Source organism: Haliaeetus leucocephalus, unplaced genomic scaffold (assembly GCF_000737465.1).
Source record: "Haliaeetus leucocephalus isolate CR32 unplaced genomic scaffold, Haliaeetus_leucocephalus-4.0 Scaffold93, whole genome shotgun sequence".
NCBI lineage: Eukaryota > Metazoa > Chordata > Aves > Accipitriformes > Accipitridae > Haliaeetus > Haliaeetus leucocephalus.
Window position 1 is genome coordinate 718,325 of NW_010972529.1, and position 71,511 is coordinate 789,835.

The window sequence follows — 71,511 nt, forward strand, 5'->3', positions numbered from 1 at the left end:
GCTACATTCACACTGGCTTCTTTGTTCTCGTTATATGGGACTGGCTGCTTTTTCTGGAGGACCAGTTGCTTGTTGGTGTGTAAAGGAAAGGATATGGAGTGCCTGTCTTATTGTTGGCTCCGTTTTTCTTCCTCCATCTCATTTTTTTGAGCCTTCTGGTGGTTTGTTTGTGGGTGTTGGGATTTGGAAATTTTTGTTGTTGTCTTTCATTACCTCTTAAAACAGATTTTCCCGAGTTTTAATAATAACACTGACTTTGTTCATCAGTAGTCTTTGCACTTATCCTAAAGGAATATAATTCAAAGTTGCAATTAAGCTTTTTTAAAAAAACAAGTCTTAACTCACTGACACCTCTCTCTTTCTGTCTTTTATCTGACAGTTTTTATTTGTCTGTACTGTGATTTCTCAGCAAGCATGGATGTTAGCTGAAGTATGTCTTACAACTTGAATAGCTTTAAAAATTAAACATTCTGGCACTAGAACTTGTGTTTTATGGAGATTAGTAATGAAAAGTCATGGTCTTGACTTAGCGTTGGTGTTGGAAAAGGTATCTGGCTACCACTGTCCTGAAGGACAATTTTTCTTCTTTAGTATCTCCTGGAATAGGAATCGAATTAAGGAAGTAAATACCTTCTTGCGTATTCTTTGTATTTTATTGAAGTAGGGCTTTCATTTTGTATTGCTGAAAGTCTTGTTATCACTTTACTTGCATTTTAATTTTTAGCCAATTTTTTTTATCTTCTGCATTGTTTTTTTCCTTAACTGAGACAGTGGATAAATCTGTGTAACTTGGTTGTTTCACAAGTATCTTGGAACTTTAAATTCATAGAAAAATAAGAGGTACATTTTTAAATGACATCTTACTTTCCATTACACTGTCAAATGAAGATACTTTTATTCTCTTATTTTGCTTTGTGGCAAACAATTGATTACATTTTTGACTAGTATTCAAGGGCTCTTTTTTCTTTATTGTGAGAGCAAAATCAAATTATGTAATGCAAAAACATTTTTTTCTATGATTTGTGGGGAATATTTCAAGGTAAAAATGATTATGTGTGTGTAGGAAATGTTGAAGATCTCCATGGTTTTTTGCACTATACAGATCATGACAATATAATGATTCTGCCTTTAGTAAGCCACAGCTTAAATGGGAAGTTAAGTTTATGGGAAGAATGGAAAATAATATTTAATGAAGCAGAACACCTAACCATGAGCTGTGATATAGAAGGAGGAATTAAAAAGTAGTACTGGGATGTCCTGGCTTCTCTTTCTGCTTGGAAGATGGGAAGCAAGATTGGAGTAGAGAGAATGGTCCTGACAAGCCAATGTAGATTATGCTTCCAGGTCTAATGACTAGTAGAAAAGAAGTGTGCACAGTTTGCCATGAAAACATTGTGTAGCATATGGTGTAGTTTTTGCAACTGGTTGTTTTACGATGTGAAATTACAACAGCAGCTTATGGAGTATATAGAATTCACTGTAGATCCAGAGTAGGCAGAGTGGTCTGGAAAGTGGTGAAATGTGCATTGGATTTTGGTGTCTTCTGGTATGTGTGCATGCCTGCCTATGAGTGCCAGACTGTAGGACTGTTACGTAAAAACAAACCTCCCCCAATCCCTTATTTCCCTCTTCTCTTAAAATGCTCTACAGGAAGCAAAGTACAGTAAGAATGTCACGCTGTTCAGGTGGTGCTGGGGCCCTAAGGAAAATGTATCCCTCTTCCCTCAGCTTTCTGTGTTCAGCCTTTCATGGATATTTCATCAGCTCTGACAGTTCTGTGTGCAAGTTTTAGTTTCTCTCAGTTTCTGAAATGTGAAGCTAATACTTGTTTTCAGAGTTATTGATACTGGAAGACAGAGCAGTGTCTTCTGAATGCTTAGGTTCAAGAGTTTTTGAAAGTGTTTTGCAATAAATTTCCTCACACATGAGATGCAAGTCATGGTGATGTATTTTATGAAAACTAGGTTTGGGGTTTCTTTGCTTAGAGTCACACTTTCAAATTTGAAGAGCTGAACATCCTATCTGTATCCTACATGTTTTGAATATCGAATATGCTTTCTGTGAATTCAGTCTTTAAAAAAAAAAAAAGACTATTTAAATCTGGCACTGCAGAATCCCTTTTTGTGCTTAATGGTCTTAACAGAATAGCACTCTTCTTAACTTCTGATATGATTAAAACTCTTTGAAATAGTGTGCCTGGGCTATGTTTCTAGAAATGAGATAAGAATTATTCTGTAAGTTGCATTCACAGAATGCCTCAAACTGCCATCTATAAAAACTAGTAACTTCTGAAAACTTAGTTCTTGAGGAATTAAGTTTTCCACTGGGTGACATTAGTAAGGAGAATAGTGCAGAGGATTCTCCAAAACAGTTGGTGCAGTTAATTTTAATAGTAATACAGTGTGGTCATAGCAAGCAAAATGGTAAACATCTCCATTAAAGACATTTGCAATGCCTGTATATAGTGGGATAATTTGAAAACTTACTATGGATTTGATCACCTTGATGGATGAAAGTTGTCATATGTTTATGCACATTATTTTAAGATTATAGGATTATGTTAGTCTAGTTATCTGTAGGGCCATCCTAATATTTCTATTTGGTAAGCAGATACTCGGGCTAATTTAAATCAAGCCACACTTATTTCTGTTTTATATTGTTTTTGTAAAATTGCAAGTTCCCATACCATAAGTTAGCAGTGCTGGTACCATAAGCAGATACTAATTTTTAAACACAAATGGGACTTCGACAGCAGCCTTATCAAAGTCTGGTAAATCAGTGAATATGGGTTAGTTCACAAGGAAGATCGCTTTGAACATTGCCTAGAAAGATCTGCCTGTTAGTATCTTTGTTTCAAGGGCCAGCCAGCATTGTGGCGATACATAGTGTGGAATGCCAGTAATCAATTAGTTGTCTGAAATGTTTTCTTTTTGGTTAACTGCTTAAACTTCAGAATACGTTTTTAATATTTGTTTTCTCTGTTTAGCTCTTTTCACTGATGGAGATGAAACCTCCTATTTCGCGAGCAAAAATGATTCTCATCACAAAAGCTGCCATTAAAGCTATTAAGGTAAAGTACAGTAGAATAAACATGAAACTGTAACATGAGCAATGTTTTATTATTTTACTTCTAAGTAAATGCATCTCTGGATTTCCCAGTCAGCTTCATGGATGTTTTATTCTCGTTGGCGTTAAGAATGTTATAGAAACAAGGGGGTGGTGAATATAATATCTTGATTTTAGAGTAGTAGCATAATGCCAGCTTGATTTTTTTGAATCATTGCTTTTTAATGCCACACCCACTAAGGTGTTGTGATTTCTATGCAATAAAATTTTAAATGTTGCAGGATGCAACTGCACCGTAGCATATTAAAACATAGCGGACTTGCTTAGAAAGTAAGTCCAGAAAGCTCTCCCTAATGCTCTGGAAGCCCTACGTCTTTTGTGTACACACTGGCACACTTCTGACAGAAAGGATGGCTTGTTTCTGTGTGTTACCCCATGAAATAATTTTCTCTGTGCTAGATTAACTTAGCTTGATAACATACTACTTTTTAGAATGTGACTACAGTATTTTGTAGTCTTTCCTAAATGGTAGTAAGCACAAAGAGTTAAAATACTTCTAAAATGATGTGCCACAGTTGAGTAGGTGATAAATTAATTTATGTATTTATTTTCCAGCTCTACAAGCATGTTGTCCAGATTGTAGAGAAGTTTATCAAAAAGGTAAAAAATAATCTACTGATACAGATATTGTCTGCATCTGTTACTAGGTATTATTTGTAATGCTAGTAAAAAACCCAAAAGGCTTCTGCTATTTAGGGATTGAGGGAAGAAATTCTGTTTTATTAGGATTTTATACATTTTGGTATCTCTTTGTCTATATAATCTCATTTTAGTTTTCCTTACTATATTAAGAAGGGGAGGAAAAGAAAAACTGTGAAATTTCCCCTTCCTCCTCTACCCAGCAACTGGGGAGGAAACTGGAGGTATTGAACTTCAAATTAATTTTCACTGGGTAAGATAATACATATTTTCAGAAAATACAGTTTTCTTGCTTGGCTAGGCATATAGAACAACAGGCTAGAATGTAACACTAAAACCAAACTATCATGCTGCCTAAAGTAAGTTCCTCTGAGTAAACAGGAAAAATACTCTTTTTTCATTCAGAGTTCTTCAGAGACCTCCAAAGAGAAGGACTTTGCGTTAAACTCTGGAGAATAGAGTTGGTGGAAGTAGTTCAGTGCATTGAGTGGGAGGTAGCTTGATAGCAGAGTTGTGACAGTCTGAACTGTATTGTAGTAGACCTGTTGTTGTGGTCACGTGTTGTCAAGCTAAATGTACTTTAAAAGCAGTGGTTGAGAAGGCAAAGGCTGCTTCAAGCTATCTGGGTATATTTACCCTGTCCCAAATGTGAAAGCATGTTTCTCTCCTTTTCTTTTCCATTTCTATAAACAAAACAGAAGTAAAGCACTAAGAGAATTCTTTATAAACCAAATTAAAACAAATTAATATATATTTTTTTTCTATCCAAGTATACTAAGTATATATTTTGTGTAAGGATGTAAGGTGAGTGCATGTTACCTTGTTAGTATCACTGCATAATGGAAAATAATTTTCATGTTTTCAGTGCAAACCGGAATATAAAGTCCCTGGATTGTATGTCATCGACTCTATTGTTCGTCAGTCTCGTCACCAGTTTGGAACAGACAAAGATGTTTTTGGGCCAAGATTCTCTAAAAATATTACTGCCACATTCCAGTATTTGTATCTCTGTCCATCTGAAGACAAGGTACAACTATAATTTCTCAAGTGTTGTTGTGAATTGATAACAGTGCTACCTTGGTGTTTCCACTTCTGTGATAGCTAATTAGGTCATTCTCTGTGTTCATGGTAGTGAATGTTATTATGTGAAATGGTAAATCGTGATGAGAAAGATTATCAAAGGTGCTAGTGAAATGAAAGTTCTAGTTAAAATACTTATTTTACTTGTCTGCATAGGCAAAACTAAATTGATGAAGTTATTTCAACGGTGTGTGTGACTATGCCAAAATTTTTCTTCTTGAGGCTTCTTCAGGAAAACTTACTATGGAAGGTGGAGTCTCCCACAAAAAGAAAGTGTTATAGGAGAAGCTCTGGTGTTGTAGGCAGTGAAGGTTCTGCTCCCAAATATTTTCTAAAAAATCATCATGTTGATTTCTTCAGTCTTTACAAATCCCATGCTTGAGAATTTCATTGCTGCTCTCCATTGTCAGGACTAGTTTAAGGCACCGGTTTCCTTAGTTTTGTACTTGCTGATAGAACAGAGGCTTAGAAAGTTTCCTGAATTCATGATGGTCCAGGTTGCTACCAACAGGAGATGACTTTTATGCCCTCTGTCAGAACAATTTCAGAAGACTCCCAAGATAAGTGTGTTTTAGAAGTTGCCAGTTGGTTTCCAGAAAATCGCCTACTCTCTCTTTTTCTTAATTGTAGTACAATTGTAGAGCAAAATACTCTTTTTCTAACTGACTTTCACTAACTTTCTGACTAAGATTTTGAAAGGCTTTGATGCTCTGTAGTTTTCTAATGTGGAACTTTTAGACCTTTAGGCCTTGAATCTGATATTCTGGAGCTTCTGGGTTAATACCTTGGTGAAATAGAGCGGTCCCTTCTTTCTGTCTTTGTGGTTACCATTTTGTTCATCTAAATGAATTAGACTATCTGTGTCCTTTATGTAACTACCTGATATCTCACTGCTAAAATAATTAAGATGCTTTTCACTAGGGGAATAATACTATTTATAACATGCTTGCTTTAATGAATGTCCAGTACCTAAACAAAAAACCTGATCTGCAGATACACAGCAACTATGGTTGATTTCCAAAGAGAATGATACTATGATACAACTTTTTTTTTTTTTTTTAAACAGCCTTTCTGTAAGATTAATATGTGACTGAAAACAAGAATATTAAATTTATTCATTTTTTGGCCTTCATATTATTTTCAAGTCTTGTGGAGAGATAGAATATCTAAAGCCAAAAAATGCTGTTGTTTTAAAGTTAGCTGTTTTTCAGACCAAAATCTTATTTTAAAATAGCCATTTCAGGTTTCTCTCTAATTGATCTTATTGTAGAAAACATTTTGTGAAATTCTTTAATCGCTTATCTTATATAAGTATAGGTCTGTTTGCATGGGTGTATATAACTGAATCACAGTAAGACATTTTATTGTTGCAACAAGAAGGAACAGAATTGATTCATTCTTAACAGCTACAGTAGAAGTAAAAAGTACTTAAAATGTATGTGTGTGCAGCTCAGATGACGATACAAAAAAGACAGGTAAGACAGGTATGTCAATATAACCTGTATTCTGACTTTTACCTGCGTGCATGTTCCAATTGAAGCAGCACATCTAGTTAGATATTATTGTTTAATACTTGGATAAAGAAGGAAAGACTGATTTCCAGCTTGTTCCTGAAAGCTTCATTGTTCTTAATGTTAAAAAAAGAAACAAGCTTAAAATAACAGCTGACAATCAGAGGTTCTAATTTGATCTTTCTGCAGTGATCAGAATATTTTCCACTTGCTTTCCTGATGTTTTGAATAGTGATGGAGATGGGTTTTCTGGTGTCAACATAGGATTGGTTGGGTTAGTAGAAAAAAATTCAAGCAAACAATCTTCTATCTAACTTTAAAGCTTTGTTCTAGAGTTTTGGAATAGCACCCTAATTGCCCCTCTCTTCGTTAGGGTTTTCCAGCTTATCTTCATTTTCTCTGTCTTTCTAGTCGCATATGTTGTTTGTTTTACCCCTTTATGACTATCTGTGAGGAAATGGTAGGGCTGATGTGACTTCCTCTATTGTATATCAAACCTGGATTTTCTGACTGGCCAGAACAGTTTTAGAAAAATGGTACAAGTCACTTTTTATTAAAGCGGATGGTAAAATAAGTTGGCAGTTTTTATCTTTGCAATGTAAAAGGTCTTGCTGACCTATGTGACAACATAGGGGGGTTGTTAAATAGGTATGCCTGATTATGTTGAACTCGTATACTGTTCAAACCTTTCTTCTCAATGTACGGAAGATAAATTTGGAGTTCGTGAATTAGGAAAGCTGTGTTTAGCACTGATGCTTGCTTTTGTTTCAACAGAGTAAAATAGTACGTGTCCTGAACCTTTGGCAGAAAAATGGAGTATTTAAAATTGAAATAATTCAACCTCTTCTGGATATGGCAGCAGGAACTAGTGCCACTGCACCAATGACAGAAAATGCTACTAATAATGAAGGTATGAATGACATTATAACTTCTTTTAAAAGGATGAATGGTAATAGCTTGTTTGCTTTCACATTAAAGCGCCTACTAGTAGTTTCAACAGTAGCATATTAATAAGTTCAATTTTGTTGTCACAATTATGTGGAACATCTGAACTAGTTCTAAATAAATGCTGATACTGTACATCAGAAATTATCAGCAAGTGAACACGTATTTGGAAAATACACGAAATTTGTATCGTGTATGCACATGTACATACATATGTGCGCACTTCACTTACGGATGACTTCAATGTCCCCTCTTAAAAAAATCTTTTTTTTTTTCTTTTGGTATGAAATATTTGTCTTTTGTTTCTCAGTTTTAGAATTCTGATGTATTTTTTTTTTAATGTTAGAACCTGGCTAAGTAAAGCATGATCTTGCATGTTAAGAGCTTCATCTTTCTTTGAATCAACTTGATACCTGAAAGCAACAGCTGTCAGTCTTTTTCAATATGCAGCCCTGAAACATTTAAACTGGTGTTTCAAATCCAAATTCTTGAACAGTAAATGTGTGCCCAGCAGTAGGCTTTTGCACAGGCTACTGGTTGAAAACCACTGACCTAAAGAGTAAAGTAATGACAGCCTACCCACAGTATTTTCACTGACCTATTTTTATGCCACATAAAAAGCTGGTAGTGAGGTTACTGAATCATGGACGAGAATATGCATGCCACAATTCTCTCTTTCTCTGGAGGGCCTTCTTTTTGAGTTTGCACTCTATATTTCAGACTTAGCTTTGGTAACCTCATTATTTATTGCACTCATGTATGCTGGAGTAGGACTGGCAAAAAATGTAATGGAGTGAGTGAGGTGTGGTGACAGACAACAAAATAATGATGCACAATAGCGTAAGTGAAATCGTCTCCAGTGATGTTTAGGAAAGTGTATCCTGTTGAAAAGTTTTATAAACATGGCAGGGCAGGGGGAGGGAATGTCTTAGCACCTGAGTTTGGGTGCAGACTGGTGGCTATACAGTTTCATTCTGATATGACAGGTGAGTGGCACTATTTTTCCATCTTTGTCTCATCACTAGTAGTTACTGGTTTGGGTGCCTTCTGCATAAATTTTCATGTACAGAATCACTGATTTCAGTGAGATATTCAGATGCACCAGAGGGGATAATTTGGCCCTGAAATAAATATGCTAATGAATAATAATAAATATACTAATGCATTATGTGAAATAGAATCTGTTTAGTGCATAATGCTACAAAGTCTGTTTAGCTAAAAAAAGAGAGAGAGAGAAATGCAAATTTTCTCCCTTGAGCAAGCGAATATCCTTCTGAATATATACAGGAAATAATTGGGGAGTTAATTTATATTTAAAAACAATCACGTATCTTTTTGCAGTATTTTTTTGTAGCATCTGACTTCTGGGAAAACATTATTCAACATGTTTGTCTGCTTGCTGCATGTGAACACTGCAGTTATTTAAACTGCAAACAGATGATTGGCCTTAAAGAAGTTGGTATTGTGAGGCAAACATACTTGCTTAGTGTCTCAAACTAAAAAATTTTTCTATCTGTGGTGTTTTTTAACTGTCTCTTGTACAGTTTTATAATAGTCTATTAAAGTATGTTTGCTAAAGAATAGTTACTTGCTCACAGCATGAAGGAATTGATGGTATTACTTTGTACTGGCAAAATGTTTATTAAAAAACCCCACATTGTAATCTGAAGCAAAGAGAATGGGAATGCTGCATGTGTAGACAAAGCTAATAGCATGTCTTAAAATGTGATCTGAGTTTTAGTAAAGCTTAGTGGAAATGGGAGTCTTTTCCTGGAAGAATTAGTAAAAATTCTTTTTATGGTAGAATTTATCTATCAGATGCAGGTTTGGCTTGTGCCTATGCAAAAGTGGCACATGAAGAAACCTTATCAAAGAACAAGAGTTGCTTGTGAAATAATTTTTAAAAACCTTTAATTTTTACCAGACATTTCAGCAAAAGTTCAGTTACTGCTACAAAATAGAAAATATTAAGAGAAGCTCAGTTGTTCTTAAAATGAACCATTAGATGATAGATTTGTAATATTCGTCCAAAAGAATGAGTCCAGAACTTTGTAACCAGAACTAACATTCTAAGTGTTTTGATACGCATTGCTTAACACTGAGTAACAGTTTTTCTCTTAACTTTTCTAAAATTGTACAATTATAAACATTGAATTGTGCTCTAAAATACCATGCTGGACTAGCTTTCAGATACGCCATTTTTCTTTGTTTTCTTTCTTAGTGTATATAATGCACAGATGTGAGCAGTGAATGGAGCAGTTAAAGGCAAAATGAATAGAATTGGTGTAGTTTAAGTATGACTTTTTGGGTTAAATAGAGTATTGTAGATAGATGCTTGTTTTGAAGAGGTAGATGTACGCACTGAAGAGTAAGATGAATGTTTTGGAGTAATGTAGCGCTTTCTCAATTCCTATGAAACTCTCAGGTTCGCCGCCCCCTCCAGTAAAGGTTCCTTCGGAGCCCCCTCAAGTTACTGCTAACTCAGTGCCGACTGTGCCACAGTTGCCCAGTTCTGATGCCTTTGCAGCTGTAGCTCAGTTGTTTCAAACAACACAAGGACAACAGGTAACCTGCTTATATCTGGTTCCCTTCTAACTTCCGTTTTTATGTTAAATGAGGGGGAAAAAATGATAGAAGTAATATCCTTGATTTGAAGCAAAACAAAAAGCCTCCCTAAGGTCTTCAGCAGAAAACTTCTAAAAGTTAAAGTCAGTATTTGAATGATCTGTGACCCTTCTATCCAGTAGTTATGATATTTGAGGAAGACTCAGTTATATATTCCTAAATAACTAGTTCTGAATTGATGCAGTTACAGAGTTTCAAGAACAGGCAGAATAAATCAAACAAAATGTTGAGTCTTATTGTTCAGTCCACTTAAATGTTTGCAGTGTTGAAAGGCCTGAATACTGAAATCTGGGGATCTGTTGAATTGTGCCACTTAAGTGTTTAAAAAGTGACCTTTGGTCTTGCTGAAAGTTCTCCATAGTTTAGTCAGCTGTTGTTATTGTTCATCCTGTGCCATAGTCTAGTTTGACGTAAAATTTATACCCGACAACTCTTTCAGTACCATGTGTTTATGTAAGAATATGTAATTAATACTGTTTCTGGTTTTGTAGCTTCAGCAAATTCTTCAGACTTTTCAACAGCCTCAAAAACCCCAGTCACCAGTCATAGATAACACTGTGATGGCTCAGGTTCAAGCTATTACTGCTCAGTTGAAAACTACAGCAGCACAACCACCAGAACAAAAAACTGCTTTCCCACCACCTGAGCAAAAAACATCATTTGACAAAGTAAGTCTTTATTTGTTCTTTGTGTTTAACTTTTTCAGTTCAGCAGAAGACTGTTTGATGGATGCCTCAATGTCCTCCATTTGTTAGGAGAAAAATGATGTAAATTTTGTTTTTTCTCTTTCCGTTTGGAGGTCAGCTTCCTGTTTTTATACCCTTTCATTTTCTGAAGCTGAATAAAACTGGTTTTGGACAGTTTCTGATTCTGTATTAGAATATAGGTTTGTCTCTTTTTTTCTTGATTCTAACCTTGTCTTTAATTCCAGAGCTGTTAAGATATATAGTAAGACTTCAGTAATAAGGATATTTTGGCTGCCAATTATATAAGATACAGAAAAAATAGTTGGCTCAATGTCATTTCTTTCAGAAGCTGCTGGATCGGTTTGACTATGATGATGAACCAGAAGCAGTGGAAGATGCAAAGAAAGAAGATTCAGCTCCTTCTCCTTCAGTTTCTCAGCCAGCTTTGTAAGTTCTGTGTCATAATAGAATTAGCAAATCTTTGTTCTAAAAAATCTGTAGGTTAGAAATTCCAAGTTACTTCAGTGCTTAAATAGTACAAAGTTAAAATGTTAACAACTTCTGGTGTGGTTTTTTGGTTTTTGTTCTTTTTTGTCTTTTTACTTTGGTGATCCAGTGTAGGTTTGGCATGTTGCATCATTGATTGAGGAATGTGTTCTGTAGAAAAAAGCTCAGTTTTGTTTTCAAGATGAGTTCTGTGTTTTTATTGCACAACTGAGTGTGTCAGGGCATTGTTAGTAATCAGCTGGATTGCTTTGCTGACTGGGGAAAAGGTGCTATTCCAAACATTGTGGTAGCTTTAACTATTTAAAAAATTAAAATTGGCTTTGCAGCTTTACGTTTTCAAACATTAAATACTCACGCAAACTAACTTAGGATCCTGTTTCCCTTTTGATATGCATTATGGTAAAGTCTTAAATTACATGATCACATACTAGTTTTTTCCACAGGACCTCTCTCTCATTCAGTGCACAGGCTGGATGGTGCTCAATACCTGGGTTAGTCAATATTTCTTTTTTCCCTGCTTCAGTATGTGGCCCCATGTCTTACTTTCTGTATATGCCATCCAAACCCTGCTCTCAAAAACAGAATCACTAACTTTGTCATTAGCTTTCTTACTGTGTTTATCACTTTGAGCACTTTAATGTTCCACAAGTATTAGTTAATTAAAATGCCTTTTAAGTAAATTGGTAGCATTTTCCCTATAATACAGATGGAACTCTGGAGTACAGAAAAATGAGGTAGGTCAAACATAAGCACTGCTTGAGTATGCCCAACTAGAGATCATTGGACTAGGCTTTTCAGCATGTTTATGTTCTGTTTGTAGCACTTCAAAGCCTCTGTCCTTACTGCCTTATAGTTGTGTAACATGCCTCTGAAGATTGGATTCCAGTAGTCTTATTGTGGGCACACAAAATCAGTAATACTCTATATGAAAAAATGATCTGTGCGGAATCATCTAAGAATTATATGGCACCTGTGTCTTAAAATACTACAAAGTTCCATTTCACATCACCATGAAAGTCCTTTATCTTCCTGAAATCCTGTTCAGTTTTTTACACAAACTGCATCCTGTAAACAGGTCCTATTAACTGCACAGACCTCATTAAGTCCCTGAGCACTGTCCATTCTGTGTGTTGAATCAGGAAGTGAATGGCATTACTGTAATCCTTGAGTGATATACATATCCCTTTCTCCTCTGCCCTAAATTCCTCCTGAATTGAAGTTTTTTTCCCAGCGAAAGTATGCCCAATTTATTTTCCTTGAGGAAAAGGCTTACGTCTTTTGTTCCCAAAAGAGGAACTGGAAATGAAGAAAGTTAGCCTAAGGCAGACAACCTTCATGAAGAATTTCCATAGACTGAGATCTTTAGCAAGATCATACAAGTACAGGGGGAAGAGAGGCATAAACCTTTATGTAGCATTTCTTTAAATGTTGAAGGACTACTCTTAGAGTGGAGAAAAGATAAAGAAGCCACTCTGTCTCTTGTTTTTGTTTCCACTTTTTAGAGAGGAAATGGGATTATAATAAAGATAATTTTTCTGTCTAAATTGGAAGAAAGAGTGTGTAAATGTACATAGAAATATGTAAAATAAAGGCAAAAAAACCGTGTATATCTATTGACTTGTCTCACCTAAATATTACCGGTTTTAGTGGATTTCCAGGAGAAGGTATACAACAGCCAGTATTTCCTCAACTCCCAAATATGGATCCTTTTCAGCAGCGAATGATGGGAATACAGCAAGATCCAATGCGTCACCAGGTAACTTCAGGGTTTTCCCTTGTCCCTCTGTTATGTTTTCTATCTTTTGTTGTTTTCTTTGGTGCAGAAGTAAGGAAGTGGTGTTCCTATGGTGAAGTGTGAATATGGCTTAGCCCTCCAACTTTCCTAAGAAACGTATTTTTGTTCTCTGTTCCAGTCAAGCTTTGAAGAACAAGATTTTTATTTTATATACCTGAATGCTTGACCTAATTCATCTTTCTCAGGCTTCTGGTCTTTTACTGTGACTTTGGAGCAGAGATACGATTTTATTGGGAAAGCTGATGTAATTTTTTTTTTCCTAACTGGAAGTTTTCGTGTTTTTTCTTCTCAAAAGGTTCCACTTCCTCCTAATGGGCAAATGCCAGGTTTTGGTCTCCTGCCTACGCCACAGTTTCCACCCATGGCTCAGCCTGTGATTCCGCCAACAGCACCTGTGCAGCAAACTTTTCAGTCTCCTTTTCCAGTACAGAGTGAATCACACATGCAAAAAACACATCAGCAGGTGAGGACCCCTTGCAGTAAACAAACTAACTTAAATGCTCTAATACATGTCTTTCTCAAATGTGTATAATTTCTTCAGGAGAGGAAATTTCATGATAACCATGGACAGAGATGGCTGTGAGGTTAGCTCATCTGAGAGAAAGTTGGATAGCTGCAGTGCTACATGACAAGTCTGGTATTTCAGAAGTCTAGCAAAACCAGCATGTGTATGCTTTGTGCCTCCTTTTGTGAAAGGCTTTGGATTGCATTTTGTCCTTCCACTTCTCACTTTCCCTCATCCTCCCTTTCCTGTACCCATCATGCTTCAGGAATATTTTGTTCCATGGAATTCTAACAATGCAGTCTCATTCTGGAGAAAAACTATCTGGAAGGGTTAATTTTTAAGGCCCTGGTAGATCACTAATATGGTGGAAATGGACTCAGAAGTCTGTAAAAGTTTTAAAAAATCCAAGTGTAATGTAAACAGCTCTCTCTTGTTCCTAAGATGTTGGAGGATATTGTTGGTTCAGTAACTGGCTGCTATTAAGAAGAAATCAAAGAGCAAGTCTATTTATGAGCCTGTATTAAAAAAAAAAAAAAAAAAAGTTGAATATATTTGCCTTTTGTTCCAAGGAAAGGAAATCCGAAATGAGAAATAGAGATGGCACCAAGCTGTCTTTGTGATGACCTGTGATGTCACAGATTCTAGAATATTCTTGCTTTCCACTTGGAATAAAGGGACAATTCTTAAGAGTATCTTTGTAATTGTTTTTTTAGTCTTGAATTCTCTTGAATCAGTACATTCTGAGAGGTTGCTTGGTGGGAAGCTGTAGAGGATTTGGGCTAGGAAGGAAGAGCTGTGTTGAACTTACTGGGTGGGTTTTTTTAAGCAGGTTCTTGCATTTTATGTATTGTTTTGATGACTTACTGCTTCATTCTTCAAATTTATTGTATTGTAATTTGCTTATATATATGGCTTAAAGTAGTTTCCTATAACATCATGGAGAAGAGTTTTCTAGTAGGCCTTCCTTTGCCTGTGATTTTGATGACAGAGCAAGATCCACTGACTTGACCTTAAGGAATATAACCATATTCTGTGGAGATATATGTGGTGCTGAAATTGACTAAAATATGGAAAAACAATAATTTGCAAATTGAAAATGAGAATTTTGTGTAAATTATTTTTATTATGTTCTTGTAGTGGTTGTATTAAGTTCATTTAATACTGGACTGTCTCCCTGTTAGAGACTACAAAGTCGTGGTGAATCAGGAGAGTTGCATTACATTTTAATTTCACATATGTGAATATTCAATATAATTTTAGTGCTATTACATAATTTAGTGTAGGCATAAAATGAAATAAAACACTTGTGCTACTCACCCGTAACACCAGTCAACTTAATATTTTAGGATATGGAGGTGGAACAGCCACCAATTCAAGAGGGAAAACGACATGTTTCTGACAACAGAAAGTCAAGATCTAGATCCGCATCAAGGTAAATTAGTGAAAGTTCTTTTAGTGAGGGTATATATATCAGGTATTGGATTTTAACATAAGGAACTTAAGTGTGTCATGTCCAAAGACTTGAAAACGCTTTACTAATTCTGTACGAGTACTGAGGAGAGTTATGCTGATAATCTGGAGCTTGGAGAATCTGGTGCTGTGCTGCCAAATCTGTTGTGGGGTGGTAACTTCTAATTGAGATGGTGGTAAGTAGCTGAGAGGTGAGCTAACTCCTTGAACTATTGGTGGAGCTCGTTTTCAGTGCCTTAGAACATAGTCCTCTTACTTGTATTTCAAGTTGGCTTCTTGGGTGCCTGGCTCAGCTTACTTCCTCTGTGGTCATTTCTTGTAAGTGCCCAGTTGTGCTGTACAAGTTGGATTCTATGACTAAATGCCAAAAGACACATTTAGCAAAAAAGTCCATTTCAATTTAATTTAAGGATTAATTACAAGAAATTACTGTCTGTGTATTATTCTCTGCATGGACAACACTAGTGAAATTTCTTGGTAAAGTCAAAACTGTCAAGGGCTTTATTTGAATTGCCCTTCTGGAAGAGAGGAAAAAAAGAGACCCTTTCAATCTCTTACCTCTAAGGGAGCTGTGTATAAATACAGCTAAATGTTGTATGTGCTTCAATGCAGTGGTAATGAGAAACAGATTAGTGACTTAAGACGTGTGAACCTCAAAGTTGTCCACTTTCTAAGGAAGAGTGGGTATCTATAGAGTTCTCTTATTGGTAGAGAGTAACTTCTATGCCTGTCAATACTGACTAAATTTTAGAGAAGCAGAATGTGATAGCTTAATTTTGTCTGTGCTCTAAAGACACACAAGGAAATCCATCGTACTATGGGACTTTGCCTGTCACAGACGCAGTATTTCACATGTCTCAGCTGACCTAACAAACCTGGCTCCAATATTAAAGCAAAGCTATCTACTTTGTTATGAGTCTTCTCCTTTGCCAAGTTTCATATGATTTCTTTGAAGTTTTACCCTGTCTTCCAGACCTTGAGTGGTTTAGAACTTTAACATGATGTAAAATACAATTTCACTGGCAGAATTTATTTTTAATCTCTTTTTTAGCCATTCTTTTGTAAAAGCAATAAACATTTTCCTCATTTAAGCAGATGTCATTTTTTCTATGTTAACGTGGACATAGTTTTGATAGTCAACTTCAATACAAAATTAATAGAAGATAAGAAATTGAAAAATAATCAACTGTTTAGCTGGAGTGCATTAATGAGCTACTGTAATAATTTATTCTTGTTCTAAATGCATGTGAATGAGCTTGGATTTTTTTTTTTTTTGAGTGAACTCTTGCCCGATTATTTAAATAGATATCTGAAATAGTTATCTGTCTGTCAATGTCTGGGTCAGAAAGATTGAACATAAACGGTTGTTGGATTAAACTAGGTCACCTAAAAGGAGACGTTCAAGATCTGGCTCCCGATCTCGAAGGTCACGTCATCGTCGATCTCGATCTCGGTCCAGGGATAGACGCCGACACTCTCCTAAGTCTCGGTCACAAGAAAGACGTGAACGTGAGAGGGAGAGAGAACGCAGATCAAAAGGCCTTCCTCAGATCAAGTCAGAAACTGTTAGTGGTAAGTTTATTCTTCCTCTTTATTGTTGATGTAACTCTGTACATTCTTGTAGTACCATTTTTCAGATGCTCAAAATCTTCCTTGTTCATATATGGAATTGTTTTGTCTGTGCCCAGTATTTTCTTTAATGAATATTAGAGCTCTGTGAAGTTGAAGATATTACAGTAGATACTATGCCTACATAAAATGGAATACTAAGAAGACAAACAGGTGTTTTAGAAAAACTGTAAATGTTGAAGAAATACACTTTTTGTATCTATTAGACTTTTAAAAAAAATTTAACATTGACAAGTCCACTTACCTTCAGTATATGATATCTGCTCGGAATACCCCAGAAGACAACTCTTAATCTGATGTGTGTTGTTTTTTAAATTTTTTTGTTCCTTCTTCTTGGGTTTAATGCTGTTTGTGGGTTCCAAGACTCATCCAAACAGAATAAAAGTAAACAGTACTGTGATTTATTTTCTGAACTGTTGTAAAGCTGGTAAGAATTAAATCCACCACACATCCATGTACTTCCTTTACTCATAGTAGACTATTTGGCAGTTTTGGAATATCTCTAAGTCAGAAATATTTTGGCTGTAAAATGGGGAAAGAAAAAGCTGAAACACCATGATTTTCTTTTCCTTCCTTCAGGACATATAAGGTAAAGCAGATTGAGCAACAAGAAGTTGAGCACATTATTACGATTTTTCTAGTGATTCAATGTTGTGTGTCTTTCAAACCAGGAGGGGAGCTTTGACCTGGAAAACACACAGGCTAATGTTCAGATTTCTGAAATAATCCTGACTTTGCCTGTGTTAATAGACAAAATGTAGTAGTTGTCTTCTGAATATACCTGGGGAGTGTGGAATCTTCTCTGGAGTTATCATGTAAAATGAGAACATTCTTTTTTATATACATGTATATTTCTAAGTGCTCTTACAATCTGTGTTAACTCTTTAATTGTAGTTTGTAGTACTACGCTTTGGGTAGGACAACTTGACAAAAGGACAACTCAACAGGATGTTGGAAGTCTTTTGGAGGAGTTTGGCCCAATTGAATCAATAAATGTAAGTATAAATGATGCAGTGTAAGCTACTTTGATGTGCCTTGGTTACAAAAAGTCTTTTCAGACTGTTTTAAGACAGCTTTATTTTTGATACATTGAAAAGAGTCAAGAGCTCTCATTTTCTATATGGTTGTGTTTTCTAAGGTGTGAACTTAATTCATTTGGCTGCTGTGTAGAAAACCAAGAAGGCAGTAGCTTTAGTTTCTTGAAATTTAAAAATGTGCTTGGGGTAGTACAGAAGATTATCCCATTTTCATAAAAAACATGCTTTCTCTGGAGAGAATTGAATGAGAAAGGGCTATTGAGGAGATGGGTACAGAATTACATACTGTGCTACTAATTCCTTGACTGCTCCATTTTGTTTGATTATAGAAATGTGGACTCTCAGCTGGTGTTCTTGTGTCTTTTGCTTGTTTCTTTTCTGTCATTTTAGTCATAATCATGGAGAACTATTGTTAGGCTTTGCTGTATTTAAGGATATTTTTATATATAAATGGTAGCTGTTCCTGTAGCTATAAAATTTCACTTAAACAAACAAAAAAGAAGTGACTGTAATTTTCTTCCTATTCCCAAATATTGTAAAACAAGACAGAAGTTTTTTCTCAAATGCATTACAAATAATAAAAATTATTACAAAACTGCAGATAAAACTGAATGTGGAGGTGCAGCTGGCAGCTTGTGGTATATGGAATGAAGTGGGGTATTAGTGCCTTGTTTCCTCCAACAAAGTAACTAATTGTCAGACCACAGCATTTACATAAATACTACTGTTTAAGAATTTAAAGGATTAAATATACAACAGTCATCCATATTCTCACATGGAATAGAGCTTAAAACTTTCCACATAAGAAGTTGCTTTTAATTTACTAGAAATGTGTACCAGAAGATGCTGGCTATCTAAGCCTCGTAAAATAACAGTCTCTTTCGTACTTCCATAGTCCTTTTTGAAACACCTGCTGATGTTCCAGCTTACTGTAATTGAACACTTGTATGTTGTTCATTACTTTGTTAATGTGCTAGCAAAACCAATTTTTTTTCTGAAAATACAAACAGATGATACCACCTAGAGGATGTGCCTATATTGTAATGGTTCACAGACAAGATGCTTACCGTGCCCTACAGAAACTGAGCCGAGGAAACTTCAAAGTCAATCAGAAATCTATAAAGGTACTTCTTGGAAAATGTCAGGCTGTTCTAAAGTTACTGTAATTACTGTAATCCTTTTTAATCTGTTCTAGACTTTTGGCTATTTTAGACTTTTGTGTATTCTGCATATGGTGTTCTGTAAATTTATGTGAATGGACCAGTTTTTTTCTTGATAAGTATTCTTCCTGTTCTGTAATGTGGCTAGTGGGACTTGTATCAGTTTCCTTGAAAGACTGCCAATAATTGTCTATTTAACCAACAAAAATGGTGTCCTTTTAGACATTACAGTGGACTGTAACTATATTTTTCTTATTGGTGGTTATTTGTCTTACAACTGAGTTTAATTATATATGATAATCCTATAAAGAGTACTAATAAGTAAGGAAGAATGCATTCATTAGTGAAATTTTTCCTTTTGTAGAACATCATATTAGAGTGTGACACTGTCCTCTGAAGGGAAATAGAATTAATTTTAGTGACTGGGGAACACTTGAAGAAACTACCTTTATACATTTTTACAAATTGAGTGCAGGAGTCAAGCCAAAAAATAAGAACTGAGGCTGCTTTAAAAAAGTCTTATTTCAGAGATTCGTAACTAACCTATTTTTCCTGCTGTTTCGATTACAGTATTCTTTTTGCTTTTTAGCCTCAAATGGTAGTGCTGTTTTGTGAGAACTAAATATTAAATCCATTAAAATGGAAGCATTTTACTGACTATGTATGTTTTCCACCCCCAAGATTGCATGGGCTTTGAATAAAGGAATAAAGCCAGATTACAAGCAGTATTGGGATGTAGAATTAGGTGTTACTTACATACCATGGGACAAAGTGAAACCTGAAGATCTTGAAAGTTTCTGCGAAGGAGGAATGTTGGACAACGAAACTCTTAGTCCAGGTAAAGTGTTGGTACATCTTTAAATGGTTTTAAAAAAATTGTCCTTTGTGCTGGTGTATTGAAGTTGGTGTGGCTGACTTTCATGATGCTGTGGTGCACATAAAATCCTTGAAATGGCTAGGTAGTGCAGCATGCATAACCTGTAAATTGGAGAGAGTTTGTAAGCAGTTAATGACAGTCCCTCATCAGGAGTTGTGCAGCTGTGTTTCAAGGGGCTGGGCTAAAAAAGCATGTGGATACCAGGTGACCTGTCAGCTGTGCTAGTATTTGCCCTTGATGGTAAGGCATGATCCAAGTGAGTTGTACTTGTTAGTCCCAGAGCCAGCTTGCCCACCGCCCTGGTTTATGAGAGGAACCCCCTAGGAAAGGAGCCTGCCTTTGGAGTACTTGTGTGGCAATTGAGCTGATGGCAACTTTATAATTTCTAAAAAACGTGCCTATGGTTTTCACGCTTGTGACATTTTCAGTTCCTTTAGCAAGTCTTGTATTTATAGGGACCTAATAGATTTCTTGTTATTTTGCATGTAAGCAGTGAAAATATCAGGCTTCTATGGTTGTATTAAGAAAATGACACCTGCTATAATCAGCAGCTTCAAATCAGTTACAGGCTTCAAACCAATATAGAGTCGCTAGTGTGTTGGCTGTTGTGATTTTAAAATTAATATTAAATGAATGCAATACTTAAAAATTGGAATTGCCTTAAGTTCTTTGGATTGCTGCTCCAGACTACTGTGTTGGTTTTAACCACTGTGTGAAGTGCTATCTAGTTATTGAAACATTATTTCAGGGTTTTGTCATTCTGTCCAATTTGCCCTAATTAGGTGGTGATTATTATGAATAGTAGCATCTCTTCATGATAAATACACAAAAATAAGTTGAGTGTGTATTTTAAATGAAAGTAACGAATTATAAACATAACCTCAATGCGTTCCAGTCTTATCAATGCTTTTCTCTTTCCCATAATGCCTCTTCACTGATCTATTTTTTTCTGCTTAGCTGTCTTTTCCCAGGAAGTTCTGACAAATAATAGGAGCCATATTTCTTCTATAAAATGAGCTTAAAGCTATTTTTGATGTTTCTCTTATTTTGCTGCGATTCTTTATTGTTGTATTCTCCTTTTCCTTGTTGAAGACTTGAAAATGTTGTTTTCTCAGAAATTACTTCTTGAATTAGTGAAAAAGGTGCTACCTTCTTGCTCGAGAGCAATGGAATGAATCTGTTGAAAGCTTGTCCCAAAACAGCCTTACTGTTTTTGTTACAGATAGTGTGTTTCAGAGTCCTGGGCATGTATAAATGCTGTCAGTGCGAAGAATTGTTAAATAACTAATGAAAAGAATAAATTTACTTGCTATGTTTCAGTGATTTGCTGTAGTGTGTTTGAAGTAATTTGGAATTTTTATTGGCAGGAAATATGTTTAAATGCTTCTTAGCTCTGTTCTTCGGCTACTTGCCCACTTCTACTGAGCTGATACATGTATGTTTGGGGTTTTTTTTTTGTATAGAGTGGAAGGGGATTCCCAAGAAGTCTGAAAATGAAGTGGCTCAAAATGGAGGCGCAGAAGCTACACATAATGAACCAGTGTCACCTATTCCTAAAGCTTTACCTGTTCCAATTCCTGTTCCTATGCCTGCACCAATAACAGTACCTCCTCCACAGGTAAGAGTTGCCTTCTCATTTGCTCCGGATGTCTAAACAAAGACTTACTTTAAATAACAATTCAGTACGGCAATGCATAAGTTAAGGAGAGGGAGGAAGTACTATGAATGATAACTAGTTGATTTTGTGTGTGTCATGTTGTTGTCCCTGGTTAAAAATGCTCTTGTTAGCAGACTTGCTATGCTGTCAGTTTATGAAGATAACTCTCCTGTGCCATAAATCGAGTATGCACCTGAAGTCCATCATTTGAGCTTCTTCATGTAAAAAAGCAATACAGTCTCGTAGAAGAATATTCCTTTTCTGCTAAGCCACAGTGGCAATGGAGGACTTGGAAAAAACCAAACCCATTAGGGTTTGAAGCATGTTTTGTGCCCAGCAGGAGCAGAGCATCTGGTTTGATTTCCCTGAAAAGGGATGTAGTTTGCATGTACCAGAACAGCCCTGGAAACTGAGTCAGCATGTGGTTAGTGGAAATGATAGAGGATTTGCTCCAAAACCTTGTTGCTGCTTTAATGCTAATGTAGACAGAGTGTATGTGTGTCTGCCAGATTTTTATTTGATGTATTGTAGGACTGTACTTTAATATCTCTTCTCTCAGTTCCGAATAAATTATTGCAGTAGATTCTTCTTATTAATGGGCTGAATTGCATCCTCTCAGTTTTATGATTGCATTTTTTGTTTGTTTTCCTAATTAATTTTCCTCACTGTTGGCTTAAATAAGCTATAGACCTTTTAAAATATGCACATTGCTTTTATGTTTGTTCATACTGTGTATACTCTCTTTCAAAAGCCTTTGGGAATTTAATATAAAAATTTTCATACTCTTTCTCTTCAGTCAAAGCTGATGTTGTAAGTTCATTCGCTAAAAGAACACTCTGAAATTTTACTGTTAGTTTAAGTAGCGTGTAATAATAATTACTCCCTCCAGGGTTTTGTAATCTGTATTTCTTTTAGCTTTACTTATTGACAGACATGTTACTACTTTTATAGTAATAATTTCTTTCTTGTCACTGTTAAAATAGTAGTATACCTCCTCCCAAATGGGAGGAAGTCTAAATTAAACTATTTTACGTCTTGAGAAAATGTGTTTATGAACTACAATATGGCAGACACTCAGAAAAGATCAAGAACTCAAATTATTTGAAGACATATATAATTTAGCCAATTATGTGATTTGAGAACATATGTTGAATTTTGTGTTGTTTTGACACAGAATTCCTGAAATGCTGTAAGGTATTATTAGTGAATGAACACCTAAGTCAAATTTCTAATTTCAGAGGTTTTTAATAGCCATTAACTGTAATAAATAGTAGTGATTTTGTTTATTTTGCAAATCCATTCTGAAAAAGAAAATGTAAAGAAAAAAGCCAACTAGTTTGAGAATATATTGAGTGTGCTGATTGCTTGTCTCAGCCTCATCAGCTTCAGTTTTTTACTATGGCAAAGAAGCTTGTGTCTTCACAAATTCAGACCAGGATCAGAGAACTGTATTTAGTCTTCGTGTTTGGTTTCGCTATGACCTTTTTTTATGCTGTTTAATACTGACCAATTCAGTTTTCTTCTCTGGCCATAAAATTACAATAGTTCAATAATTTGTAAATAGTTCTTAAAACTTACAAATTAAGTTCAGCTGTGATGATGTTAGTAGTCTTACTAAAAGTAACATGTTTTGTAATATGCAAATGTGACCTAATACCTAAAAGGAAAAAGCTCATTATATTCCACTTCTTTTGTTTAAATAACTTTGTAGAGTACCATAGCATTTTAATTAACTGAGGTATTTTTGTCCTCTGATACAAATGAAAGAAGTTCTGCTTGTATTTGGCTTCAGTGTTCGGAACCGTAAGAGGTGGGGAGGTAGTTATGAGTGCTGGGTAGCTGCTCATGCTGCCCAGCCTGGAATGGGCATCAGTACACTGGTACCAGGTTGCTCGATCCGTCTGTCCAGCTGCTCCTCTGTTAGCCATGGAAAGCACCCCGCCCACCCTGGTCCCTCTGACTGGAGAAGCAGGTTTGATGCGTGTGATATGTCAGAACAGGCTTTATGCATTGTCCTGATTCAGGCTGCAGTGATCAGGCATAGGGCTGCCTGGCAGATAACCCCAAACAGCTTTGACTACATGATTCCCATAACTTACTCCCTTTTTTTTCACTTCCTAACCTTCCTTTTTGTTGTGCTTTTGCTTCCCTTTCTCTACTCCAGTCTCCTCCCAAGTAAACAACTCTCCCATAATTATTTTTTTCCACGGTGGTCCCAGTTTTGCTGCATCTCTACCCAGATTTGCTATTTATGATACAATTACCTAAGTAATATTGTCATAGTATGTATTCCTGGATATGATTACTTATGCACTGTTGGCCTCACAAGGAAGGTCCTTTTTCCTGTAAGATCCCCAGTGCTCCTTTCTGGTTATCTGTGAAGTTTGGCTATTGTTCACAAAGCACCTTGTTAACCAGCTGCAAAATCCAGCTATCCTTTATGCTGCTGTCTGTAACTTGTCAGCTTCTCACATTGTTATCTGTCATGTCTGGCAGTTTCTTGTATTGTGTCCAGTAGCTTCTCATGCCCGTAATGCCCTCCATGCCCTTTCTCATGAAGCTTGACTTCAGGCCAGGGCCTAGTCAGCAGCTTTGTGGTCTGCCCACAGCGCTGACAATCCCACACTTAAAGGCAGGACGGGAAGGAGCTGCATTACTCCTTTCTCTGGTAGAGCCTGAATGGGCCTTCTGTGCTAGCCCCCTGCATGGGCTGCACACATAGGGATGGAGCCCTGGTCCACTGGACGTTACCTGTGACCAGTGTAACTCACTGCAGACTGACCTTCTGTTACTGCCAATATCACCTTGACCCATGAATGCAATCTCTATGTAGTAAGGCACTTAAAATCGGTAATGTCCTTTTAAGAGTGATAGCATGCATAGGTAAGTCTGATTCTTTGGCCTCAATAGCACACCCAGCCTTTTCTCAGCCACAGGGTCCTGGGTTGTTGACAAGATAGGTGAAATACTTCTGTTGTGTTGTGCTGCTGGAGTGAGCCCTTTTCTTGCCTATAGATTCAGGTGTCTGAGCTGTTGCTGAATCTGGTCCCACTCCTGCAGGTCTGAGTAATCCACCTCAGTGGTCCGCTCTGAGGGTAGGTCTGTGTTTATTTTTAAGTCATATTGCAGTGTCCAAGATCAACTTAAGTCTGTTTCTTGGTTACTGAGAGTCAGTTTCAGTTAATAGCACTTGTGATATCACTTGCTTTGCACATTCATTGATGAGGTTTTGGGCAATTGGTATTCCATTCTCCTGGCAAAGCTTGGTATTACCCTACCCAAACTGTCAGGCTTTGCCAGGGTTATACATTGCAGTCCAGGGGGATTGCTGTGGCCACCCTTTCCATAAATTTCCCAATCCAACCCAAAGTCCCTTTTCTTCATTTAATGCCTTTTCAGCCAGAAACTGGAGTCCAAGTTGAGTGTGTACCTCCCAAATTTCCTGATGTATTCATCAATCCCACATGCTCCTTCTCCCTCTAACTAGATGTGGGAGTTGTGCATTGGTCCAATATCCATCCCGTACCCCTTGTACTGAAACTGGCAGACTCCTCCTTTGCTGTCTTCCTGCTGGAGACTCCAGGTGTGCTTAAATGTATATTTAATTGTTTTGGAGCACTGTAGGTAGACTGTGCTCCTTTAGTTCACAGGGCCAATGATTCTCCTTCAAGTCTAAATCTGAGAGGTGTGCAGTAAGAAATAGTTGTACTTGAACACAAGCTAAACCCCAAGACATGTTTATTGAGATGCACCTGGCAGTCTGCATTACAGTTATTGAGAGGTTAGTTATTCCAGTTTCCAATGTTGCTAGTAAAATACCAGGTTTTCCCAATATTTGTCTCCCTAGTAGCATTTTTGTTGCTTTGTTTTATCCAATTCATTAGCTATTATTCTGAAACTATTCACCAGTCCTCTGTGTTTGTTATCTGTCAATGTTTATTAGCCATTGGTTCCATCTCTTTAATGAACAGAAACTTTATACTTCAAACTGTATTTTAAATGAGATGTTGTGACATTTACGCACAGATTTTTACCGCCTTCCTTTTTTCTTTCTGCTTAAAGGAAAGGTTTTAATATGTTACTTACAATTATGTATTAGAGGGTTAACTTAGGAAAAAAATTAAGTACAGCAGTTAAGCTTGGATAATTAGGTATGAATATCCTCTAATACATATCTAAATCATCTTCCTTTGATGTTACTTTTATTCTGGTTCCATCATAATATTTTACTATTCACTGTACCATCTCAAGCCATTGCGTATACATGCTTCATGCACAGTTTTCTCAGCTTTTAACTACTTAAGGACTGACAGCACTTAGCAAGTTTCCCCTCTTTTTTAAACCTTTTTGCCTTCTTGATACCCCTCCTCAATTCCTTCTGCTATGTACACACTCTGTATGTGAATGCTTGTTTCATAGAACATTACTGCAATCAACAGATCTGTCGCTATGTCTAGCTAATTTTGTAAGTTGTTCTTTGAAGGAGTGCCCTGTAAAACAAACAGAAAGACCTACTGAGACTATTAGGTTACTGTGGTTTTGGAGCACTTTTTCTAAAGCTTTAATTAATGGACAGCTTCATTAATGTGATTAATGGACACACCTCTAGGGTTACTTAGTGTTCATCTAGGTAGTTTTGGCCTCATATGGTACTCCTAGGTGTGCTTACCTGTGTGTGCGCTGTTGGCCTTGCAAGGTCCTAGTCCCCAGAAGGTCCTCATTGCTCCTTTCAACTTCTCTCTGAAGTTTGGCTGTTATTCACATAACACCCCCTAACCACCTGCAGGATCCAGCCATCCCTCATGGTGCCATGTGTAACTTTTGTCAGCTTCTCACATAGTTATCTGTCATGTCTGGCAATTTCTCCTGCCCTATCCAATAGTTTCTCACATCCTGCTCAGTTAGCTTAACTTCAGGTATGGCCTAATCAGCAGGTTATTATAAACCAGTAAATAACCAATTTAAAACTAAAAATAAAAAGTGGCGGTCTACACTAAAGCCTAATGAATTAAAGCCTATTGTAATTAATTGATTTTAAAATTCTAATAGCACAAGTTTTAACGTGCCTCAGCTCACTAACCTACGCATTGGTAAAGATCTTGCAACAGAAGTTTGAAGTGGCTAAAGCTGCCAAGCAGCTGATACATCTCCTCCAGTTTTAAGAATATTTTGCTTACTTTGGTTTAATGCCACTTCTTTCAGTTCTGAGAATAAAACAGTAAAGGCTTTTCCTTCTTTACTCTAGAAATAAAAAATGAGTTATGAAGGGTCTTGGTGTAGTAGTTCTGAAATTTTGATGGTTGTGGAGGTGAGTCAGTTATGATCACTTGAGTACACACCTCTCCTTTGCTTTAGTAAATCAATTTTAAATGCAGAGCATATTTTGATTAAATTTTTTTCTTTTGATTCCCACGCATTTAATATAGTTTTTATAGTAAGCTCATATTTATAAATGAGTCTATGGATCAACTTAGTTTAAACCAGTTTTCATTCAGAGCTTGATATAAATCAGAATTTAAAAAAATAAAAGTAAGGAAACAATAGTCACTCTTAATATATACAAACTCAGGTAGCGAAAAAGTTTTTAATTGCTCCAAAGTTGTGTGCATTATAGTGTATCATGTTGGATGGTAAAATTAATTCCAGCTACTGTGTAAAGGGTATATTTAGATGAGTTACCAGCATGCATGAATATCAATTTACCACAGAGAATAATTTTTTCTTTAAGAACAAAGGCAAACAAGATCAATGTTGATATGTTAAGTTGTAGGAATTCTTTGACTGCTAATTAGATCAGTTACGTGAGTCACTTTGTTGTAGAGTAACTTAAGGTAGCTTAATTTTTCTTGTTTTGATGGACAAAGCACAGAAGACAGCAGTCCACAGCTGAGCAACAAATAATCCCTTTCAGTCTTGAGGTAAATATTTTTCCCATTCTTTTTTTCTTAGGTTCCACCACATCCATCAGGTCCTCCTGTGGTTGGTGCACTCCAACCACCTGCTTTCACAGCACCTTTAGGAATCCCACCTCCTGGATTTGCTCCTGGAGTGCCACCACCACCACCGCCTCCATTTTTACGACCTGGTTTCAACCCAATGCATTTACCCCCAGGTATATTTATATATTCTTAGGAATAGCAAGTCCTTTTTTTAATCATATAGCAAATAAAAGCATCTGCCATATAAACTGCACAAGTACGTTTTGGTAAAGTGATACACAGTGGTAATACATACTTTTTTTATAGGCTTTCTTCCTCCTGGACCACCACCACCTATAACTCCTCCGGTATCTGTTCCTCACACTCCGGCAGTAAACATCCCAAATTGTAAGTGTTTAAATCTTGGGCAAGTGGCAGTAGGAGGAAGGTATCATGCAAGCAGAAAAGCTGACTTTTTTTTTAATATGTCAATGCATTGTTTCTTAGCTACAGCAACTGGTGTGAATGAAGACACTACAAAAGATTCATCTGTAGGAAATCCCATCCCAACAGTGGTTTCTGGATCCAGAGGGAATGCCGAAACTACTGATAGTTCCAAAATATATGGGACTGTTCCACCTCCTGTAGCACCTACTAATGTACCTGCTCCTGTGACCCAAGCTATTCCACTTCTTGGTAAGTTCATTTTTTGTATATGTTCTTCAGTTTATTGTTCCCTGAATTTAAAATATGATTTTGATTTTGCTAGTGACGTACAGTTCATGGGAAAGTAAAGCAGATTTTCCTAAACTTATTGAAATTTGTGCCCTTCTGTTGGCTTTTAAATCATTTTTAGAGGCTTGATTTTGCACAGAAGGAGCAGTAATTTTTTTATTATTGAAGATCTGTTTTCTGAAGAAATAAAAAGGCTGTAACATTTAAGTTAGAAATTCAGAACAGAATGAAATGCTGTCCACTTTTAACAAACTGAGGCTTATACCATATAGAAAATTCACTTGCAACAAAACATCTTTATGACATATGAACAATGTTTCAACTCAACTATTGCATGTATAAAATTAGCTTACAGAGAAGCAGTATTTTTTATAGTGTATTTCTTAAATCTGAAAATATGGTATACTTTTTATGTATGGAATAAATTATTTTAATAAAATGATAAAACAAAAGCTTTTATTTAGCCCTGCAGTATTACAGGTTTTGAAACCTTTTTAACAATATGTTGCCTTATTTCAATGTTACAAAATGGTATTTTGACTAGCAAAACCAAGCTAACTTTGGATATCTTACATAAATTACTTTTCACGATACGATACAAACTTGGTCAAACTTTTACAGAGTGTATACTGTTTAATGTTGCAGAGGTTCTGCTAAATATTTATTTTAGGATGGCCTTTTATGGGTCAGTGTCAAGAATATACTCGGGAGACTTATTTCCTACAAATTTTAATAAGATTTTTACATTTATGGGATTTCAGACCTCTAAATGAGAGCCTAACAAGTGAATGAAAAAGATAATTTTGTTTTAGTGTGTTTCTGCCCAGAACCTTACAGTTTATGCTGAAAAAATCCAAAGATTTGTGTCCCTGAGAGCTTACTGCTCTTATTGGATTTGATGGCTAAATTTTCCAGCCGTGACTAGTGATTTTTGGATCCTCATGTTGGAAACCCGAAATGAGACCCTTTTAAAAGGCATTTTTCAAAAAGTGAAGAGCTGTTTCTCTCTGAAAATCAGTCTGCTGATAAAAAGTATCAAAGCAGATATGCAAAACCAGAAGCTAATTGTTTTAGAGTATCTTGGACACTTGGCAAACAGAGAAAAGCTTAAAAAAAATTCTGCAGTGACACCATGGATTGAGAGAAGTCTGTAGTGATACAGATTATTGGACTATACATTTAAGACATTCACATCTTAATGATGAAGTTACGCTTTTTGTAATTGTAAAACAGTATTACCAGGTTTTTTGAAGTTTCATGGTGCTATGTCTTGTATGGCATAACTTGAACTTTTTATTCCAAGCCTTTAGAATGTATTAAGTTACAAGAAAAAGGTTTTAGAAAATTAAGATTGAAGTGAAGTAAATTACATACCCACATTAGTTACTTGGACAGTAGCTTTTTTTAATTCTTACAAATTCAAGGAAGCTGAATTTGAGAAATCGGAAGATGAAGAACTTGCCTTTGTTTTTACTAACTTATTTACTGAATAGTTGAGGCAGATAAAATTGTCCATGTGGTCAGAATGACTTCTGTCAACATTCAGTCTCATCAACAAGGGGATAGGAGAGTTTCTTTTTATAAGAGTGCATGTGTGAGCTTACAGAGTAGTCCTGAAGAAACAGCTTAGAGATCTGTGTATTTACTTAAGTAATAGCATTTTATGTTGATAAGTGTCTTATTTCAAGAAGTTATTTATAATCAAGGAGTAATGTAAAATCATTCCATCCTGACATTTTGGAGTTAAGGGGGACTGTCCACAGTCTGATATAAGATACAAGAAAACTAGAAGAAAAAGATTATAATATTTTACATGATTAAAGATAAAAAATTAGTATCAGTTGTCTTTGCTTTTAAAACTTTTCAGTAGATTTACACAAATGAAACTATCTTCTTAAATCCACTTTGATTCACTTATCAATTGAGCTTAGCTCTGCATGTGAGAGTCTAGATCTGGTCTTCCCTTAGGCTGGAAGAAAAACATGAAAGAGGTCCTGTTTTCTGCCACTCATGCTGATCTAGATAGCAAAGAAGTGTCCCTTGAAGTCTTGCCCTCCCCATCCTGTGAGTTCAAGAGCTGGCCAGGCTGCATCGTCATTCCTTCCTTTTCATTCTGTGTGTCAGGTTTCACTCCTAGGGAAATCAAAGCATGGGAAATGGAGTGTGCCAGGGTTTCACCATGTGTGCGAACATGAGATGCAATCTACATATGCATCCTGGTCCCGGAGCCCAGAAGTACTTGCAGGCTTGACAGTTTAAATGTAGCCTTAGTGTCTGACCTACAGTCTTACACAGGTCAGTGGCAAATGAACTGGACAAAATAAATGAGTAGGTACAGCATCACCCTTGGTTAGCCATGGGAAAGTGCAGGCAAGGGAAATCAAATGCTTCAGACTGAAGGACCTCATGTTCACAAGTACATGGTTTAGTAATTTGAATAGATGACTGCTCGTGTGACTGGTTTCTCACGAAGTCCTTAAACCGCTTGTTAAACATTCCCATGATGTGGCTCTCCAAGCTGAGATAAGAAGGTGGAAAAAAGATTTGTTTGACAGCATCACGAAGTATGTCATGAGGACTCTGCTTGGGGAAATAGGCATGAAGGGGCTCGAATAGTGTAACATGAAGAATGAAGAAATGTCCTTCGGATATTTGGGCAGTATAGAAGAACTTACTTCAGCAGGCTGAATTCAAGGAATGAAGATTTCTCTGAAGAGACTGTCATAGAAATCTAAACTTAACCTTGCTTGAGAACACCTTTTGTAATCTGTACAAATGCAGGAGCTCTTTTCTAATTTTTGTAACTTCAAAATGAAACTTATCTATCTGTTCAGTTTTTATATGGAAGATATGTTACAAAGTAATTCTAAATTGATTATTGTAAGATTTCATATGCTTTCTTAGTAATGTAAGTTGCATTCTGTTTCATCTCACTAATTTCATTCGTTCCTCTAATGTAATTCTTTCATCACTTCCAACAAAGACATGTTTGTGCTTCAGAGGAGTGATCCCTTGTGGACATTTGTCTGAATTTTTTTGTGCTTATTTCTGAAAACCACCCTCAGGTTGTTCTGATTTAGTTGTATCCTTGATCATATTCACTGCTGTTATAGTTTCTTGTTCTTAATCTGAACAAGATTATCCAGACTGTAACTGGTTTTGTGAGTGTGTGCTCATGTCATTTTTTTTAAATGATCTGCAAAGCAGATATTTTTAGACTCCTTTTACATGTGCATATTGCAGAAAGTGACAGGCTTTTAAATAATTTTTGATTTGCCAACTTGTTCTTAGTGTTGAGCAAATGCTGTAATTTGGACCAGTAATAAACTGCTGTTGTAGATGCTATGTTTTAAATATTCAAATTCTGTGATCTATTATCTTGATTAAATACACCATATTGCAGTTTGTAGGTTCTGGTCTAGTGCTCTTTTTACCAAAATTCCTACAATGATAATTACATATTATCAAAGATTAATTATACTGTAGTTCTCATCGAACTTCGTATTCATTTCCTGTTAATGCATGCTGAACTATTATTCTTTTTTCCCTTGCTGGTTTGTTCTTAAGTAACTACATGGTCTTTTTGTAATCTGCATTAAATTATAAAAGACAGAATACAATACTCTCTGAGCTCATCAGAGTATTACTGTATTATAAAGTGGATACTTCCTTCACAGGAAGGATGAACTTTTTATTAATACAGGATATGAACAGTGATAAACCTAATACATTTCTGAATTTCTTGTGATAGCCCATTTTAAAAACATAACAACCACTGCATGTTTGTTAATGATATATATGACTGTTGCTTTCATAATACTACCAAAAGAGAATTCAGAGGTAAGGAAACATGAACTCTCAAGCACCATTCATGGAATTCAGTTTTGCCTTGATGATTCCCTTGACCTGGATCAGTTTAGTGTTTATGTTTGATAAAGCAGGAATTTTAGAAGTCTTAATACCAGTAAGCAACACTGTACACATAATGCAGTTTGACTCTTACATCCTTGTTTAAGCATCTTAACATGAATAGCAGCAAGCTTCTGCTGGCTTCAGTGATGGACATTGACTACCCTGAAAAATGTTGGTATTTATGGCAAGTTATTTAAGCTCTGAATTGATATTTAGGCTCTTAAGTTTAGGCTTCTTTCTTTACAGTCTTGGGCCTGGTCTAAAGGATTCTGTATCAAACACCAGAAAAAGACACAAGACTTACAACATTGTCCCCCTTTCAAGAATTTCCTGGTAGTATTTAATGTTGTAGTTTTAAGATGCAACATTCCCCACTGGAGAGTGATCGGAAAATTTATGTATCATACTACATGTTGCAGAACATCAGCATCAAAGTGTAAACTTTTAGCCCATTCTGCTGGAATTGAAAGCTTTTGACTTCTTGTTCTCATACATGTTTCCATTAGATTTGCAAAGGAGATGTATTTGAAGCAGGATTGCTGTGTCAGATACAGAAAACACCATTCCTCCACTTGCTTTCTTGTAACAGGACAGCTGAGAAGTAATTTAACAGATTATAAGAAACACTGTAATCACTTATTGAGCAGAGTTCAGTTAAAAAAAATAATAATCAGATGCTACACTTATTGGTTGTGTTAGCATTTGTAACACTGATAATTATCACAAGGGAACATGGGATTTGTCCAGCCAGAAGAAAAGATAATCAGAAATGGAATTACAGTGACACAGAAATCTGGCTTTTTACCTAATTTATGAAAATAGTAAGGGTGACTCCTGTGATCTCTCTGGATAGAAGACACTTCTTCAGGACAGCTATAGCATTTTGGCTATGTCTTACAAGTAAAGTGAAATTATGAAACTTGGCACTGTGTGATTGTTCTTGCACCTCTGAAACAACACTCTTGGCGATGGGTTTTCCTAGTACACTTGCATCTGCGTTCTTCATAGTAAACACTTCGCAAGTTCTGAAGACCTTTCACTGTGCATCACTGCTAAAAGTTACAAATAAAAATAAGTTGTGAAAGCAATCTATATTTTTACACATTTGAACAGAATAACATATTAGGTGTAAGGTCTGAGGATTTTGTCTCCAGTATTAAAAGCCCTGTCTTGGCCAAGTTACGTAGAATAAGCAATTGGTGAAAGGGATGGCTGTATTTCATACCCATAAGCGAGAAGACAAGGTTAGCTCCTACAAAAAGGCTTACAGTTGTGAACAAATGAATACATACAGGCTGGGGCAGATAAATTCTGTCACTCGTCTGGCCAGGTATGAGATGGTCATTAAAATCACTTCATTGTTTCTCTAGGAGCTCTGGTACTTCTTTTCAAGTTTGACAGACTATTTAAATTTTACATACTGTCTCTCCCTATATAAGACAACAAAAGGCTTTAAATTTTCCTAGACACTGCATGTGCAATCTGTACCACTGATTTTACTGAGTGTTCTTAGTAAACTTGGATGTGTTTCTGGACACCTTCAAGAGTACATTTTTAATTGGTGCCTGATTTGTTAGCACAGCAAGGAAGCTCTAATAGTTCTTTCTAGTGTACTTCAGCCTCAACATTTGAGTGGGCTGATTTAAAACAGTGTTCAGCTACCCTGCTGATGCAGTCCATATTGAAAGAGTGAGTTTCAGCTACCATTATGCTGCTTCTATGCATGAAGTATGGTTGAGAAATTAAATTACTCGTACTTGTTAAATTTAAAAAAGCCTTTCACACTTGCCTCATGTTCATGCTGTTGTAACCCACATCTACTCTGCTGATGTAGAGCAGAAGCATATGCTTATCCACTCCAGCTCATTTGATCTCAATTATTCTTTTCTGCCTTATTTTTAATCTTCTGTGGAAGAACTTAGTTATCAACAAAAATATCCCTAAACCTCAGAATTCAGCAAAATAACATTCTTGGAAGACATCATTAAGCCATATGTTTGTCTTGTCAGATCTGTAGTACTGAGTCATGGGAGGAGTTTAAACTAGGTGACTTACAGCCGTGATTATGAACAGGAGGAGGGGGAGGGCTGTGCATTTTGAAGTTAAAATGAAAAAAAACCCCCAAACCAAAAAACCAGAAAAAATATGCTGTTGCTGCTGGAACATTTCTTTCAAAGAGTGTGACCTATCAAGCCGTGTCTTAAAAGTGACTGCTTGGAGGGGAAGGTAAGAATACCATGGACTGGAAGAATACTCACACCTTTGTTACCTGAGTTCTCCTGATAGGCAAAATATAATTTCCTTCTAATATGAATATGAAGAGCACTCATAAAAAGGTTTCTGTTGGAGATGTTAAGCAGAAGTGGTGTGGTGAAAGGGCAACGTATGTTCTTCAGAATTGGGATAGAAATGCTAACTAAATCAGATGGAGGAAGAGGGAAGCTACGATAGCTGAATGGAAAGTTATTTGGGACGCCTGCTCCATTGTGCTCATGAAGCTGAAATCAAAGTGCAGTTTTCACTGATGACACTGCCAAGTATTTAATTCTAGTATTAATTCATACAGCTATTTCACATTGTAGTTTTACCTAGGGCAGGAGGTACAAAATTTTACGTAACCTGCGTTCTTAACTTTCATTTTGTTAGTATATAGTTTCAACAAATTTACAAAGGAATGCAGGATGGATTAGGAGAGATTTGTGCTTGTTCTGCTGGCAACTGTTGATTCCTTTAAATTTCAGTTGGGGAGTTTAAAAAACAACACATTCTTTCTCAGATACGGAGCTTATTTTCAGGTAAATAACTGCTAGTGAGCAGAAGGAGCAGGTAGATCCAGTATAAAGGCTACAGAGAACATGAGACAACAGTATCACTAGTTCAAACAAAAGGAGACATGTGAGATGAGCTGGCACACATATGAAGTCCTCAGCTGGAGCTTGGTAATCCTTGTTCATTTTGGCTTGTCATGTTGATGTCAACAAGCTTTGGGCTGACCTTTCTCAAACAGTATGTTTTGAGAGTTAATTCTTTTCATCTTACGAATACCATGCTAAAAACAAGAGTCCAGGAACAAAAATGGAAAATAGTTGGTGTTGGATTATGTGCTATGAAGGATGGAAAACCATATTTTAAAAAAAAACCCAGAAATTACCTGTTGCATTTCCTTTTGGTTTACATTGCAAGGTTTATTCTACTAAAATTAAGCTTTGTTGTATCCCTTTTCTCTGGAATGGTAAATTGAACTCTCTGTGATTTTCTGTTCCTACTCCAGCCGTGTTCTGACCTTGCCTCTCCCTTCATAGCTTACTGTATCTGCCACCTCTTCTGCATGTTGAAAATCTTGTTGATGACCAGTTCAAATCTCAAGCATTTTAGCCAGATACAATTTCACTGACGTTTGTAATTGAGGAGAAAGGTTTTAAAGCTGACTACAGGAGGTGAGGTGTCTTTAATTAGAAGCCTAGGAAGCATAACCTATTAGGAAGGTGTTTCGTCAGCAGTCAGTTGACGAAGCAAGACACTGAGCTGGAGATCAGGAGGAGCTCTGACCTGCAAAATGGCAACGGCTTCTTCACAAAAGGAAGCCTTTAGGATAAGTAATTACTTACTACCATTGCAATATTAATTACTTCTAGCACAACACAAACTTCTGTTTAAAGACAATGCTCTCTTTACAGTATGCAGATGCCCTGGTTTCAGCTGGGGTAGAGTTTATTTTCTTTCTAGTAGCTGGTACAGTGTTATGTTTTGGATTCAGTATGAGAAGAATGTTGATAACACACTGATGTTTTCAGTTGTTGCTCAGTAGTGTTTAGACTAAAAGTCAAGGATTTTTCAGTTTCCCCCATGCTCTGCCGTCAAGCAGGTGCACAAGCAGTTGGGAGGGGACACAGCCAGGACAGCTGACCCAAACTGGCCAAAGGGGTATTCCATACTGTGTGACATCATGCCCAGTATATAAACTGGGGGGAGTTGGCCTGGGGGCATCGCTGCTCAGGAACTAACTGGGCATTGATCGGCGAGTGGTGAGCAATTGCATTGTGCATCACTTGCTTTGTATATTCCAATCCTTACATTATTATTGTAATTTTATTATTGTTACTGTTATTGTTATTAGTTTCTTTCTTTCTTTCTGTCCTATTAAACTGTTCTTATGTGAACCCATGAGTTATACTTTTTTTCCCCCAATTCTCTCCCCCATCCCACTGGGTGGGGGAGAAGTGAGTGAGCAGCTGCGTGGTGCTTAGTTGCTGGCTGGGGTTAAACCACGACAGTAAACCAGCACAGGAAACTTTGCAGGCTGCTCCCCCCCAAATTTTGGTGTTACTCATTTCACGAGATTATTTCAGAATGTTTTTGATATTATGAAAATGCTTTTATTTCCCTCCAGCCAGCCTCTGATTTTACTTTGTGTGTGTGTGTGTGTGTGTCTGTTTTTTTCAGGCACTCAAGGAGTTGCGCCGCCCCCACCAGCCCCTGTTGTTGGGTTGCAGACTCCATCCACTGGCCTCTTAGGTGCCCGGCCTGGTTTGATACCACTCCAGCGACCGCCAGGAATGCCACCCCCTCCTCTGCAGCGGTTTCCCTTGATGCCACCGCGACACATGCCTCCCCACATGATGCACAGAGGGCCCCCGCCGGGGCCAGGGGGCTTTGGGATGCCTCCCCCCCACGGAATGAAAACCCCCTTCCCACCGCCAGGTCACTTTGTGAGACCTGGGGGGATGCCGGGAAGCGGGGGGCCAGGCGGACCCGAGGATAACAGAGATGGGAGGCAGTTTAGGAATGACAGGCAGACGTTCACGCCTAACAGAGACCAGGAAAGGTTTGGAAGGAGATCTTTCGGAAATCGGGTAGAAAACGATCGTGAGCGCTATGGTAACCGCAACGATGACAGAGATCACGAGCGACTTGGTAATCGTGACAGGCGAGACTGGGGACGAAGAAGCCCTGAGCGTGATAGACACAGAGACTTGGAGGACAGAAACAGGCGGTCCAGTGGCCATCGAGACAGAGAGAGAGATTCGAGAGATAGGGAGTCTCGTAGAGACAAGGAAGAAAATCGAGGAAAGGAAAAATCAGAGATGACAGACAGGGCAGATGGTGACAAAAACCATGAATCTCATAGCGGCAAAATGGAAGACGCAGACATTGTTTCAGAACTTGCTGCGGGAGAGTCTGAATCTACAGGTGTAAAACCTGTTGAAGAGTTAACATCCGAGGCTACCTCATCTGTGGAACAAGCGGAAAAGGATATGGGCTCAGTGGCGGAGGCTCCTCGCTAGCGACTGGAAGTTGTCGAAAGATGACAGTGACATTTGTTGGAGTGTAGACCTTTAGAGTTGTACAGTCTGCTGTATTATATTTGCTTCTGCTTATATCACAGCCCCTCAGTAGTTGGTGGGGAATTGTAAGCAATTTGATTGCTTCCCTTCTATTTAAAATAGCCACAACATAACATGAAATACTGAAGATATGATTAAAATATTACCCATTTTTGCTGTAACTTTTTTAAAGTTTTGACTTTAAAAAGTTTACAAATCAGAAGTAGAAGTGCTTTCTATTTTTTTTTTAATTTAAGAAAAGGTAACGGTGAAAGCTCCTCAAAACAATAGGGATGTGTTTTTAATAAACTCTATTTTCGTAACAAACTTTAACGTGTGCTATTCTTCCTACACTGCACTGAAGTGGAAAAGGAGTGTTCAACATCTTAAAGTTTGAACTGTTAATGCTGTACTGGAGTCTAAATTAGACTGTTTTGTTTATATTTGTTGAAAGAAGTACATCTGTTTGTGTAGCTATTCACAGAAGCAAATTTTATTTGTAATAGTCATCTTGATTTTTAGATTGCTGCATTTTAATGATCTACTTGACCATACTAGGTAAAAGTTAGTTGTTTTAAAATGTTAATTGAAGAGTTAACTGTTTAGTGTTTGCAATGCAATCAGTTTTTTTTCTTTTTTTTTTTCTTCTTCTTCTTTTTCTCCCCCTCCAACTGGTTCTGTGGTAAATGTTGCCCTAATTAGCCTTTTTTAAAAAAGTGGACACCTTCAGACATACTTAGTCTGCTCTGCTTGTGATGTTATAAAATTACTGTGTGTGGTGGGCTAGGAAGCACACTGGTTCAGCATCTTTTGTACTTGTTATTCATTGATGCTTTTTGGAAAGCGGGGTGAAAGAGAAATCAAAGACACCAAAACACAATATAAAATGCTATTTTTTTTAAATGGGGCCGGGAAAAGGAAGGGAGGCGGGAGGGTGCGTGAGGATTTTAAAATGCTGCCTCTTCATTCAGACAAATCTGGGCTGCTACTGTTGTCTGTGTTAACGATGTCTACCTCCTGTAATCCTGCAAGAGGTAGGTTTAGAATTTTTACCCACCTAGTGTTGTACCTATCAGACTGATGGACAGAGTGCATTTTCTTGTATTTGTGTAAGTTTTGCCATCTTCTCTCCATATCACTCAAGTAATGTTGTCAAATGTTAAGAGGGCAAAGACTAGTTCTTGGTGGTCGGCCCTTCAGGCGCCAACAGCGCTGTACTGAGCGGAGTCGGAGCCCTGGCAGTTCTGCCCCAAACACGCTCACCCGTCGATCAGCCACACCCCCAGCCTTCAGTTGAAGCTTGTTTAACTCTAGAAGCGTAGTGGGAAAATTGTATGAATCCTGTGCATATTTAATATTTTTTTTTTCTCCTTGATATAGGTGTGTTCTACTTTGAAAGTTGGGTTTTTTTCCCGAAGTGAAGGGCAGCTGCTTTCTTACATCAGTACTTTTTCATAGCTGCTCTGCGGCAGAGGGAATTTTTTCTGGGGGAGGGAGGGGGGTGGGAAAGCAAATGTGGAGTTATGGACTGGGGAGAGGACATATATTTTTATGTTCTTGCAATAGCAGAATAAAGAGAGAAAAAAAACTGTTTACATACTTGTAGTGAACTCAACTTCCATGTGTTGCAACTTGTGTCCTTAATGTTTGTTTCATGCTGGGCCAGTGGAACTAACTTTTTTCATACAAAGCCAGACATTTATGTCTTATGTTTTAAGACCTGTCTTAGTAAAAACTGCCATAATTCTATAAAGAGGTAGGATTTTTTTAATGAATATACTTTATTAAAAGATTTGACAACAAGAATGAGACAGAAGGCTTATCTGTTCACACAAATGCCACCTCACATTCTCTCCATTTCCCTTATTAGGAATTTGAGGACAAAGCCTAGGAAAACTTGGATGTCCATTGCAGAACAATTTCTTACTGCCTTCTGAAGCAGTGATTGTGTAATAAACCTACTGGCGATGCATCATCTTTACAGCATCACCAGTGTAACTGTATCCTACCCTTCTACAACTACCAGCTTTCTGGCTTTAAAATAAGACAAGCTAGAAATTTGTATGTAAAGGTTAGCTCAGTGCAAGCACCCATTACTGATAAAGACAATACACTGTTAGCAATTAACACCTTGGTGATTGAGCCTGTGCTTGCCAATTACAATGATTTGTACATAAACCGAGCATTCTACATTCTTCAGTACAGCAGTGACCTGTAGGCTAGCGTGATGTCAGACGCTGAACCCAGCAAAACAGGTTTGAAAGTCAAGATCTGCATGTGCCAGGCTTTCAAAGCAGCAAGGTTCAGCACTGAGAATGGTGGGGAGGGGAGGCAAGTCTTAGAGCTGTCAGAGCTCCCCTTCCTCTACAGCTTGACCTACAGTTGTTGAGCACTTGGTAGTTGCGGGTGTGCTCGGCCTCCCCTGATGCATAAGGAGGGAACTGAAAGGTGCAGTCACTATCTTAATTCTGCTGCAGCAGCTGAATCAGAGCATAGACTAATCCACTGGAAGAGGTACAGGTGGGTAGAGACTGTACACACAATTGTTTGCCACCTGCAATGAATGTTAAGTTTAAAGCATTTAAATTTACAGTATTATTGCTATACTACCAAAAGCCATTCCATTTGTAACATGCTACACTGAAATCTAGGTGTCTAGAACTACAACCAACTACTTCCATGAGTATCTCTTATGTACAAGATAAAGGAATGTTGATACAAGTCTTCATTAAAATTAGTAATTTTCTCTATTAAAGACTTGGAAATCTGTGTCTAAGAGAAAGAAAAAAAACAAAAGCTGGCACTAGTATATAAGGATTACACTGCTGAAAAGCTTTATGGAATTGTACAGAACTTCTGGCCATGTGTATCCTTTTTAAGGAAAGACCATGCTAGACACTCCTGCACAGCTTGAAGAAAGGAGTTGTCTTCAACACATCCAGACTTTTCACTGCACACCAGCCCAGAACAATGCAACCCACACAGCCAGAGGTCCAGGTGAGGCACAAGGACACATGCTGGAACCAGACCATTTTATGGGCTTAACGCCTCCCCACCACATGCACACACACACTTTGCAGTCACAAGTGTCATGCACACCCCATTACATTTTACAGCAAGAAGGTATTTCTGCAAAGCAGCATCTGTCCTTTGGCACATAAAACCCCTGGCTGTAACATGCAGAGGGTGTCAGGTTACTACCACACAACATGGGATTCTGTCACAGCAAAACACATGACAATGCAAGAAACAAAGTGATGGAGCTCAGGTCTCAGTTGTGCCAGGGTGACTGGCTGGAAGCAACTTGTTGGATGCTGTTGGTGTCTAGCAAATTAACTACTGACACTGTGGACTCCAGGCTGACTTTTCCATGTTAGCACATCAGCAAGTAGAGGTCTGGTGGTTGGTTTTTTTTTATAGACAGCAAGACCAAGGTGTATTTGTCCAGCATGTTTATTACACAAGTTTGAAACCTACAAATGCTGCAACTTTGCTAGGAGGAAGCCCTGATACATAGACTGCCTACTGCTCTTTGGTGAGTAGTCTTGCCAAAGCTCATAAAGCTAATCCTCCAAATCACACAGTACACTAAGTTTTGGTGTTCAGGATGTGACCAATACTACACATCTTCCATTACACAGAACAGGCAGTGCAGTTAGTGAAGTTATACTTAATGGTTACAGCAGATGCTTTAGCAGAAGACTACAGAGACATTCCATCAGGGTCACTTTAATTGAAATAAACATAATACAAAATTAAGTCAATCTTCACCAGTTTAAGTGATACTCAGAATGCAGACTAGTAATGGGATTAAGTGATAGATATTTTGCTTCACAAGGAGAGGCAAGTACAGCATTTGCAATGAAATACAGCCCATTCATCACTGTTGTCTTAAGGATCTCAGGTACAATACTTAGCTCTTCGCTATTCCAATTACACCACAAGCTAAACGAGGGCCAGCATTTCCAGTTAATTTGCTCTCATTATCTCCCCCTCTACCCAGGTCATCAGGTTTTTCATGGACCTAAAAGAGAATTGAAGATATCTTAATTCATGTTATTGCATAACTAATCAACATTTTTCACTACTCACATTAGTAGCAGCAGTGACAAGCAGTATTGCCAGCTACCTGCAGGGTGTTACACAACAGAGAACCTATTGTAATTATGTAACCCTGAATGCCAAATTGATAGCCACACTAAAAGACTACACTTGTCTAAAAAGATAAGTTGCCTTCAGCTGAATTTGTTTGAACCAGAAGTCACCAAAACCCCATGTTTCAAAAAGTCATTACTAGTCCAAGAGCAAGCTTGGGCTTGACATTCAAGGTCACCCTTACAACACAAGGCTGACCACTGCACTGCAGGCTGTGCCTTGGACACACCATCCATATCCCCACTCCTTGGCCATCAGCCCAAGCCTGTTGCATGCAGCAGTACGGTGATTTCAGCACACACTGGGTTCCCAAGGAAAACAAGACTGACAGTGCTCATGGGTGGCCAAGTCCACTCAGCCTCTGTCTTCCTCCTTCCCAGGGAGGCCACAGCACAAGTTACACCAGCAGCTACCAGACCAGTACTAGTGAACAGTGCCCCAAAGCACCCATTGCCATGCCTTTCAGTGACAGCATTTGTGCCAGACTGCCAGTTCCTTCATCAAATCGGATTGCTTTAGTCACTCACAACTGGAAGAAGCAAAGTTAAATGGAACATCTTCAGAAGGCAGGCAGAAAATTAAGATCTCATGGCAATGAAGTGCCATACTAATACACAGAGGACTTCAAGGCAAGGCTTCAAAGAACTCCCCACATTTGGAAATCTTGCACCAGAAGTTCTACAACAAACACCAGGGACTGGCCTCCAGCATCAAAAAGTCTCCACTCACTGTCAAAACTGCTCTAGAGTTCCTTAAAGCATCCAAGTAGGCACCAAGACACTTACCACCATGGTACGTCCAATGATGCTATGTGGTCCGCTAAGAGAAATGATGGGATCTTCTATTTCCACTTCTGCCACTCCTCCTTTAGCATTCACATTGCCAAGGTCTCCCACATGCCTACACAAAGATGCAGAGAAACACATAGAAAACTTGGTTAAATGGAAAGCTCTTTTAAGTGATGGCCTGGACAATACAATACCCATAGTTACTAGACTCAAGCAGTCCACCTTATTGTAACAGCACATCCTCATTTGCCACCACCAGTCAATCTTGAACACTTCCACTATTTCAACTCCTTTAGTTCAAGGGATGATTAAAGTTCAGTCCTAGGTAGAACTTGAAACTGGTAGGTTAATCAACTTTGGGGAAAGGAATGCCATCACTCCCCAAGAAGCCAACAGTGCACAACTCTTATAGCCAAGATTCCTCCATGCTCATGGCATCTCCCTCTGCTCAAAGAAAGTCTCTCAAATCAGGTGAGACAACCTTTCCTGCATGTACAAGGTTTGGTGTAAACCCTGCCACTATTCTTAAAACCTTTTAATGTCTGTGACACATCAGCTATTCCACAAGCAGCTGCAGGTTTTAGGTTTAAATACGATTAGTAAAAGCAGTTTGTCAAGTGACAGGTCAAAGGGGATGCATTAAGTGCTAGCAAAGTCTTAATTGGTACCAGACATGACTATTTTGAGTTTACTTGGCATTTTGCCATATACTTGGCACAGTTTTTATTGGAGCTAGACCTCTGCTAGGACTTTCCCTAAGAATTAAGCCTCAAGCACTTCAGTCTTCACTGAACTTCTGGACATTCCAGCATATTGTTTCCTACACATCTGCCCCAGATAAAACTATTCACTCAAAAGACAAGTTGATGATGTTCTGCAAGACTCTTCTATCCAGATTCAGAACCTTGAATACCAACTCATTTCTAAAACTCTCCATGCATGCAGGGTAACCAGCTCAGCTCCCTGAATGCTGACTACCAGCTTCTTAGCATAGCACCAATTTCATATTTTTAACCAAGTCCTGCAAGATCAGGTCAAAGGCAGTTTTCCCTTCAGGAATTTGCTTGATTTAAGCTTCCAGGAAGGAAGCTTCAGTCCAATTGTTTCAACTCTACGCTGATAAAAGCATGATCTAGTTCTCATACCCCCCTAAGGAATTCCCCAGCCTACAGCTGCCTGAGCAGGCATGTTACACCAGAAGCAGGATTTGACAAAACAGAACCAGCAAAAGCCACACTGTTCATGCAACTTTGACCTTTAGCAATGGAGCAGCTGGCTGCCAGTGAAGCCCATGAGCACACCATTTCATGCTGCTCTGTCATCCAGACAGCTGGCTAGCAGCCAGCTTGCTTGGTCTGGCATGCAACTGATCACTCAGGTGTAAATTATCAGTCACAGAAGGTGCAGTTATGGACATAAACATGAGCATTTGAAGGCTAACCACACTGCCAAGTTGGTGCCAATGCTAGTTGAGACCCTACCTGTGCAAGACCAGCCTATCTTTTACACTTGCTCCTAGCTCCACTCACTATAATACTGGCCTTCAGCTCCTGTGCAGCCCCCTCCCAGCCCCCAAACCCAGTCAGCATACTATTTAAAACCAGCCATTCAGACTTCAGGTGTCAAACATGCAAGCATTTCTTGAAGGTAACTGGACTATGAAAACTGCTTCCAGGGGAAGAACTAGGTCTCAGCTCCCACTGAGGTAGAGATATTCAGCATAAGCATCACACCCTGTACTGACACATGGCCCCTGAGTATGTGCTGTTGGTAGTACAGTACCTAAGCTAACAGGCCAAGAACAGCCCAGCAGACCCAATAAAAAGCCACCATGCCCAGGCACACACAGCTTTGTATTCACCTTGCAGTCTCCCCTGAAGCCTCAGCACCTTCCACTGATGATCCTGATCTGCCACATGACAGGCCTGCATACACCTCAACAACCAACAGTTTAGGGCTCCTGTTGTCAAAAGCTGGCCTCGAAACTGAACTGGATAACCACTGACCAAATAAGGCTTTAACACATGAATTGCCCACACTCACATCTTGAGAAACCTTCACTCACTAAAAGCCTTTATTTCCCCTTCTCCCCAAGCTGTGATAAAACCAAGATTATGTCCCAAAGACTACATTTTACCCATACTCTTGTCAGACACCTTGGCTTCAAATTGCTGTACAGTTATCAGAGCCTTTAAGTGACTCTAGAAGTCCTGCAGGAATTACCAGTTTTCTTCCGTTATTGTCCCAGCATTATTTATGAAGTGGCCTCCCAAGCACAGAGTGGCACTTAGATGGCTGCTGCATGGAGGAGCTACCCAGTAAGAGGCCAGGCACATTAAACTCACCTTTCTGCATCCTTTGGTCCACCATGCTGCTTGCCTTCAGGATTGAAGTGAGAACCTGCACTGGTACACCCTGAAACAGAACACAGCCATCAAAAGTAGACTTTTTTTGCAGCAGCCAGTTTAAATCTGTTGCTTATGCACTACACCAAAGTGGTCCTCCCATAGCTAAGAGAAGTGAAATAGCTACTCTCCTGTTCCATGTTCTACTAATCCTCTAGAGGTGAGTAACCTACTACAGACTTACAAGTTCAATCAAGTAAGATTACTCATTCTAGAATACTCCAGGCTCAATTGAAAGCTTTCTTCTTAACACTAGGTTGTCAAAGTACTTATGTTACTGCTTGATATGTCAGATCTTGAACACCTGCCTAAACATGTTCAAAGTATTAAATGGGAAGCAATTCCTTAGGAAACATCATCATTTTTTAACACAGACTTGCAGTCATGAGACCCAAGTACACCTATACTAGTTGCTGCTGCAACACTAAAAGCAGATCTTTAAAGCTGAGCAATCACATTACAGCTGCAAGTCAAAAGCTTGGATAGACATCTTACCATTTGTATTATCACCAAATTCATGGACATGGAAGCCATGATCTCCATCAGTCAAGCCACTGATTCTTCCGGTAACTTTTACTGGTCCATTACCCTTTAATGGAAAGAATTTATTATCAGGAAAATGACTATGGCATTAAATGGCCTTCTGTCAAATGAAGCTTCCTAGTCAACAGAACACACTGGAGACTCCACTACAAGTTCAGCTACCAAGACATCAACAACTACCTTACATTAACTGATTCTATATGCCAATAGAGTATGTCACAGAATGTTTGCATTTATTTACCCACCTAAAATGCACTCTTCCTATTATGTACCAACAAGGAAAAGGAATGCCTTTTACCAGATTGCTTGCTTTTGAGAACAATCATGCACTTCCATTTGGAAGCACAACTAACCCCGAAGTCATTCCTCCCCTACAGATACAGTACTGCCCGTACGCAGCCCCAACTTCCTTATCGACTATAAATGAGCGAGCATTCAAAAGGGCTCCGGCCGTTCGGCAACTACAGCTCCGTTCAGCCCTACTCCGACAGTGGTAAACAAGCTCCGCAGTAAGACTAATGCCGGCTCCAGCACCGAGCTCAGCTGAACACCCCCGATCAGGGCAGAAGGCCCCCCCCCCCCATCACTGGTCCCCGCACGCTCCTCTGCGCCGGGGCCCGCAGGGCCCGGGTCGCCCAGCACCGGGCGGGCCCAGCCTGACCCGGGGACACAGCAAGAGCAACAGCCCCGCACCCTCCCAGCACCGCGGGGCCGCGGCCCACGACGAGCCGGCCCAGCGCAGCTCCCACCGGCCTCCGCAGCCGCCGAGGCGGGGGGTGGGGGGGGAGAACCGCGCCGCCGCCTGCCCCGCACGATGACTCAGCACTGCGGCCAGGCGAGCCCCCGGGAGAGGTGCAGAGCGACAGGGTCGCGCCGTTACCTGCTGCTGGAACTGGATGACGCCCTGCACGGGGCCGTCCCCCTTCATCACGCACACGGCCTTCAGCGTCGCCATCTTCCCGCGGCGGCCGGAGAGCGTCACACCCCCCGCAACCCGCGTCCGAGGACTAGGGGTCGGCCCCTCCCGCGGCCCTTATATAGGGCGGTCCGTCAGGGCCGCGGCCAATCGCGGCGCGCTCGCGGGCCTCTTCGCGCAGTTATTACGCGGCGTTCGGCCAATTGAGGGGGCTGAGGCGCGGCAGCGCGCGGGCGCACGCCAATCAGCGGCAGCCGCCTTTCAGCCTCGTGGGAGGGTGAGCCGCCGCCTTCGCGGTGGGGAGGGTTGTGTAACGGCCGCGGCCGCCGCTGTGGGGGGAGCGGGCGGGCAGGGGCGCAGCGGGGCCTCGGCGGGCCAGCGGGGCCCAGGCCTGGGCAAGCTGGGCAGCGGGCGAGAAGGGGTCAGGCCCCGCGCCGTGGCCTACTCCGCGTTTTCTGTTGAGAGCGTGAGGGAATTTGCGCCCGCGTTCCGCATCGTGGTGGTACTTGGGCCCGGAGGAGGCCCTGTGGTTCAAGCGGTCTCACGTTAAAGCCTTCTCTCCCGCGTCATCGAGTGTCTCGGTCTTCTAAAGTTAGGATTTCACCCAGGCATACGCCACCTCCTTCAGGCTTGTCCTAAAGTAGTGACATGGGGAGACGCAGCAGCAGTGTCGTTTTCCTTTTCTGCAGACGTTTTTCCTTTAGTATCTGCATTGTCTTCCTTCCACTGGAGGCTCTTTTCCAGTATTACTGTGACTGAGGTGTGCCGCATCCTGAAGTCTTGTCTAAAACTGGAATGTGGTTTTGAGGTTGCCTCTGAGTGGCTTTGCATTTCAAAATAGTTGCCCTGCCCAGAAGATGTTTTGTACAGAAACCATCAAAGTTACAGTCTGAAGCTGGCGTTGCTCAGCTGCTGGCTTTTCTTAGAGACACCTTTGCACATAGGCTATCCGTGGCAACAGGCTGGGTATGTAGTATGCAGCTCGGAGCTCTGCTTAACATGGAAAACATGTTGGTGTAGCCATGGACCACTCCTTGTCTGAGGGCTGTGTAGGGGAGAGATGGCAAAATCGATTCTCACTACGCTCGTAGCACCAGCAAACCTTAGACTCCAAGGGAGGGTTAACGCCAGACTTGGGGAGCATACAGCTCTGCAGTTCTGTTCAAAGATCTGCAACCTTTGAGCATTTTAAGAATGAAATGTTGCATTTAATTAATTCCTTTGGCAAAACCACATTGCTTGTTTTTCAGCTGCATTATTGATGGAGAAATTAGAAGCACAAAATGATTTTGCAGTCCCTGGGACTTTGGGTAATCTGTGTATATGACTGAGGTATAAATGACTTAAAGCCCAGGGGTTTTAAGTCACGTGGTTGAGAATGCCATATGGTCAGGGAAGGATGTGTACATGGTTTGTTTCACACATCAGACTCAGCCATGACACCTGAGTCATGACTCAGGTGACATTACTGAAACAAACAGGGATTTGTTTTCTTGAATGGTGTATTTGCTTGATAAAGAAGAAACAGGGGGAAAACCCCACATAAATCCATGGAGACTATTTGTCTGAGAGACAGATGAAGATTTGTACTTTGATCCCAGAAAGAAGCTGAGAGAGAAGGAGAACTGGGCAGCTTCCTATCTAGAGGCATCTTGGCACTGTGAGTTAAACTCCCTAGATGTACCTGGAAAGAAGAGGCTCTGTAAATTACTTGTGAGCAAACAGGTCTATGCTCATGGCACAACGTGCAGCACCCTGAGTGCTTGCTAGATCAAGAGAAAAGATTCCAGTGACCTTGGGGCAAATCTTGTTTGATTCAAAACAGTTTGTAAACTTGGAGGGATAGTAGTGACTCATTTTACTTTCAGTCATCTTTGCCTTCCCATATCACTATCTCTACTTGTCAGTGCCCTTTCATAAAGAGGGGCATCTTGAGTGCTGTGTTATAGTGCTTTCTCTTATTTTCAGGCCTGTCTCCAAATCTGCCCATGTTTTTATCAGACAGGTTTTCCTTCCTTCCTGGAAGTAAGTTTTCAAGATCTGCCCTTCTTCATGCCTCTACATGAATGTAGGGCAAACAGATGGGTAAGAGCTAGATGTGTCAGGCTTCTTAATATGTGAAATGAAATAATCTGAAGTAATGATTTCAGAGATTAATCACATTAGGCATCAATGTCAGGTTACCTGTGAAGATAGCCTGAGGTGTCTGATGCTTAAGTTAGGCAGTATGCAGATAACAAAGCTGATGTGCCAAGAGACACCATGGTGAAGAGATCAGCAATAGGAGGCTAAAGGAGATATGTGAATTTCAAAGACTAATATACAAGAGTTTGTATGGTGCATGCAGAAGGATATTAGTAATCTTATATAGGTCATGGCCTCACCCTTTAGAGTATTTCCTGTTATTCTTTTTTTTTTTCACAAGTACAATAGAAATACAAAAGTATTAGTTTACGGTGTACTCTTTCACAGAAGTCTTACATAAGAAGCCAGGGAAAGGTTTTTGTTTTGTTTTCTTCCACATACTTCCTTTTAAGTAATTTATTTTCTTAAATCTCACCAGTAGGTGAAAAAATCCACCCCAAAGAAGCTGAACAGGGTGTTTGGTAGCAATACATTATTTTGTTACTGGCAGTATCGAAGTCAAGGCAGAGAGGAAAGAAGAAAAAGTGCAAGGTGGGATTACAAACTTTGATAGTAAGAACTACAGTAGGACAGAGGCAGGCATCAGAAAGAGTGGCATCTCTTGCAACTCTGGCACCTCTTGTTTGATGTCCCCCTTTGCCCCATACCCTGGTTCTGCCATCCCATCTTGGAAGAAGCCTAGAGCTTGGGCCTAGCTGTACTTTTACAGGTAAACTGGTGGTAAAGTGGCTGATCTGGAGCCCAGAGGGTTGAAACGAATACAGGAGGGACAAACAAGGCTGGGTGACACAGCTTTGTCTATTTGCCCTGTTCTGTAGTTGCCTGCAAAGCATATCCGTTGTAGTAGGGGAGTGAAGCAGTTTTTAGTGTTCATCAAAAGGGTCGCTCTCACCATGTAAGGGTAGACACACATTCAAGATGGTCTTGGTTATTTCCTAATTTGCCAACTTAAAGGGCTAACGAAATAATTACTGTGTGATATAGATTCACAGAAGTCTAATCCATGTAGACAGAAGCTAATAAACTTCTAAGCAAAATATGCAAAAGTAACAAAAAATCCCAAACCCTTATGTACTGTAAAAATATGGCATATATCAAGCATAAAGCCTGTGCAGCACATTAACATGCTTTCTGATCAAGATTTTATATGGGTTAAAAAATTAGAGAGAATTTTGAGGGTTGTGGTTCCCATGGCAGCCATACCTTTGGCGCCTTGTGCAAATATATAGTATTTTCTACTTGTGATGACTCTTCTGGAAAAATACAGAGTGAAACTAAGATTACAGCGGTAACATCACTCCAGGTTGCCTGAGTCTGTGTGCATAGGTGCTCACTCATCAAGATCACTGTCCACAAATCTGCATTAATGTAGTTTTTTATGTTTATTCTCTTACATTAAGAAAAGCAAACAGAAACAACATTGATTTTGAGTAATAATCCTTCCTATAGGCCTATTACCTCCTTGGATGCATGTCTCTGGAGGGGAGACTGCTGGTGAGATAAGTACAGGTGTGCTCATCCCAGCATGCAGGAAAGCAGACAACTGTCTCTTCTCTGCAACCTGGTGCTCTAGTGACTGAGAATCCCAGTGGGGCTGGATCAGAGCAGTCCTTCCTCCTGCTCCTGGAGCAGATCTTTCGCTATTCTTAACCTATTTTTCCAGCTCAGTGGCTGCATAAACCTTGTTACACGAAGGTGATGAGCAGTGGCTTCCCAGTGTGGTAATGGACAGGTTGCATGGTCTTGTCATCTAGAGCTTCTCTATGGAAAGGTGGAAGCTGCTTTTCCAATGTTAGTGTAACCTTGTGCTGTGGCACTGTAGAAGACTTGCTGCATTTGAGAGTCACCTAATGCACAGAGAACACAATATACGCATGTTTGTTCAGGCTTGCTAAGTAAGGAGAGTGCTGCACCACATGTAGATTATTCTGTATTTTGAATGGTCTAGAAGAGGCTTGTGGGTTGGTTGTTTTTTTCCTTTGGGATCCCACAGTCTAGATGCTAGAATCTCCTAGTGTCTAATGCTTTGTCACTGGACTCAGCTGTCTACACATCAGTGTCTAGCACCATTTGAGATGCTCTAGGCTATCTCCTCTGGCCTCTAGCTGCTACAGAAGGAGTCCTGGAACTGCTGTTCCCTACCTGCCAGCCCCCGTGCATCCCTGAAGGCACTCTGCAGCATCGCAAAGAGCACTAGATACCTCTGCTGAGAAACCAAAACAAACCCCAAGCCTTTGTGTTGTCCCGGGCAAGATGCTGTGTGTCATTAAAGTCTTACCCTTCGATTACATGAGGGTAATGACACTTCCCTGCCTCTAAGGGATGCTGGGAGAGGTAATTAACCGTATTTATGCTTGTATAGCATTTTGAAGATGAAATGTGCTGTGGAAATTATTAAGTGTTACTTCACTAGAAACTTTGTGACGGCGGCTCCCTAGTGGAAAGCCTGCCCTTCCAGTTAAGGGGTAGCGGTGCTGATAACCAAAGTAAGTATTCATGTAATTAAAACAGTGTCAGCTGGAAAGCCTTTACATGGAATATACAAGATTAAAAATAACATTAACTTTTAACAGCTGAACGGAGCTAATCTGTCTGCTGCAAGTCCCTCATCCTCCGCTGCTTGACAAGCTGAGTGAACTTGAAACATGAGACTCAAAGGAGAGGTTGTGTAAATGTTGATGAAGACCTTTGTACCCAGTGTGGGGCTTGCAGCCGCAAGTTACTACAGCCCTTCTAGGGCACTGGTGCTATTCAAGGTCTGTCCAGTGATTTTTTTTTTTTTTTTTTTTTTTTTTTTTTTTTGCTTGTTAACATTCACCAGGGGCTGGACTTTAAATATTTCATGCAGTACCAAATCCTATGCCTATTATTCCAGTGTGTATTTCTAGTGAATTCAATGGACTGTACAGATCCCCTGCTGAACCATGTATGGAGGTCGGCAGCGGGCAGTCTATGAAAGCAGTGGAAAACCGATGCTCGATGTCTCCTCTCGCCGATGCACCCCCAGATGCGCACTCTCTGAAGGAATGGGGCGGTAGCTCCTCCCTGCACAGGGCAGGAGCAGTTGCAGGAGAGGGTGCTCCTGGCAGTGCCCGCTGCCAGGGGGATTTCAGACCAGGTTCCTAGCAGCTGCCAGTGCTGCGCTAAAATGCTGATGATTTTTTAATTATATTAGTAAGGCTATGATATTATTTTACCTCTGTCTCCCTGAAAGAGCAGAAGTAGCTTGTAAGAGAAACCGCAGACCTCCATTTGTGCTCAAAAGGCTGTGTGACCTCTGGCTAAAAAAAGTCCCAAGAAAATGAAGAGTTCCCGCCAGGCACGGCCGATCCTGCAGCACTCTGCTCAGACCGTGCAAGCTGGAGCTCCCGCATGCCTGGCAGCCATCGGGTGAGTTTCCCCATTGAAACAGCCTGACAGGCTGAAACTGGGAGCATGAAGCAGCTAACGGTGCACGGCGGGATTGTCATACGCCAGATGGGATGGATGCACACATGGATTCTGGGGATTCTCCGGTATTTGCAGAAAAATTAATTTGCTGAGGTCTTTATGGGAGCTGATGCTATAGCACAAAGTGATGACTGCAATCAAACTGAATTGTGGAGAAACCTAGCTGAAGCTTAAAATGGCTTTTAAGCTATTAACTAGATTTTTTTTTTACTGGGCTTGAATAGTTTATAAAAAATTCAAACGAATATTTTGATTAAAGTAACAAAACCTGTAATTTGAAGCCTTACTCTCCTGCACGTACCTATTTTAAACTAGTGTTGCTCCATCAGCCTCAGTGCATACACTCCCACCTCGAGCAGTTTATTTGCCCACTTGAATTACAGGCAGAGAAGCACAACCACAGCCAGCAGTCACAGAAAACAGCTGCCCAGTGTGCACCCCACCAAGGTGATGGGCACCTCCCCTCCAGCCACGGCAGCCCCCTGCAGCCCCCACCTCCTGCTGCTTCTGCAGGCGTGCAGCAGAAGGCTGTGGGCAAGCCCCGGGATTGTGTGCTACAGCTGGATTCACCGGAGCAAAAATCAGGCCCAGAGGGTTTGGGGTTCTGCTCTCATGGGAACACAGGGCTGTTGGTGTGGCCAACGAAGGGCAGACCAAAGTCCCTTGAGTCCTTCACCCTGTTTCTGGCAAACAGGCATCTCTTGAGGCTGTGCCAGCAGAGCTCCCTGGGTTGACGCCAGGCTCTCAGCTGGCCCCACGCCAAGCCCGGGAGCAGCAGAGCAGGAGGTGCTCGAGCTCTGGCATCGCGGCCAGCGCTTATCGGGCATTTGCACTGTCAGGAGGAAAATGGGTACGCGCGTGTTTGATGGTGCTTGGTGGTGGCTGGCAAGGCCTCTTCTGCGGGGGAGCAGAACCAGGACTACAGAGCAAAACACACTTCAGGTTACTGGTGATTAAAGTTTTTGTCACGAAAAAGTGAAAACATTGCCTTTGAAACTGGTCAAAGACAGAACATTGTCCAGAAAGGTTATCTGAAAGAAGTTCTTTTAAATTAGAAACTGTCAAAATGTTTATGCATTCAGGAATGTTATTTTGTCTACTGAAAGGATCCAGGCACCTAAATGGATGCAACTGTGTGTGTGTATAAACATATATTAGGAAAATATATTTAAAATATCAACTGGGTTAAAAATCAATAAAGTCCAAAGAAAGCCTGTACCTTTTCATATATTATATATATGTTATATATAATGACCTACTAAGGATTTCATTCACAGTGTAGAAAAAGACAAGCTTATTCATAGATTTTTAGCTAGGATTTTATTTGTAACTAAACTCTTAATGTCATTTGCTATATAAATTGCTTTGCAAATCCCAACCCACATAAGCATATGCCAGAGGTAACTTCCCATGTGGTTTCATTTGGATATAATTTTCAGCACTCCTTGACACAAACTGTTCTGCATTCTCTCTTCAATATTTACTACATTTACATTTTAGTAGTACAGCAGGTGTCAGTACACCAAAGGATGAGGTGGTTTGTATTTTTTTTTTTTTCCTTAACTCAGCTGTGTTGGGTAATCCTGTAGGTAATTGCGCAATTGTTTGATGCAGTACAAAATCCCGGTGAAAATGCTAATTAATATGCAATTAGAAAATACCTAAATGATACAACAGGGTGAACTACCCCATTTCTGCAGTGGGAAATCAAGACTTCCAAACAGAATGCATCTAGGCAGGTCTCCAGAATAACAAGGGTGTGTTTTTATTTTGATTTTTAAATGTGATTTCTTCTCTGGGGACACTGGGTGGCTGAGGAGCAGCTGAGTTTTTTCATGAGCGAGAAGCAGAACTCAGCTGGGTTTGGTTTGTACAGCTGTCAGTGAAATGAGGCTTCTGGGTGCTGTTTTAATATAAGCAATTAATAAGTGGGAATGCAGCTGTGAAATGCATTAGCCAGGTATTGTAATACAATTTCCACAGTATCGCGTAATTAATATTTATGTGACCACTTGGCATCTGTTAGGAAATTTTTTCCATAGGTCAGCAGACATCTCCAGCCTTGCCAAAAGGAGTAGGAGAAAGCCTGCAGACTTTGTACCTGGTGTGCACGCTGGGAACCATTGTCCCTCTGGGTTTGTGTGATCTGGAATGCCTTCATAAAATGTGACCAGAGCAGGTACACAAGTTCCCAGTCAGGGCACAGGCACTGTGACTGTTGCTTTTGGTGGACAAAAGAAAAAGTCCCTTTCCACATTCGCTTGTGTCGAGAGACTTTTAAAAGCCTGCCTGTAGGCTCTGCCAGGGCCAAGCTTTGTTGCTGTTCTGGAACAGGCTGCGGCATCCACAAAAACCTGGTCTGCATTGAACCGCATCCAGCCCTGTCGGCACCCGCCCCAGCTTGTCGGCGCCTGTGACTCCGAATGGGCACGTGGGCCCAGCGGGACAGTGCCCATACCTTTCCAGAACCAGAGTAGTTTAAACCTCCTAACAGTCCCTGGCAGGCGGCCCACTGTGTCACGTGCCTGCGAACTGCTCGGCTATGCTGGTCCGTCCTCGGCTGTGGAGGAAGACGAGGTTATGGTACCCAGCTGCTGGAGACCAGCACCGCTTCCTGACTTCATGCGTAGTTATTCCCTAATCCAGTCATGTCACTATGACCCAGGCTGATTTGCACACTTTTAATAGCAGGGATTTTCTGTCTGGGATCACTCTGACATAACATGGTTGAGGAGCAGCTCCACGTGCAATTATGCTGGGAGGTCTGAGGGACAACGGCAACCTTTCCTCAGGGCGGACTGAAGGAGCTGCTCAGCACGGGTAGGTGCAATGCGACCCCTGCCGCAGAGTGCCAGGCACCTCTCCAGACCCAAATCCCATGAATGTTCATTGCAGCCTCAGTTGGCACCCCTCTGGTGAACAACCGGGCCAGCCAGCTTCCACAAAGTAATCTTCATGCCTTTTTTACAGTGAGTCCCAGCTGCCACTGGTGAGTGCTGATCATGGCATTGGGATCTGGGCACGCACCAGAGGTGCTCCTAGTAGGAACATGCTATCCTGCAGAGGTGTAATGATCAACAGCAGCCCATTCGCTTCAGGACGTGGAAGGCCACTTCTGCGGCACTAGCTCTGGATGTGCAATTTTCATTCTCTCTGGGCCCCTCTCTCATTTCAGCAAAGGGTGGTCGTTGCCCTGTGGCAGCCCTGCCTTCTGGCAGTGCCTGGCACCCACCGACCGGGGTTACCACAGCTGAGCTGGCGAGTACCTTGAAGCGACTGCCGTTGGGAGGCATGCAAAGCCGTCTTGCTGCCTAGTTTCCCCTGGAGCTGTTGGCTTTTCGTGACATCCTGAGCATCATGACTGTATTCTGGAGAAACAGCAATCGCAGCAACTATTCCTGGGTCACTGTGGGGACACTTGTGTTCACCCTGCCATCTGCGGGAGGAGCAATCACTGCCACTGTGGTGGGTTTGCTCCACTGCACTGTGGGAATTTGCAGCAGAGGCAGTTTGTGCACAACCACATCTATCGGGTTTACGTGGCAAGGTTTTGGTAGCAGGGGAGCTACAGCGGTGGCTTCTGTGAGAAGCTGCTGGAAGCTTCCCCTGTGTCGCATGGAGCCCATGCCAGCTGGCTCTAAGACGGACTCGCTGCTGGCCAAGGCTAAGTCCATCAGCAACAGTGGTAATGCCTCTGTGATAACATATTTAAGAAGGGAAAAAAAGTTGCTGTGGCACAGAAATGGCAGCCAGAGAGAGGAGTGAGAACATGTAAGAGAAACAACCCTGCGGACACCAAGGTCCGTGAAGAAGGAGGGGGAGGAGATGCTCCAGGCGCCGCAGCAGAGATTCCCCTGCAGCCCGTGGGGAAGACCATGGTGAGGCAGGCTGTCCCCCTGCAGCCCAGGGAGGTCCACGGTGGAGCAGATATCCACCTGCAGCCCAGGGAGGACCCCACACCAGAGCAGGTGGGTTCCCAAAGTAGGCTGTGACCCCGTGGGAAGCCTGCGCTGGAGCAGGCTCCTGGCAGGACCTGTGGCCCCATGGAGAGAGGAGCCCACGCTGGAGCAGGTTTTCTGGCAGGACTTGTGACCCCATGGGGGACCCACACTGGAGCAGTGTGCTCCTGAAGGACTGCACCCCATGGAAGGGACCCATGCCGGAGCAGTTCATGAAGAACTGCAGCCTGTGGGAAGGACCCACGCTGGAGAAGTTCGTGGAGGACTGTCTCCTATGGGAGGGACCGCACGCTGGAGCAAGCGAAGAGTGTGATGAGTCCTGCCCCTGAAGAGGATGAAATGGCAGAGACAATGTGTGATGAACTGACCGTAACCCCCATTCCCCGTCCCCCTGTGCTGCTGGTGGGGGTAGGTAGAGAATTCAGGAGTGAAGCTGTGCCCGGGAAGAAGGGAGGGGTGGGGGGAAGGTGTTTTTGGATTTGGTTTTATTTCTCATTACCCTACTCTGGTTTGATTGGCAATAAATTAAGTTAATTTTCCCCAAGTCCTGTCTGTTTTGTCCGTGATGGTAGTTGGTTGAGTGATCTCTCCCTGTCCTTATCTCAACCCATGAGCTTTTTGTTATATTTTCTCTCCCCTGTCCAGCTGAGGAGGGGGAGTGCATGGTGCTTCGTTGCTGGCTGGGCTTAAACCACGACACCATGTCAGCTGCATCACCTATGTGCACAATGCCCTCTCGTTTCTGATCAACATCCTTGTTGTGGTCTTGGTTACAACTGATCTCTGTGGTGGAAACAGCACCCATGCAGAGTTTTCAGGTCGTATATCCTAGTTGTGCCTGGCTCTGAGTAGCTGAGGGCATGCAGGTAGTATCTCTGAAATGGTTTGTTGCCAGGACAGAAGACATTATTTGGATGCCCAGGACCTGCTGTATGCCTGGGGATAGCAGGGGAGCCTTTAGCCTACCTCTTCAGCTGAGGTGGAGCATAGCCTCAGCCCTCAAGAGCTTCCATCACAGAAGGATCTCCTCTGTCTGTGAGTCATGCCCCTTAACTCCCCACATAACATCCCTGCTTTGATTTGACTGTGGGAGCCTCAGCTCCTCTCTCTTTTAAGCCACCACCCTGCTTCTTAACAGAGTTTTCTCATTGGTTTCACCTCAGCAACCTCTGCACACCAAACTCCTCCTCCGTGACCATGAGAGCTGGCAGCAGGCTGTCTGTCCAGGCAGCCCAGGCCAGGACTCCTCACCCTTATGGGGCATGAAAAAAAAAGAAATGTTTTCTTTCTGAAAGCAGAAGGAGAATTCCCCACACTGAACCACCTTTCTGCTTTTTTCCCTCGCTCTGAGAGCAGGGAATGGTGTCCTCTAGGGCTCTGCTAGGAGCACGCTGCAAGTCCCCCGCAGAAATGCTTGAGGGAATGCACAAAGGTGTCTTGGCCAGGTTTCATGATCCTGCAGCTCTGCCTGCTCTATCTCAGCAGACGTGGGAGAGGAGCAGACCGGAGCAGACCAGAGCGGGATGCAGACGACTGTGATTTGACTGTAGTGGCGGTTAGCTAATTGGGGTTTTGGAGGAGCTAGCAGTAGGTGCTGGGCTCATATCACTAGTACAAACCGTTGCAACTACAGCTTTCTCCTTGCCTCCTGCCAGCTGACACTGAGAGTTTCTGTCGTGCCTAGCTGTTTTATAGGGGCTACATGAACTACGTAGGGGCGACAGGGTATGACTGTGTAACACACCATCGCAGAAACAAAACAGTCAGTTCTGCTCTGTACCCCAAATTCACTTTAATATATTTCCCCTATGGCTCTTGGCTGTAGGTAATCACTGTAAAAGGGCAGGATAGGTTATTGAATCAGGTGCATGAAGAAAGATCAGCTACAGACTCAGCAGCAGGTACAACATTTACGGGGATTGCCTCACTGAGACTAAGCTCTAGATGATACTTTCTAAAGAAAACAGAGGTGGGAAAGGAAAAATGTGCTTAAAACAAGGTAGATACAACATATATGTGGTTTCTTACATTTTTTTCAGTATAAGCCTGGGCTCGGATGGGAACAAATGCAAAAAACCGCTGTGTGAATGATTGTAAACAGCGTGGGGGGGGAGAGTTTAGAGTTAGTGTTTGTTCCAGTCAATTCAGGGCTTACTAGCAATCGCCAAGTGTGTTAGGGCATGCTAGCCACTGGATGGCACTAGTGGTCCAGGTTTCGTTTGACAGACTCGACCTTCCGCTGTACTTCTACTCTTCATTTGCTAAATACTGGTAAATTTGTAGGAGCTAGAAAAAGAAGTAAGATAACTAGGCACGTTGGGTATTTTATACATACACATGACTGCCCTTGCCCTCTCTCGTGTAAGTATTAACATCTTCATCCTTCTTTAGGAAACCCAGAGAGAAAAGAAATTCCAGCTGCACCTCATAAACCAGCAGACCAACCACCAGCTTTTCTGAAATGGCCACTGACTTTCTGCAGCCCATCTCATCCCAGTTTTGAGCGCTTGATTTTTAGCAGTGTTGGGTTCAGGTGGGCCCTGCTCAGTTGAACCGGCAGTGTGCGAATTGCTGGTGTCGGGCCCTGGGAAGTACTTATCTCTTCAGAGAAATTCCTCTGTGGGGAACCCCTGCACCTATCTGCCAGGCACTCAGATCTAGGGACTGTGAGAAATTGAAGCCCAGCTGAGTCAGCCAAGGTTTTGTAAGTCATGCTTAATTCCCTCTTGGTGCATAGATCAGTCCATTTCAATTAAAATAAGACCTAAAAGGAACATTTTGAGAAGACAGTCCTTGCTCCATTAAACAAGAACTGTTGTGGTAGGCTCATTATTGCCCTCCTCCCAGCATATCCCTTTACCCAGTTGACATGCTTTGTGTCTAATCCTGTTTTATATAGATTCCAGCTTCAGACCATCTAGCAAAAGCAGAACTTGGCTAAAACCTAATAGTCTGTTGGATATGCTTGATAACATTAAGATTTGTGGGTGATAGGTGTGAGGGAGCAAAGGGAAGAAATGATGGAGGCTTATCAGCTCAACAAAAATAAATTTGCCCTTTTAAAATTAGGTTTGTAATTTGGAAACCTTGATGAATCTGTGGCTGTATGAAAATATAAACTGTGAAAAAAAAAAATCTCCTTCCTTATCCCACAATGCCTGGAGAGGAAAGCTAATAGATTTCTGGAAGAGAGAATCTGTCTCATGAGTTGAAAACAACTAGTCTGAAAAGAGGTCAGAAAGCCTTCATGTTCATACAAATGATTGCTCTAACTCCTCTGGGGACACAGAGGAGATCTTTATAAGGCATCTTACATCAGACTGCAGTAAAAACAAGGGACATAAGGACTTGCTTGTGGGGGAAAAAACCCCATCCATCGCAGAACATGGAACCAGTCTGTCATGTTCATGTGGTCTGTCTGGGGAAAAAGGATTTTAAAGTCAATGGCACAGAGATACTTTGTGAGTTTTCTAATACTGCAATAATCATGTAATGTCAACAGCTTCAGTAAAAATGGCAGGATGCGATCTCTTGCCCTTTGGCAACACATAGGACCTCACCAGGACAGAGAGAGGTGGGGAACGTAGCAACTCTGTGTAACAGAAGCCCCCTTCTATGCTTGAGATAGGAGTACCAATTAAGGCAACACCTGGCTCCTCCAACATACCATTTCCCAATTATACACACCACTAAACAATTCACCCTGCTTCAAAAATGAAAGCAAAATGCCGAGGGCACAGACAAACTGATCCCATAACAAGATTTAGTAATGAAAGTGTGCAGGGCCAATACTGGTACCCACTTAACATTGCAGGGGCTGAATTGCACGAGAGGCCTCCGAGGTCTTTGCCTCCTCCTCTCCCCTTGCTCAGCCAAACCCTGCAAGAGCAGTGCTTTTATGGCTGGTCATATGTACTACGCTTGGCACAGAGCCATTTTGTTCACTCCACTTCCAGCATGGATGCAGACTGTAGTTTGTCCGTGTAGGCAGAAAACAAATGCCCATCATGGAGAGGCCATTTGCTGGAATCAGAGGGTAGAGTGACTTACTACTTGCATTAGCCTGACAGTGTTGAGTTATGGGAGGACAGCAAAAGCACTTGTGTAAATAGAAATAAGGGAACTAATAAACACAAATCAATAGGCACAAGCATTCAGCAACACCTAACACCCTCTGGTCCTCTCTGGGGCGGGATCTAACATCCATCACAGCAGGCAAGGGCAAGATGGATGGGTACGCTCTCAGCCTGGCCAGTTCTGGACTGCTGAGCTGCCCAAGACTGCACTGGCAAATTGCCTACATCAAAGCATCTCAGAGCTTTAGAGTCCAAGCAGAAAACTCAAAAAAGCCAGAATTCACAAAAGTTATGGGGTTGTTAAAAACTGTCCTGGAGGATGCATCTCCAGAGAAGCTAACTCAGAGTCTGGTTTCACCTGCTTTCTGCCTTTTCCCCCAAGTCTTACAGCACATATTCTGGCTTGTGAGAGTCCTTGCAGGGTAGCACTTTTGTCCCTAGCTCCTCAAGAAGATGGAAGGTATGTCTACACTTGCTGAGTATGGGAGGACCAGGGAGTAAATCCAAGCACTGGATTCTTGATTATCTGCACTGAGTAATTACTAGGTCAATGTTTTAGATGATTTCAATCAGCCCCTCCAAGGTACATCTGCTAACAGAGCAGGCTAGCCCATAGCCGTGCACAGGGGATGTGCTGTTCAGCTGCTAAGCTAGGAATTGGTCCTTGCTCTTTTTCCATCCAGCAGCACAAGGATACCCAGAGGTGACAGTGAAGACTCTGGGACCTTCCTTCCTTCTCGGGCTGGAGCCACCCATGCAGTGGTTGTGGTGGGCTCTCCTGCCACTGAGACGTGACACGTGTCAAAGCTTCTGCCCCAGGGTTAGAACAGCAGTCCTCTTCCAAGGCTCTATAAACCCTAATCTCTCCTCTCCTCCTGACAGCACATGTTCAAAGCTGAATTAGCAACAGAGAATCAACCTGGTTCTTTCCCACAGTGGCCAAGAGTTGCCAATTTAGGTGGGACACATATGCAAGGAATTGTCTCTTCTGTCACCTCATCCTTCACCTTCCAGCATGTTGTTACCGTACCTCAAATCCCTTTCAACACTATGTCCTTCCAAAGGGACCGCAGGCGCAAATGCCTGGGCCAACTACTCAAAGCTTGTGGTTGCTGATCTGCCAAACCATTTGTGTTTTAAATGGCAGTAAGTAAATACAGGTTCTTGGTTGACCTTGCAAAGTGCCATGAAAAAAAAGGAGATTTACACCTGGGTTGCTTGTGGTACCACAGATAGCAGGAGTAGGAATGACACAGCTTTGCACTGTCTGCTTAATTTGTTTATTTTGAGGAGAGGCAATGACCTCATCAGTGGCTACCTACAGAAACAATGATGCTAAGAGTGGCTTAAAAATTTAGATAAATTGAAGGAAAGCTCATTAGGCCATCCTCCCCTGCCCCCCTTTTCCTCCAATTCCTTCCTTCCTTTCCCACTCCACACCTACACACATGTGGGAGAAGATGGTCTGTAGCAACTCTGAACACTGTTTTTGCTCTCCGTACTGCTATCTCTGAAGGACTAGGATGCTGTGAACACTTCCCATTGCTTTCCTCTCTTGGGGCAAGAATGGCATGGGCAGGCCATGCTCTAACCCATTGTTAAGTAAAAGTTCACTTCTCTCTGGCTTTAATATTTTAAATTAATTATTCAGAGAGTCCACAGGCATGATCACCTTTTCATAACGAGCAGGTAGTCAGGAAAACATTAATATTTGAAGAAGAAAAGGTCCAGGCTAATGATTTAGACAGGAGAGGCAGGGGTACTCTCTCCCCGTCCTTTCATAAGCAGCTTTGTGCTTCTCTATGTCTCATGGTCCTGACACATTATGGGGTAAAGTATGATTAATTTTCCATTAATATGCTTGTGCTGTAAGTTCACCTCAAAAAGGCAAACTGATTCAACATCATTGGGGACAGAAGGCTTGGAGGTTTGGGTGAGGCTTGCTGCAGCCTGCTCACCCACTAGCAGTGGTGGGGTCGCCTGCCCCTTTCCCCTGTCATTCTGCAGGCTGCAAGCATGTTTCCCCGGGGTAGCTCTTTCAGGAGACGGGACAGCAGGCAAGTCCAACAGACTGCAAAGCTACGTCCGTAAGAGTTGCTCTGGGAGTATGTTCCTGCAATCTCTGTGCTGCTCAGAGTCAGCTTTAGCAATCAGGAAAACAAGTTATGAAGAGTCGTGCTGAACACTCCCTGCAGGCAAGCACTCTGCTGCTGTGGCACACGGGCTGGGGAGCACACAGGTTGAAACCATCTCTCTGCACAGCCAGGGCTGAGGCATGCCCAGCTTTTCCCAAGTCCACCCGGGGAAGGTAACAAGGCCAGGCATGCAGCAGTCCAGACCTCAGCACGGCAAGCCACCCCAGCAGGTAACAGGGCAAGCTTATAATGGTCCGTGCCAAAGCCAGGACCACCACATCCCCACAGATATCGGTGTCCAATTTCACCAGATGAACACAAACGCGGTGGTGCTCACCTACTGCAGGAAAGCCGTCTGATGGCAACACAGCCCCCGGCTCTCATCTCAGTCCCCGTGCCCCCATGCTCCGGGGGCAGCATAAAGCTGTGCCCTTTCTCCCACAGGGGTTTGTGCCCGACTAAGGCGTTGATCGGCAGCGTCTGACTCTGCATGGGCAGTTGCTGCTTGCTTGCCCCTCACCATGCTCAGCTGGCGTGGGAGCAGCAGGCCTGCAGCAACTGCCCCCTCCTTGTGCCGGGGAGCAAGGGTGAGATGCCTTATCCATCCACCGCTCAGGCTATAAGGGGACATTCAGCCCCGTAGCATGAGCCAACATTCATTTAAGTTTCATGTACTGTATCTGCTCTCCAGTGTGATGTATGGCCTCCACTGAGGACCGTGTGAAGCTTGTGGGTGGTATAAATCCTATGCAACTCTCCAGAGGGTTCAATGATACGTTGGCCCCCGCTGAGCCTCTGCCCAGGGGCAAGTTTCACACAATGCCAATTGCAGGACCAGCCGTCTTGCAGAGTCACCTGAACCAAGTACTCCTCGAGTTTTTCCTGTGACTCCAGCCACTGCAGGAGGAATGACTTACCTAGAGGAGAAGAAGGAGTGGTGGGGAGAAGAAAAAGAGGTAGGAAGGTTATGAGGAGGATGTAATGGAGTAATGGAGGATGCAGAAATTAAAGGTGCTGAAGGGGTAATTTTTCCCTGCTGCTACCACCAGATGATGCTGCAGAGCAAGCCGCCAGAAGCACTGAAGATTACGTCTGCAGGAGCCCACATACTTACAAGCTGAGTAATACCATTTTCGAGATAAAATGACTTTTTAAAATCCATTCTTATTATTCATACAGGTATTTCTTAGACGTCATCCTGCAGAATATCAGTGCCTCTCCTGAATTACTCAGCCGAGCTCTTCCCTAGGCCTCCCTGTAAAAGGGATTACTGCACAGCACTGGCTGCAAAACTTGCCATCGCACATCCACAACCACCAAAGCAGTCAGGGGCGCAGCACGCACACGCACGCACCAGAAGGATGTCCACGCCACTCACTGCACCCCTGCCCTTGAAGAAATAACATGGTGGAACCAGGGAACCACTAGTTACCAGAATTAACTCCTACAAACAGCCCACAGAGAAAGATGGCCTAAATTGAAAATGGGGGAGGGGGGCATTTTGCATAAAACAGACAGAGGAACAAAACACTTTCAAAAGGTGAATCTGGAATTAATGACCTTAGTGGCTAAAAAGACATCTCAGCTATAAAGAAGGTACTAACTTTTAAGATATATTACAGATGGTCCCCTCCTACTAGCACTTCAGTATCCCACAAGCAGTATTACCTACCTCTCCTACCAACTCGCCCTTGTGAGCACTTCACAAGTACTGACTAAACTGGTTCTCAAATTGTCCAGCTGATTAACATAATTCAATTAAACCCAGAACAACTCATCTCAATCTGTTCTTAACATGAAGATTGCTGCTCCTGTTTCAGAAGTCCAGAAGGGCTTGTGTGCCTGAAAGCTGCTCTTTCTCAACAGTATCAATGGATCTAGTGAAAAAAAAACCAACAACCACCCAACACCAAACCAAAGTGCCTGTCCCTGCAAACACCTGATTTATGGGCTTAGGCTATGCTCTTCTCAATGGCAATGGCACCTTGAGTGTCTTCTGGCTCCTGTCTACTTTGCTCACCCAGTCCTGCCTCCACCATCTCCCTTTGCTGCACCGACACCATGGTTCATGGTGCTACTTGCTGTACTCTTTACATTATAGTTAATAGCTATCTGCTAAGGGAAGGTTCTCCTTTCCTTTTTGCTTGTACCAGCACCTACCTGTCCATCCTTCCAGCCTGCTCAGGGAGCTAGACCAAGAGAAAGCTGATGTCTTGGTTTTGAAGAGTTAATTTTTGGGTGACTGAGCTTGCACATTGCACGGTCAGATTGTGCAAGGCAAGCAGTGAGGGAGCAGGACCAACACTGCCCTTTTGCATTGTCGTTCGCTGTCAAGCGTGGCTTAGATGTAGTATCAAGCTGCATCCCAAGAGAAGAAGTAAGATTGGATAATCTGCCTAGAGTTGCCACAGAAATCCGTGTTCTCAGCCTGTGTCTCCTGATGGCAAAGCCCGCTGTCTGTCTGGTAGGCTGTCTTTCTTGTTCTGCCATTTATAAGGGGTATCTTTCATGTAAGCACTCCCCTTGCATCTAGTTTTCAAAATTTTGGTTATTTCTATCCTCTTAAAGTGCATCCTTGAGGTATCATACAATGCTGGTGCTCCTTATGAAATCGTCACTCGCGCACTCAACACACCAGTTTCTTGCTGATTTATCCCACACTTCTGTGTTTGTGTGTTTGCAGACGGAAGGGTAGAAGAAGAAAATGCTGCCACAAAGCATGCCATCGCTGTCCTCTCCTCTGCTGACCTTCGTGGGTTCCTTGTGGTTCCTTTCACAAAGGCAAAAGCCAGACCAAAGCCTGCTGGCGTTTTAGTGAGGTGGTCACAAGGACAAATGTCCCCTTTGGGATTTAGTTAAGGACAGTGAATGATTTTCTGTCTGTGACCTACATCAGGGCTGAGGCGAGGTTTCCAGTAGTAAAAGGCTAATGCAATAACACAGATTTTGCTTAGGTTTACATGTGTGGGTTAGGCTAATCCAACAAGAGACAAATATTTTCAATGATGGTCCTTTTTTTTTTTTTTTCCCCTCCTCATATAGGCTTTTCAGTAATGCCTTCTTTACCCATAAAGTGATGTCAGTCATCAGCTGAAATGTGATCTACTGGGGCTGATGGGGTCCATTTGTCAGAGAAAGGGAAGGTCATAGGCTTGCCAAGCTGGTGAAGAGGGCTTTCAACTGAAGTTGCTGGGGGAGGGGAACCTCAACCCATCCCACTATTACCAGTTTGATGCCAGTGCCAGCAATAGATGCCCAGAGCCTGGAGAGGGATCACAGGTCAGCAGGAGAAAACCTGAAGACCAGCACAAAGGAATTCCAGCCCCTCCAGCCAGTAAGTTAGCTTCATCGGGGGCCCAACTTAAATGCCCCTATGCAAATGCATGTAGCATGGGGAATAAACACAAGGAGTTAGAGACGTGCACATGCCTACAGGGCTATGATCTTATTGGCATCGTGGAGACATGGTGGGATGGCTCCTATGACTGGAGTGTTGGAATGGAAGGACACAGGCTGTTTAGGAAGGACAGGCAGGGCAGACGAGGAGGGGGTGTTGTCCTCTATGTCAAGGACCAGCTGGAGTGCATGGAGCTCTGCTTGGGGATGGATGAGGAGAGGACCGAGAGCTTATGGGTCAGGATTAAAGAGAGGGCAGGGACAGGTGACATTATAGTGGGGGTCGGCTACAGGCCACCCGACCAGGAAGACCGAGAGGATGAGGCCCTCTATAGACAGATAGGAGCAGCCTCATGTTCACAAGCCCTGGCCCTCATGGGGGACTGCAACCACCCCGATATCTGTTGGAGGAACAACACAACAGGACATAAGCAATCCAGGAGGTTCCTGGAATGTGTTGATTATAAATCCCTTCTCCAAGTGATAGAGGAGTCAATGAGGAGAGGTGCTATGCTGGACCTTGTTCTCACCACCAAGGAGGGGCTGGTGGGGAATGTGAAGCTCAAGGGCAGCCTTGGCTGCAGTGACCATGAAATGGTGGAGTTCAAGATCCCTGGGGCCGTGAGGAAGGTGCACAGCAAGCTCTACCCTGCACTTCAGGAGAGCAGACTTTGGCCTCTTCAGGGATCTGCTTGGTAAAGTACCATGGGATACAGCCCTGGAGGGAAGAGGGGCCCAAGAAAGCTGGTTAATATTCAAGGATCACCTCCTTCAAGCTCAGGAGCAAGGCATCCCAACAAAGAGGAAGTCAGAAAATGCCAGGAGGCCTGCACAGATGAACAAGGAGCTCCTGGACAAACTCAAACACAAAAAGGAAGCCTACAGAGCATGGAAACAAGGACAGGTGGCCTGGGAGGAATACAGAGAAATTGTCTGAGCAGCCAGGGAAGAGGTTAGGAAAGCTAAAGCCCTGATAGAATTAAATCTGGCCAGGGATGTCAAGGTCAACAATAAAAGCTTCTATAGGTACTTTGGTGATTAGACGAAGACTAGGGAAAATGTGGGCCCTCTCCAGAAGGAAATGGGAGACCTGCTTACCTGGGACATGGAGAAGGCTGAGGTCCTCAATGACCTTTTTTTGCCTCAGTCTTCACCAGCAAGTGCTCCAGCCACACTGCCCAAGATGCAGAAGGCAAGGGCAGGGACTGGGAGAGTGAAGAACCTCCCACTGTAGGAGAAGATCAGGTTTGAGACCATCTAAGGAACCTAAAGGTACACAAGTCCATGGGACCTGATGAAAGGCATCCTCGGGTCCTGAGGGAACTGGCAGATGAAGTGACTAAGCCACTATCCATCATATTTGAGAAATCGTGGCAGTCCGATGAAGTTCTCACTGACTGGAAAAGGGGAAACATAACCCCCATTTTTAAAAAAGGAAAAAAGGAAGACCTGGGGAACTACAGGCCAGTCAGTCTCACCTCTATTCCAGGCAAGATCATGGAGAAGATCCTCCTGGAAACTATGCTAAGGCACATGGAAAATAAGGAGGTGATTGGTGACAGCCAACATGGCTTCACTAAGGGCAAATCGTGCCTGACAAATTTGGTGGCCTTCTATGACAGGGTTACAACACTGGTGGATAAAGGAAGAGTAACTGATGTCATCTACCTGGACTTGTGCAAAACATTTGACACTGTCCCACATGACATCCTTGTCCCTTAATTGGAGAGACATGGATTTGATGGATGGACCACTTGTTGGATAAGGAATTGGCTGGATGGTCACACTCAAAGAGTTGTGGTCAACAGCTCGATGTCTGAGTGAAGAACAGTGACGAGTGGCGTTCCTCAGGGGTCGGTATTGGGTCTGATGCTGTTTAACAGCTTTGTCGGCGACATGGATGATGGGATTGAGTGCACCCTCAGCAAGTTTGCTGATGACACCAAGCTGTGTGGTGCAGTGGACACGCTGGAGGGAAGGGCTGCCACCTAGAGGGACCTTGACAGACTTGAGAGGTGGGCCCATGTGAACCTCATGAAGTTCAACAAGGCCAAGTGTAAGGTCCTGCATATGGGTCGGGGTAATCCCAAGCACAAATACAAGCTGTGTGTTTGAGAGCGGCCCTGCAGAGAAGGACTTGGGGGTGTTGGTTGATGAGAAGCTCAACATGACCCAGCAATGTGTGTTTGCAGCCCAAAAGGCCAACTGTATCCTGGGCTGCATCAAAAGAAGTGTGACCAGCAGGTCGAGGGAGGTGATCCTGCCCCTCTACTCTGCTCTGGTGAGACCCCACCTGCAGTCCTGCGTTCAGCTCTGGGACCTCCAACATAAGAAGGACATGGACCTGTTGGAGATAGTCCAGCAGAGGGCCACAAAGATGATCAAAGGGCTGGAACACCTCTCCTATGAAGACAGGCTGAGAAATTCAGGGTTGTTCAGTCTGGAGAAGCGAAGGCTCCGGGGAGACATTATAGCAGCCTTCCAGTACATAAAGAGAGCCTACAAGAAAGCTGGAGAGGGACTTTTTACAAGGGCTTGTAGTGATAAAGCCACAAGGGGTAGTGGCTTTAAACTGAAAAAGGGTAGATTTAGATTAGATGTAAGGAAGAAATTCTTCACTATGTGTGTGGTGAGGCACTGGAACAGGTTGCCCGGAGACGTTGTGGATGCCCTGTTCCTGGGAGTGTTCAAGGCCAGGTTGGATGGGGCTTTGAGCAACCTGGTCGAATGGAAGGTGTCCCTGCCCATGGCAGGGGGGTTGGAACTAGATGATCTTTAAGGTCCTTTCCAACCCAAATCATTCTATGTTTCTATGAAATTAGCAATGACATTGAAAGAAACCCTTTAATCCTATAAACTGACAACAAAATGGGGATTGGAAGCAAGGGCTATTGCCCTCCCCATATGTGTCCTTATGACATGAGCAATCATACCCCCGGGAAAGCTCAGACTTTGCCATTATCCAAAAAGTACTCTGATTTTACATATCACTTCACTTGCAACTGGCAGTGAACACAGATAACAGCATTTTTCAAAAAGAGAGGCTAAGGTGGGCAATAATTCATCAAATGCATCTCCTCTTTTACATAATCCTAGATGTGCGAGGTTGTGATCCTACTATTAGCTTTGCTGCAGCCTGAACATGATTCAGACAAATACTGGCTGAAAAAAAAAGGAAGGCATTATTATTATTTTTGAAGCATGCAAAGGCCTGGGAGAGGTTCTTCAAGGGACTATAAAAGGGGTAATAGATAGAGATTTTGCGCTCATGGAAGCAGACTGTCCCTGCTAAAAGAGATACTAAGCAGATATAGTTACTTTCTATGTATGGAGTTCAGGGTCTTGGAACCAGTCTGAGTTACATATACTTAAAAGCCAGAAAGAAACCTCCATTATTACATTGTTGTTCCTGTTTTCAAAGAAAAAAGAAGGCAACAACTTCTGGGTTGTGGTGAATATCTTTTTTAAGCTACGGGCAAAGCAGACAGGAAAATAAGTAGAAGGCATGAAGTTCGCCAGTACAGAACAAGTCCTAATTCAATCCAGTTTTGACGGCCTGGTTAGGACTTTGGTGGTAAGCAATCCTTCTGCTAACTGTGTAGGACATAAAATGTCAGCTTACATGCATGCAGCAGCACATCAGGATCTACTGGTAACAGTCTACAACTATTTTTCAAAGAACAATTTCCCTGATTTTTTTTAACCCCTTTTTCAATTTTTCAACTTGAAATGTCTTCTGCCATTCCTGTCTCTCAGGTACATGAGTGCATTGCTCAGGAATAAGAGCATTCTTTTCTGTAGCGGAGAAATATCAAAACAGGCATTACAAAGAGAAAAATGCTTTATTTACAGATAATTAATTTTACAAATGGACAAGGAATGTCTGGCATAGAGACAGAACTTTGCTTTTGAGCTTTCCTCATCCATACAAATTTTTTTATAAGCAAATGCTATTTCATGTTTTCAGTCATGGAATTACCAGCCTTGCAGTAAGTTATACTCTGTTCATTGTGAATTGCCAAGTTGTTTTTTTCTGAGTGAGCTACTCCTGTATGCCCCTGTCAAAAATGACTATGTTTTTTGCAACTCAATCATTCATAAACTCAGATAGAATCTTCATAGGAAGATGCTTTACTTCTGCTACATTACCTGAAAATAAGGTTTGCTGATGGTGGGCAAATGGTGTTTAGCAAGGGCAGTTTTTTGCTCAGTCCCGTGTTCTGCTTCCTTTTAAAATTTTTTTTGGAGGAGACTGAACTTTTTATGCACACAATCACTGCAAGCCAGAAATAACAACTCTGAAATTAGTACTGAGTAGGTGGAGGGGTACAACTAGCACACCAGCTTGCCATAACAGTCTGGATATATAAATGAAGAGATAGGACTTGACATGCAGAATAACTAGAACTGTCAGATGACTAATGGATTTCACTCATTATATGCTGAGGCACTGGAAAAGTAGCTAATGAAGTGGGATTACTTAAAAATATGCCTATATTAGCTGGCATAAGACCCAGTTGAGCAGTCAGGTCTGCTGAGATGCAGCCACCTGCCCACATGTGCCCGACTGTGGGAGCCATGTCCAGTGTGTGTGGGGCTGCAGCTGGGAAGGGGGGCGGCTGCATTGAGGAGGGGGTGACAGTTCTCCTAACTGTTGTTTGAAGTGCACCTGAGCCTGCACCGTGGCAGAGAAAAGCAGTCCCTGCAGGGGCTTCAGCCTCCGGCCCCCTTTTTCCCTGCCAGTGCTGACATGGGTGTCTGTAGAGCAACAGCAGTGAATGGGATGCAAGAGGTGGTCTGGATGAGTGGCAGCCCCCTCCTCCCTTAGACACCTGGAGTTTTCCATGGGAACAGAAATATTCCCCGACTGGGTCTGATGGTAGACGTCACCTACAGGTCAGTACCCCTGACCCTTTCATTTTCCCCTTGTTTTGGGGCAGCTGCTGAAAAATCACACCAGTGTTTAAGCAGGGCTGTGCCAGCGTCGCGCACTGTGGCGGTGGGAGGCAACAGCACATCTCTGGTGTCGGACTCTCATACACCACTGGATGTGTCTTGCTACCGTTTTGCTTTACAAGCTGCTAGAAAATGTCCCGGCCTTTCTTCACCGTTAGCTCTTCTTTACCATTCTTCTCCAGGTACTGCAGAGGACCTATAGGACAGAGTAGATACTGGGTGTGAGAGAAGCCTGGGGGCTATACGATACTCTGCTGTACAGTGCTCTGCAGGAGCCATAGGCTGAGAAATGGAGGATACAGGGTGCAACAGGACCTGCTGGATGATTGCCTGATTTATTGCCTTGTGTTTGTCTCAAACCATGCTGACAGCTGCAGGATTTCTCTTTTGGACACATATGAAGGCCCTTGTACCAGAGGGAGACTGGCAGACTGGAGAGTGTCTGGTGGAAGACACAGAGTTAGGGGCTAGAGCTCATGGTGTGCCAGGAGCACAGGCTGCCCAGAAGCTGTGAAACCTCCAGCCTTGAAGATATTCAAACCTTGATGAGGCAAGTCCATGCACAACCTCTCTGACTGAAATTAGTCCGGCTTTGAGCAGGAGATTGTTCTAGAGGCTCCCAGAGGTCCCTTCGGATTTCACTTTCCTGTGATTTACAGTCCCACTGATGCCACCAGTGCTCCATGTAATAAAGAAGATCATCTGCACCATATTGCCTTCCTCAGCTCTCCCTAAAATACCTCAACTCTCCACTCTGTTTTTCTTTGCAGAATCACATGAAGTAGGAGTGTTTAGCTCCTTGTCCTGTTTTTGCTCTGTGAGGACAGCTCATCATCAAAGCAGTCTGCTGCTGGATGGCATTGGCCAAACCTTGGAAGTGATACAGCCTTCCTCAACCGCTGCTTGGGCAAAGCAGCCATGCTGCATGGAGGATCTTCTGCTGTCTTTGGCAGCTTCACCTTGGTTGAGAATTGAAATGATGTTCTCCACCTTTTTTTTTACTATGTCTTTTCCCTTCCCTTTCACTAGAAGTTTTCCAAAATGGCAAATCATATCAGAATTACAAATCTTATTAGCCGTACAACTAATAGCCAGGCTGTGAGACCTTAAAGACTCACAAGTCATTGTTATAAAGGAACGTGTATCAGGTATGCCTAAACATTGGCTGAGGAGCCAAGCATAGCCTACTAACCAAGGGGACAGATTTTCCTTGGGCTGTGTGGAGCTGCCTGCAACACGGAAGAAGTTGATCCTGGGCTGCAGGATATACAGAAATAAAGCAGTACTGTGCCAGGCACACCTGCCTGGTGGGACAGCAGATAACCAGACTTAGCTGGCATGTGATGACAAAGCAGCGTTGCCTGGTCCCACTTGGCTGAGCCAGGGACTTGTACCTCTTCAGTGGCCAAGTTGCACTTGTGGCCAAAGGTGCAAATAAGGGATGCATCA

The 71,511-nt window shown here is 41.6% G+C and overlaps 2 protein-coding genes across 5 annotated transcripts; one reads left to right on the forward strand and one right to left on the reverse strand.

The window, feature by feature from the left end:
* The first annotated feature begins 2,989 nt into the window (after positions 1–2,989).
* On the forward strand, positions 2,990–37,465 carry SCAF4 (SR-related CTD-associated factor 4). Of its 4 annotated transcripts, none has more exons than XM_010585267.1 (20): positions 2,990–3,070; positions 3,682–3,726; positions 4,631–4,792; positions 7,131–7,266; positions 9,727–9,866; positions 10,418–10,594; positions 10,959–11,059; positions 11,563–11,610; positions 12,767–12,875; positions 13,210–13,377; positions 14,766–14,851; positions 16,271–16,461; positions 17,413–17,513; positions 18,566–18,679; positions 19,397–19,553; positions 21,056–21,210; positions 27,199–27,361; positions 27,495–27,575; positions 27,675–27,863; positions 36,258–37,465. In XM_010585267.1, exons 1-20 carry the CDS (start codon positions 2,999–3,001, stop codon positions 37,097–37,099), a joined length of 3,237 nt encoding a protein of 1,078 aa, XP_010583569.1. In that variant the 5' UTR covers positions 2,990–2,998; the 3' UTR covers positions 37,100–37,465. The 4 variants fall into 4 exon arrangements, with proteins under 4 accessions (XP_010583569.1, XP_010583573.1, XP_010583572.1 ...); XM_010585271.1 differs by lacking the exon at positions 36,258–37,465 and adding an exon at positions 28,715–30,956; XM_010585270.1 differs by lacking the exon at positions 36,258–37,465 and adding an exon at positions 30,027–30,956.
* Positions 37,466–40,575: 3,110 nt separating this feature from the next.
* SOD1 (superoxide dismutase 1, soluble) lies at positions 40,576–46,097 on the reverse strand. The gene is made up of 5 exons (XM_010585272.1): positions 45,910–46,097; positions 44,982–45,075; positions 44,427–44,496; positions 42,079–42,193; positions 40,576–41,162 (listed from the first exon to the last, which is right to left on the reverse strand). The coding sequence occupies exons 1-5, from the start codon at positions 45,982–45,984 to the stop codon at positions 41,052–41,054; spliced, it is 465 nt and encodes a 154-aa protein (XP_010583574.1). The 5' UTR covers positions 45,985–46,097; the 3' UTR covers positions 40,576–41,051.
* Between the last annotated feature and the right edge of the window lie 25,414 nt (positions 46,098–71,511).

Excerpts from the sequence above, each read along its gene's own strand:
- SCAF4 (XM_010585267.1), top strand. The coding sequence starts at position 2,999 with ATGGAGATGAAACCTCCTATTTCGCGAGCAAAAATGATTCTCATCACA. Across the intron at positions 10,595-10,958 it reads AAAAAACATCATTTGACAAA|AAGCTGCTGGATCGGTTTGA; the intron begins GTAAGTCTTTAT and ends CATTTCTTTCAG. Across the intron at positions 27,864-36,257 it reads CCAAGCTATTCCACTTCTTG|GCACTCAAGGAGTTGCGCCG; the intron begins GTAAGTTCATTT and ends TGTTTTTTTCAG.
- SOD1 (XM_010585272.1), bottom strand. The coding sequence starts at position 45,984 with ATGGCGACGCTGAAGGCCGTGTGCGTGATGAAGGGGGACGGCCCCGTG. Across the intron at positions 45,076-45,909 it reads TCATCCAGTTCCAGCAGCAG|GGTAATGGACCAGTAAAAGT; the intron begins GTAACGGCGCGA and ends TTTCCATTAAAG. Across the intron at positions 41,163-42,078 it reads TCATTGGACGTACCATGGTG|GTCCATGAAAAACCTGATGA; the intron begins GTAAGTGTCTTG and ends ATTCTCTTTTAG.